Genomic DNA, 72,089 nt, shown 5'->3' on the forward strand with positions numbered 1-72,089 from the left:
GTTTCAACAAAGATTCTCTCACACACACAATTCTTCTCTCTAGTTTCTCTCTCTAGAACATGCTCCTCCTCTCTAGCCTTACACTCACATGCACTCCTCACCCTATATATACGAGACACCGGCTGTATACCCATGTACGGATGTACACAGGTGTGCGGCTGTACACACGAGTACGGTCGTACACAGCCACAAAATTACATACTACATTATAGAAAAATATATTTTCCTAGAAAAGCAAAGTGTAATCCATATTTTGACCCAAAAAAGTGCGAGTCCTATGTTTCCAGTAGTATAGGCCTCTACTACCTTTTACACCTACTCATACTCATCCCAAATGTTGTCTCATAGTCCCCAAGTCATCATAGAAGAGAATAGCAACTTATCACAATGAGTTATATAACACAACTAAGGCCCTGTTTGTTTATCTCTTAATTGCAAAATTAAGAGGCAATGTCTTAAATATTCAGATTCAGATTGTCTGTTTACATCTTATTTTTTACCTCATAAAGTTGTAAATACCTCTTAATTTTTCAGATATTAAACAAAGTCTGAATTTAAAAAAAAGATCGTGTTTCCTACTCTGCCCTAAGGATCGACTTTCACCAAATCACATTGCCTCCTCTTCTCCTCCATCTTCCTTGCGTTCTTCTTCCCTTCACCACCACCTTCGACGACGACGCCGCACCTCAACACCGCCGCCTCCTCCTCCGACGCCTACAAAAACGCCTCCCCCGACTCCGACAATCCATGTTCGTTCTTCTTCCTTCTTTCCCCCCGAAACTCGATTTTTTTTTCTGTTTTTATGAATGGATTAGTCAATGAATCGATTTTTTCTCCTCAAAATTACGCCTCCTCCGATTTTTTTCTTCTCATCGACGCACACAAGTACCTCCGCTTCATCTGATGTGTTCCCCCCAAAACTCGATTTTTTATGTTTTCTTTTACCACTAAGAGGATAGTGTCTGAACTTGTTCTATGCTTGAACAAAATCCCTTGGTCAATTTAATTAAAAAATTTGAGCTAATTATAATGTGTGTGATAGGCTGATAGTAGATTAATGGAGTTATTTGAAACCCTCAGCACCAAAAGGCCTCAAGGGTTTTTAAGAAGGGTATCCTCCACACCATCTAATACTTACTTTTTCATGATCATTCATATTTTTGTGTCTGTAATATCCAAAAATGTTACTTTGTAAATGTTGGGGTCTAGGGAATCTCATATTATGAATGTAATCAGGGGATAATCATTTGATGTTATCTAATGGCTTTACTCACATTGGGTGGGATTTGCCTCTCTGTCCTTATGTTGATACTTATGAATCAAATACAAGTTGAAGTTTAACATTGTTCAAGCTGTTATATTTAAGTTAAAATGTTGTTCATAAATTTGTAATCACCATATTGGAGGTGACTTTCACTCCATTATTTGGTATATCTTGAATGCTTTGCTTCTAACAGATTTGGATTGGGTTTTAAGTGTTGATGTATGTATAAATTTTGATAAAATGTTCTTTTAAAATGTTTAATGTGGGTGATTCTTGAAATCTGATCTGTTTGAAAATTTGATGCTGAAATTTTGATACCTAAAACAATTATGAACTTGGATTCTAAAATTTTTGTTACGAACTTTGATTATTAACTTTTGTACATGTTGCTGATGGGCAATTTCTTACATAAATGGATGATTCTATTGATTTGTGCTTAAAAGTTTTGGTTATTTTTTGTTGCTAAAAAAATGATAAATTGTATGGTTGTTTCTTAAGTGTGCAGGAAGTAAAAAGTCTTTGGTTCACTAGTTGCAACATGGATTGAAAGAATTATTTTTATTTGGCTATCATATGATGTTTATGTTTCCATGGATTGAAAGAAGTGAATTTGGAAGAATTTATGTTTAATTTGGTTATATTGTATGATTTTTATGTTACAATGGATTGAAAGAAGTGAATTTGAAAGAATTTATGTTTAATTTGGTTATATTGTATGTTACAATGGATTGAAAGAAGTGAATTTGAAAGAATTTATGTTTAATTTGGTTATATTGTATGATCACTTGATTTATGCTAAATTTAGATTTTATATGGTATTTATATATTCTTTTTCTTATAATTATTTAAGAAATTGATTAGGTTATTTTATAAACAGCCATTTGAGTTCAATAAAAAATAAAACAGAAGGGTAAAATGGTCATCTGTATAATTCAGCACAAAAATTTAGATGTCCCAACCAAACAACATGTTAAACATTCAGCCCTTAAAATTTCAGACCCTCTTAGGAATTCAGATCTATTAAAAATTCAGATCCTACCAAACAGCCCTTAAGGGTTGTATTACTTGTTGAAAATCGTTATGTGGTTATTCAAGTTCATAAAACACTATGCCTCCTTCATCAGGCTACATCACATAATATGTAACAACGTAAATTTTAAAAAAAAAATCGTTTTTAAAACATACATTTACTCATAAAATAATGTCAAAACATATTGTATCAAATGTTATCATCACAAATCATCTCCCTAGAATCTCAAACATAAACTCCACGCGTGTGTACGAATCATGTCGGCGCCTTCCCGAGCTCATCACTGGTACCTGAAACACATCACACAACAACTGTAAGCATAAATGCTTAGTGAGTTCCCCAAAATAACACATACAACACATACGCCACTCAAGGCTATAATACGACCCTCTGGTCGATTTGTCTCAGTGGGACCCTCCAGTCCCGTAACTCGTTGGACCCTCTGGTCCGGTCATAGCTCGTTGGGCCTTCCGGCCCGGTCTGTATCGTTGGACCCTTGGTCCGGTCTATAACATCATACAACTTACATATAATCACATAGCACATAATCTCATACATAACACATAAGACCCTATGGTCCACACAATATACCACGCTAGGTAACGTATAGTGAGAAGACTCACCTCGGTGTCTCGGCAAGTATCTGACTCGGTAGAAATGTGATCTAGCCTCCACCTAATCACATAAAGTAAATACTCTCATAACTACAACTGTACTCAACCCTAGGAGTCAACAAGGTCAATGGTCAAACATTGACCCGACTCGTCGAGTGCACTAGGGCGACTCGGCGAGTTCACACGTGTCCACTGACTCTCTTAGTCCCTCTCTTGGCACGTCGAGTTCTTCTCTTTACTCGACGAGCCACACCTGGCATGAATCGCGGGGCCACCCCGACTCAACTCGCCGAGTCTCAAGAACAACTCGGCGAGTTCCACCATAAACTCAGTCCCCCATGACTCTCCCTGACTCACTGAGTTATTCCCCAACTCGGCAATCCCACTCACTGAGTGATTTATAGGAAACCTTCATACTAATCGCCGATTCTGTTCTTCGGACTCGGCGAGTTCATGCCATGCACAAACTCCATAAAGCTCCTAAGGTCAGATCTGTTCCATACATTCATAGATCTGGCCTTCCCAAGCATGATAATCACGTAAAGTTCAGACCTTGACACTCATATAACAACTAAATGGTCCAACTTGGCGATTTAGCCCCAAAAATGACATCCTAAGCTCATGGCTCCCAAAATGACTCATAAAGCTCCAAGGGTTAAGGTCTCTGGACCTCTTTGGGTCCAGATCCAGAACATAGACACGAGAAGGGACCAAATGCTCCACTTATTCAACCTCAAAAAGGGTTAGAAAACCTTAACACTAAGAATCAACACCAAAACTGAAGAAGGTCCGAGCAAAATACCTCAATATGGGCTCTATGAGCTCAGGAATCCCCAAAATCGCACCTCCTTTCAACCTCTTCTTGCCTTGGCCACCACCTTATTGCAAAAACACCAACAAAGGATCAAGAATGGCCTCTCCTTCCTCACAAACGCTCTAGATCTCTTAGGGTTTCTCTCTGGGGGGTTGGTGGCCGCAAATGATCGCCATAAGGGCCTTTAAATAGGTCTCAAACCCTGGAAATTAGGGTTTCATTAAAGAGCGTGGACTCGTCGAGTCCACCCTTGGACTCGCCGGGTCCAGAAGCGAACCCGCATGAACATCCGCGACCCTACTCGGCGAGTCTTGGCACTAACTCGTCGAGTTCCTTCTCAAATTCCTCAAATAAATGAATGAAATAATATACCTGGGAATCCGGATGTTACCATTCTCCCCCACTAGAATCAGACTTCGCCCTCGAAGTCTAACTCTGCAAACAACTCCGGATGCTGCGCATGCATCTCACGCTCCGGCTCCCAAGTCAACTCTGACCCTTTCCGATGTTGCCACTGGACCTGAACCAGGGGCACCTCCTTGTTCCTCAAAACCTTGATCTTCTGATCCCTAATCGCCACCGGTCTCTCAACGTAATTCAGGCTAGCATCCACCTGAATATCTTCTAACGACACCACTACCGACTCGTCGGCTATACACTTTCGCAGCTGCGAAACGTGGAAAGAGTCATGAATATTACCCAACTCTGCAGGTAACTCCAACCGGTAGGCTACCTTGCCTACCCTCGTGACCACCCTGAACGGACCAATATATCGGGGCCCCAACTTGCCCTTCTTCCTGAATCGAATCACCCTTTTCCAAGGAGAGACCTTCAGGAGCACGAAGTCGCCGACCTGAAACTCGAGCTCGGACCGGCGTCTGTCCGCATAACTCTTCCGATGGCTCTCAGTGGTCAACAACCTCTTTCTGACCTACTAAATATGTTATGTCGTCTGAAGCACGATCTTAGTACTACCCATCACACGTTGTCCTACTTCTCCCCAGCAAATGAGGGTCCGACACCTTCTCCCATACAATAGCTCAAAGGGTGGCATACCAATGCTCGAATGATGGCTATTGTTGTAGGAAAACTTTTCCAAGGGCAAGTACGTGTCCCAACTCCCGCCGAAATCCAACACACATGCTCGGAGCATGTGTTCGAGCGTCTGAATCGTCCGCTCACCCTGCCCGTCAGTCTGTGGGTGGTATGCGGTACTAAAAGGCAGTTTCATACCTAATTCCTCATGAAATTTTTTCCAGAATCTGGAAATGAAACGCACATCTCGATCTGAGACAATCGTGATCGGCACTCCATGCCGCGATACCACCTCTCTCACGTACATCTCTGCCAACTTCTCCGCGGAAGAGCTCTCACTGATGGCCAGGAAGTGAGCACTCTTCATCAACCTATCCATAATCACCCAAATTGCATCGACACCCCTCGCGGTCCTTGGCAATTTGGTGATGAAATCCATGGTAATCTGTTCCCATTTCCACTCGGGAATCTCTAATGGCTGCATCTTACCATGTGGACGTTGATGCTCGGCCTTAACCCGGCGACATTTCAAGCATCTCTCTACAAACCATGTGACATCCCTCTTCATACAGGGCCACCAATATTCCTTTTTCAGGTCCAGATACATCTTAGTGGCCCTGGAATGGATCGAGAATTTCAATCGATGAGCCTCTTCCATCAGAGTGGTACGCATTCCACCCACGGACGGTACCCATATCCAACCCTAAAATGTCATAAGCCCCCGGCTATCGGTAACGAATTCCGATATTAGCCCGACAACTCGCTCTCTCTGCTGGCTTTCTGGCCTCACAGCCTCAGCTTGGGCCCCACGAATAGCATCCAACACCGGGGGTCATAACTATCAATCTCAAACAAACATCTCGCATTGGGGCGCCCTCCGCCCTACGACTCAGTGCATCGGCTACAACATTAGCCTTGCCCGGGTGGTACAGGATCTCACAATCATAATCCTTGACCACATCTAACCACCTCCTCTGGCGCATATTCGGATTGGGCTGATCCATCAAATACTTCAAGCTCTTGTGGTCCGTGTATATCGTACACCGAACCCCATACAGATAATGTCGCCAGATCAAGAGGGCAAACACTACCGCCCCCAATTCCAAATCATGAGTGGGATATCTCGACTCATGAGGCTTAAGCTGCCTCGATGCATATGCTATCACATGCCCCCTCTGCATAAGCACCGCTCCCAATCCGGATATCGATGCATTACAATATGCCACAAAATCCTCCATTCCTTCCGGAATGGCTAACACTGGGGCTTCACATAACTTCTGGCGAAGTGTCTCGAATGAGGTCTGCTGCTCCGGAACCCAAGAAAACGCAGCACCCTTCCGGGTCAACTTGGTGAGTGGCACGACGATCTTGGAGAAATCCTTAATGAATCTCCGATAATGGCCGGCCAAACCCAGAAAGCTCCTGATCTCGGTGGGTGATCTCGGCACCTCCCACCTCATGACCGCCTCAATCTTGGCCGGATCAACCAATATCCCATTCTGGTTGACAAGATGCCCCAAAAACTGAACCTCTTGTAGCCAGAACTCACATTTGGAGAACTTGGCATAAAGCCTCTCTGATCTCAGAACTCCGAGGATCTCCCTCAAATGCTCCTCATGCTGCTCTCTGGATCTCGAATATACCAATATGTCGTCGACGAACACGATCACTGACGATCCAACATCGGTCTGCACACTCTGTTCATGAGATCCATAAACACCGCCGGTGCGTTGGTGACTCCGAAAGGCATCACCACGAACTCGTAATGCCCATAACGAGTCTGGAATGTTGTGTTCTGGACGTCCTCCTCCCGCACCCTCACCTGATGATACCCAGACCTCAAATCAATCTTGGAGAACCAAGATGCTCCCTGCAACTGATCGAACAAATCATCGATCCTCGGCAACAGGTAAGGGTTCTTGACCGTTAGCTTGTTCAACTCACGATAATCAATGCACATTCGGTGCGAACCATCCTTCTTTTGACAAAAAGAATAGGCGCCCCCATGGCGAACTGCTCGGCCTGATAAACCCCTTCCCCAGCAGCTCCTGGAGCTGCGATGATAACTCCTGCATCTCCGGAGGCACAAGGCGATATGGCGCCTTGGTGATAGGCGCAGCTCCCGGAACCAATTCAATACCGAACTCTACTTGCCTTTCCGGAGGCACACCCGGCAACTCCTCTGGAAACACATCCGGAAACTCACGCACTATCGGGACCTCATCCACTGATTTCAGTCTCTCTGAATCAACCCTCGCATCCATCACATATGCCACAAATCCCTTACAGCCCTGCTGTAGACTCTGTCTCGCTCTGGCGGCCGAGCAAAATGCTGACCCCGTACGTGTACCCTCGCCGTACACTATAAGAACTCCCCCACTAGGGTCTCGAATCATCACTAATTGACGCTCACAATCTATCACAGCTCCATATCTGCTCAACCAATCCATACCCACTATAACACACACTCCCCATCGCGATCGGAACCAGATCTATTGGAAACTCCACACCGAAGATCTCAAGGACACATCCTCGAATCACATTTGTAGCATACACTGCTCGCTTATCAGCTATGGAAACTCGCAGAGGTCGATCCAATGCCTCTCGATGGATACTAATGTGCTGACTAAATGCTACAGAAACAAACGACCGATTCACACCCGAGTCAAATAATACCAAAGCAAGCACATAACTCACAAGAAAAGTACCTACGCATACCATCATATAAGCACAATAACTCAACACAAATTAAAGATGAATAAAGAATACATACCGGCCACAACATCGGGCGCTGCGCGGAACTCTTCCGCAGTCAACTGGAATGCTCTCCCACGAGCCTTCGGTGCCTCGGCCTTCACTGGCCGAACCTCAATAGCCCTAGCAACAGGCGCAGATCCCTGCGCTGATCCCTGAAGTAGCTGAGGGCACTCGGCCTTCCGATGGCCGGTCTGGTTGCAATGAAAGCAAATCGAAAATCACTTGGGGCAATCCCTTGTGATATGCCCCTCCTTCCCACACTTGTAGCATACTCCAGCCCTGTACGACCCCACGTGACTCTTACCGCACTTCCCACAAGTGCGGCCCTTCGCGCCCCCAAATCTCGAATCAGCGGTTCTAGCCCGCTTGTCAGCCGGCTGAGACTGAGTCGGTCACCGATCCACCCTCTGTGACTCGGCCTCCTCCCTGGCCTGAGTCTCCAACTCAATCTCCTTCTTCCGGGCATTTTCCTGGAGCTCAACAAATTTCCGGTAAGTCGAGTTCGCCACAAACTCCCGAATATCCCTCCTCAGAACACCCAGGTAACGGCTCATAAGAGCCTGCTCAGAAGACACCTGCTCAGGGCAAAACATCGCTCTCTTATGAAACTTCCTGGTGATCACCGTCACAGAATCAGTACCCTGCTTGAGGGTCAAGAACTACTTAATCAACCGTTCCCTCTCCACCAGGGGAACATACTCATCTCTGAACATAGCAGTGAACCTCTCCCAGGTCACCTCGAAAATCTCAGCCAAAGTGAAGTTTGCCGTTACGAACTTCCACCAATCTTTCGCTCCCAAGCGGAGCTGGTTCAGGGTGAACCGAACCCTCAAGTGCTTTGGACAAGAACACGTATAGAAACATCCCTCGATGTCAGAGATCCATCTCATCACAGCAATCGGGTCCTGCGTCCCGTCGAACTCTGGTGGCTTCGTGTTTCTAAACTCCCGAAACAACAACGAGTCACCCCCCCTGAGGTCTGGCAGCAGCAGTAACTGCAGCTGCAGTAGCCTCAGTCAGCGCTGCATACCTCTCATCAAAAGTCTCAATCAACGTAGTCTTGATGTCCCCAAACATCTTAGGAATCTCAGCCCGGATGGCAGCAGCCACCTCCTCCTGAATCAATCGACGGATCTCCTCGTCACTGACACCACTGCTCTCAGGTGTGTGTCGAGTCCCAACCATAATGCCTCTGAAATACAACAATAAATATCAGAGAATCGATCGAGCATACTCATACTCGATAATGCAACCCTACTCACCCTCCTTTGTCCAAAAGATTCTTACTTGGAATGCCCACTGATCCGGTGTCTTCAGTAATACGGGCCCAATACTACTGACCACACCACATTAGCATTCACCCCAACTCCTCCTCCTTGGATCCTGGATTACGAGTATTCTACCCTCACTATGCATTGGCTACCCTCCGATAGACCTCTCTAGAACTCCTAACTGCTATATACTCGCTCTCAAGACATCTCAGCAGCAGGAATCTCCTAGGCAAAGGCATCACAAATCAGGCCACTCTAGTCCTAATATGAATACCTAGTCTACTCTAGCATGCATAATATAACATAACATATCTCATAACACATAATGTAAGGGTAATTTTGGGGATTCACCGTTCGGGCGCCGGCTGATCGTACACACAGCTCTGCTCTGTTTTTCTCAAACTTTTTTTACTCTTTTCAAAAAATTTCCTCAAATCCCCAGTTTGAGTTCAGATACGCCCTAAGATGCATCCGAAACCCTCAAACCAAGGCTCTGATACCAACTTGTAACAATGTAAATTTTCAAAACAATTTTTCGTTTTTAAAACATACATTTACTCATAAAATAATGTCAAAACATATTGTACCAAATGTTATCATCACAAATCATCTCCCCAGAATCTCAAACATAAACTCCACGCGTGTGTACGAACCATGTCGGCGCCTTCCCGCGCTCATCACTGGTACCTGAAACACATCACACAACAACTGTAAGCATAAATGCTTAGTGAGTTCCCCAAAATAACGCATACAACACATACGCCACTAGAGGCTATAATACGACCCTCTTGTCGATGTGTCTCAGCGGGACCCTCCAGTCTCGTAACTCGTTGGACCCTTTGGTCCGGTCATAGCTCGTTAGGCCTTCTGGCCCGGTCTGTATCATTGGACCCTTGGTCCGGTCTATAACATCATACAACTTACATATAATCACATAGCACATAATCTCATACATAACACATAAGATCCTCAGGTCCACACAATATACCACTTTAGGTAACGTGTAGTGAGAAGACTCACCTCGGTGTCTTGGTAAGTATCTGACTCGGTAGAAATGTGATCTAGCCTCCACCTAATCACATAAAGTAAATACTCTCATAACTACAAATGTACTCAACCCTAAAAGTCAACAAGGTCAATGGTCAAACATTGACCCGACTCGTCGAGTGCACTAGGGCGACTCGGCGAGTTCACACGTGTCCACTGACTCTCTTAGTCCCTCTCTTGGCACGTCGAGTTCTTCTCTTTACTCGACGAGCCACACCTGGCATGAATCGCGGGGCCACCCCGACTCAACTCGCCGAGTCTCAAGAACAACTCGGCGAGTTCCACCATAAACTCAGTCCCCCATGACTCTCCCTGACTCACTGAGTTATTCCCCAACTCGGCAATCCCACTCACTGAGTGATTTATAGGAAACCTTCATACTAATCGCCGAGTCTGTTCTTCGGACTCGGCGAGTTCATGCCATGCACAAACTCCATAAAGCTCCTAAGGTCAGATCTGTTCCATACATTCATAGATCTGGCCTTCCCAAGCATGATAATCACGTAAAGTTCAGACCTTGACACTCATATAACAACTAAATGGTCCAACCTGGTGATTTAGCCCCAAAAATGACATCCCAAGCTCATGGCTCCCAAAATGACTCATAAAGCTCCAGGGGTTAAGGTCTCTGGACCTCTTTGGGTCCAGATCTAGGACATAGACTCGAGAAGGGACCAAATGCTCCACTTATTCAACCTCAAAAAGGGTTAGAAAACCCTAACACTAAGAATCAACACCAAAACCGAAGAAGGTCCGAGCAAAATACCTCGATATGGTCTCTATGAGCTCAGTAATCCCCAAAATCGCACCTCCTTTCAGCCTCTTCTTGCCTTGGCCACCACCTTCTTGCAAAAACACCAAAAAAGGATCAAGAATGGCCTCTCTTTCCTCACAAACGCTCTAGATCTCTTAGGGTTTCTCTCGAAGGGGGGGGGGGGGGTGTGGCCGCAAATGATGGCCATAAGGGCCTTTAAATAGGTCTTAAACCCTGAAAATTAGGGTTTCATTAAACAGCGTGGACTCGCCGAGTCCAGACGCGAACCCGCATGAACATCCGCGACCCTACTCGGCGAGTCTTGGCACTAACTCGCTGAGTTCCTTCTCAAATTCCTCAAATAAATGAATGAAATAATATACCTGGGAATTAGGATGTTACATAATACTATTTATATGTCAACTTTGTAACTTCTTATTCTTGATCTATTACATCATCAATTGCTTCATCAAGGATCATCTGGAATGCTCTTGCCTTTGGCGGCACATTGAACGTTGTTGCTTCAATTTTTCTTTGGGAAATTCCTCAAAATATGTCATTTTCTCCACATCTGTAACATACCCTATCATTGAACGTACAACCATTGACACAATGACCAGCCCTTCCTCACTTGTAGCAGGTCATTTCTCTCTTGCATCTCCCGAAGTGCTTCTCCTTGCACTTCTCACACCACTTGGCTTCACCGTTTTTTCTTGCATTTCTCACACCACTTGGCTTCACCTCTATTTCAAGAAATTTTGTAGTTTGAGTCAGAATTGGAGAATATTCTTTTCTTATTAGACCTTGAAGATTCCTCAAGCTTCCTTTTTCTCTCCTACCTCATAATTTTCCAAAAGCTTATCCCTTATTTAGATCTCTACGTTCCTAGCCGCCCAGGTTGTCGCTTTCAAAGTCGTTGCTTGCTTCAGCATTGGACCAAAATCTGCTGGTAGTCCTCTAGAAAACTTATTGAACTTGGGAAGTTTGGTAGGAACTAAGTAAGGAACCAACTTCATCTTCTCGGTAAAGGATACAACATACTTGTTGACACTCAACATCTCCTTCTTCAGATTCTGGAATTCATTGTTGATCTCCAAAAGATCTTGTTCAGAGCAGTGTTGCTACCTTAGCTCTTGCCAAATGTTTTCCCAAGACATCTTTCCTGCTTCTCCCTTCAGCATGGAGTCATCCATTAACTTCCACCAACTTAAGACTCTGGTCCTCAACTGTCTGACTACTAAGATGGTCTTCTGTTGGTTGCTGCAGTTGCAGCTTTAAAATGCCATCTCCATCTCTAAGATTTAGTCTATAACTTTTACTGGTGTCGGGCTACCAAAAATACTTGGTGGTTTTGAGATCCATTCTCTCAGCCTCTTGGTCATGATTTCTCCTCCTAACCCTTTTTGGTTAATATTGGTCCACAGCCTGACTGTAGCTTCCTTCCTCATGTTGACCTTCATTCAACATTGGTTCATCCATTGGTGCAATGACTTCTCTCCTATTTCCTTGGAGTAGTTGTATATTCAATTCCATTTTCTCAGCTAGCATTTCTTGGATTATGGCTCGATCTCCAACCATCATGAGTGGTTCGACTGTCGGCACAACTTCTGGTGCATGCTCGACTATACGAGGCTCAAGATGTTGGTTTTCATTACTGTTTCCTAATCCACTTCATGTCCACAACATAACATTCTATACACCAAAGTAGGCTTTTAGTGTATTGAGACAAGAATACAGATAGGGAAGTTTTAGTCGTGTAATCCTCCTTATCACTCTGAAAAGTTATATTTCAGTTCTAATACTGTAATTAAAAGTTTAGAAACAAGAACACATAAAATTTTCTATTTCTAAGCCGGCAAAAGACCTTAAATCTAATCAATTAATAGAAATTTAGGCAACATAAAACATTATATAAATCATTTAGCAGATACGAGAAAATTAGGTCCTCAGTCGATGCACTAAACTACTCCTAAGTTTGCTAACACCTACCACTCCTACGAGCTACAATTAACTTCCTAAGAACTATTCCTAAGGTTACCTTCGCTCCCGCACCACTGGTTGCTTTTATGCATGCTTGTTGTACACAATACGGGGTTAGATAGACCGTGGAAAAAATAAATTTGTCCTAAATCCACAACCAAACAAGGAACACAAAGTAAGGCCAAGTCGATCATTCTAAGGCTATTCAATCCCGACCATATACAATCAATCAACATACACGCATCATTCACACAATCAAGTAACATATAACAAGCAACTCCCTATATCACAAGGCACTAGTAAACTTAGGCACTTCTATTCAATAGTTTCTAAAAGAACCTTATCCACTACCATGCTTTTCTATCAATCCATATATCCGAAAAATCAAAACTCAACAAGCATAACAAGTATGGGTATTTTGGGAACCACTTTCCTGTTTGGGCTCTTGCTAGCTATACACACCGCATCTTCTTGAAAAACCAAAGTTAATTAAGGTCCACATTCCCGATCCCAAGCCAACAATCAAAAAAGATCATGGAAAGAGACCAATCCCATGTCCCTAACCCAACCCATTTGTTGTTAACTCTTTTTCAAAAACATTTTGCAAAAACTCTCGGGTCCTACTTTAAGACTGGATTCACACAAGTGTCCCTCCAATTCGCTCAAACCAGGGCTCTGATACCAACTTGTAATATCCCATTTTTACAACCAAAAATTTTTCGTTTTATTTAAGTAAAGCTTCCCAATTATAAATCCATTATGAAGAAAATTGTTTATTCCAAACACATTTATTGGAAATCAGAGTAATATTAATACACAAAATCTTTATTGTTGTTGATGAATGTGTATAGTCACGCCTTCGCCTTCTCATGATTACCAATGATACTCAAAACAATAAACAAATAGGTAAGCACAAAGCTTAGTAAGTTTCCCCTAAAATACCCTACACGGTAAACACACAAGCATGCATCGGGTCCAATCAGCCATCAGGCTGGAATACCCAGGGTTTGTTGTTCTGCCGCCTTGACCCAACCGCTCCTCCCGAGCCTCCGTGCCTTCAGCTTAGAGCCAGTTCGCACTGGGTATCTTAGCCTACAGCACAAAGCAGGATCACCTCAACCCACTACCACCATATGTCAACATATAAACAATCAAGGATCAAGTAGGCACATAATACAGGAAAACAACAATCATACAGCTCTCTACCGACTACTAGTCCTCACACTGCACACTATCTCGCTACCAAACACATTTATTGAAAATCAGAGTAATATTAAGAAACAAAATCTTTATCTTTGCTGATGAATGTGTATAGTCATGCCTTTGCCTTCCCATGATGACCAATGATACCTGAAACAATAAACAACTTGGTAAGCATAAAGCTTAGTGAGTTTCCTTTAAGATACCCCACACGATAAACACACAAGCATGCATCCGTTCCAATCAGCCATCGGACTTGAATACCCAGGGTTTGTTGTCCTACCGCCTCAACCTAACCACTCCTCTCGAGCCTCCATGCCTTCAGCTTACAGCTGGCTCGCATTGGGTATCTTAGCCTATAACACAAAGCAGGACCGCCTCAACCCACTACCACCATATGTCAACATATAAACAATCAAGGATAAAGTAGGCACATAATACAAGAAAACAACAATCATACAGCTCTCTACCGACTACTAGTCCTCACACCGCACATTGTCCTGCTACCAACTATCCTCCATTAAATGTGTAACCATAAGTAACCAGAGTTGAGATAGCCACCCGAAGAGATGATCCTACTCTATAGCCACAACCTAATAAGGAACACACACAAAATCTTGGATCAAGAGTTTTCAGGCTATCCTACATGACCACATACGATCCTCAGGGCACTCCAGTAGATGATGACCAACAAGTATATGTAAACATACATATCTACAGATCACTACCCCATAGCAACGTCATATATACCAGAAGATAGATCTAACAGATCACTACAGCATAGCAACATCCTATATACCAGGATACAGATCCAATAGATCACTACAGCATAGCAACATCCTATATATATATATATATATATATATATATATATATATATATATATATATATATATATATATACCAGGATACATATCTAACAAATCACTACAGCATAACAACATCCTATATACCATGATGTAGATCTAACAGATCACTATAGCATAACAACATCCAATATATACAAGGATACAGATCTAGCAGATCACTAGAGCATAACAACATACTAAATACCAAGAATCCAAGGAATGCATAACCGTATATATCTAGAGGTGAGATAGACACCCAGATAGGTGATCTTACTCTAGAGCCAAAATCAAATAAGGAAAATGCAAGAAAGCCTAGTTGAAGAGTCCTCATTCTATCCTACATGACTATATACAGTCCCTATCGCATCCCTCTACTAAAGATAACCAAAACTAAAGGTCCGAAATTAGTGCCTTCGACCCACAGTACAATGAGGTGAAACTCACCTGACTCAAAGAACTCCAAAGCACTGCGATACGATCCCTTTTCAACACTACTTGCTACCGTAAATCCACTAACACCAGATCTAGATATAATCTTAATCAATTGCCCAAAATCTTCAAGTATGACCCAACGTCAAACTTGGTCAAAAATTCAACGGTCAACGGGGTCACCTCATGAGCCACTATAAGACAAAACAATCGAGTTACAAAATCCTCACGATGTGACAGGCATATCCTCACATTGTGAGATCAGTTTGGAATCCATTTTGATCCAAAAACATCTTAATACATTAAGCCAATAATCCATCATTTTCAGGAGGCTTCCTAACACTCCAAGGATCATAAAAATCAATGCTTTAAGGTCTTGTATGTCCAATACAAGACTTGGGCTCAAACTAGATCATTCATGAAGAAAAAGAAGGTAATTTCTCAAGCATGAACTCAAACATCATCCAAACATCAAATTTTTAAGATATAAGGACCAAGGGACCCTAAGGACCCATAAAGTTGCTAACTTCATGGAGTCCAAACACTTTAACTCTTAAGCCATGGCTAAACATGCATAAAACCTTAGATCTAGTAACAAGGAAACATAAAGTTTGGATCTTGGTTACTCAAAATGGTCCAGAAGTGTAGCTAAAGGTTGTAAATGCAACTTCCAAACTGAAACTATGCTTCAATGGTGATCTCTTCTTCTTCAAACCACCAAAACTCCACGAAAAGCTCAAGAATCACAATAAGAGGCTAGGGTTAGTGTTTTACTGAGCTTAGGAACAAAGGAGGCTGTATAGGAACCCTAAAATGAAGTTTATGGGGTTTAAATATAAAGGAAACCCTAAAATATCATGGGCTTGGGTTGTAGCGCATCTCACGTCGTGATCTCTTATAGCTCACATCATGAGCTCAGCATAACTCAACATTTTCATTAATCACTCCTCACGATGTGAACGTCGTGACCTTTCTATGGCTCACATCATGAGCCTTGGTTTTACCCAAAAACCATACCTTTGACTCCTTGAAATCCTAAATCGATCCGAAACGGAAATCAGGTGTTACAATAAACAGGCCTGATAGTATCTGTAACATACTGATTTTTACCACAAAATTTTCATTTTTATTATAAGAAAACCACAAGTGTAATAAAAATCGTGTCACGAAAAAAAAATCTCAGGTACATCAATACAGTCATCCAAATCAGAGTACCAAAATGTGAAAAAGTCATAAAATCTGCAAGCTGGTGTGTATAGTCAAGTCTTCGCCTTCCCGCAATCATCTGAATTACCAGAAACACATTTGATCCACAACTATAAGCATAAAGCTTTGTGAGTCCTTCCCAAAATATCCATAAAACATAACATAATAAGAAATTACGGTTTATCCATAACCCTGGGGATTATCAGCAACCCCAATGGGCTATATGCATGCCTTATTGATTAACAACATGTTCTGGGGTTATCAGCAACCCTAGGGAATCTAAAAACTCTGGAAATTATCAGCAATATAATTCAGTTCACACATAACAATCATCAACAATTAAGACATAGTTGGTAACATACATAAATACAACACAAGTAAATGTAATGAGAAGACTCGCCTCACAAGTAGCAGCTAAATACAACAACTCACACACGGTAGAAAGGTATAAATAAACTTTTGTGTACAAACCATTAGAGACGCTAAACTTTTGGTGCTAGGCTTTCTGAAGTGCAAATGAAGGATCAAAGATTTATTTTCTATTAGAAATCAGAGGTATGTAAACCCTTACTCTTGAATTTTGATTTCAATCAAGTTCTTTTAGGGTTTATGATAGACAAAATTGCAAAAATGATCCCTATGGTATGCATTTTTTCCGAGGTTTAGTACAAACCTCAACTTTTTTGGCTTCGTGGTACTTTTGAGCTAGTTTCGTTATGGAATTGGTCCCTCAATAAACTGAAATTAATGTAATACCCTTAGGGTATTTATTTTTCTTTTTTTTTTCTTTCATTTTTTAAAATCTACTAGTTATTTATTTATTTTAATAATTAAAAAAGAAGGGCACCTCTCTCTCTTTCTCCCTCTCTCTCTCTCTCTTTCTCTCTCACACACACATACACACACACCGGTGGAACCTATCATCTCTTTCATCCCTCACCTCTCTCTCTCTGTCTCAGGAAAACACACACTCAAGAACACCCTAACTGCCACCACCATCCGCCGTCACCACCATCATCACCACCCTTCGTCGTTATCTTCCTTTCTTCTGTTAACTCCCATGTCCTGAAACCCTAATGCTCGAAATCCTGAAACCATAACATTCATGTTGTTGACATTTCTGGCGAACCATAATCAGTTCTATCAGTCTTTTGTCCTGTCATCACGTTTCTCCTTGTCGCCACCACGGCCATGTAACCTTTGAATCTGATTTGATTCCCACACCACCATCTTCAATCTATTTCGAACACTACTTTTAGGAAACCCTAACACCATCACCTTTCTCATCAGGAACTAAGGTTTTCGTCTTCAAGATGTGATGAGAAGGTTCCGCCATTGGAGAAGGAGATAGACGAAGTTAAGGTTTGCAGAAGCGATGACGGCGGGTGGAACGGGGGGAACAAGTCTAAACCCTAGCTGTCGTTACCTTCGACCCATGCTAGGGTTTCAAGACACTTATGGCGGCTTATGAAGATGCAATTCAAGCATCCATTTTGAGCGGCGAAAGAAACCAAAAAGTTCAGGATCTGTTGAGATTCAACTGTCATTGTTTATGTTCATTAGTTTGAAAAAGTTTAGGTGTATATACCCAGAAACACCACCATTCCGCCGTCACTATGTTCGTCGGATTTGATTGTATTTCTTAAAGCTGAAAATGGTGTTCTTTGTGTTGGGATTCGAAGGGCAGAAAGGGAAAACCTATTGAGAAATTTAATGGTGAAAAAATCAACTGTCGTGGATGTTATGAAGATTCAATGGTGTCCAGGACGGGGGTAATCTGTTGTTTATTGCATTTGCCCTTCCATCATTTTTTACTTCTTGATCACAATTAGTATCATGATGATGGTGATCTTGTGAAGCAGCAAGAACATGGTGATGTTTAGAGAGAGAGAGAGAGAGAGAGAGAGGGGGGGGAGAGAGAGAGAGAGAGACTTTTTTAATTATTAAAATAAATAAATAACTATTAGATTTTAAAAATGAAAGAAAAATGAGTACCCCAAGGATATTACAGTCATTTCAGTTTATTGAGGGACCTAATCTGTAACGAAACAAGCTCAAAATTACTATGAAACCAAAAAAATTCGATATTTGGACTAAACCTCAGAAAAAATGCATAACATAGGGACTATTTTTACAGTTTTGTCATTATGATATTCAAAACATGTTGCCTTGTTTTTTGAATACATAGATCCTTATAGGTTGCATATACCCTCTTAATTATTAAGTGATTTCCACGTTGTACATGTTTTGTTATAACCTATAAAACTCGTCAAAATGATCCTTTGCATCTTTGGTATTGTTTTTTCTAAATATCAAGGTTCCATTGACTCTCTCAAAGGATACTAATAGAGTAATATTGTCCATTATTAGGGATTTTGACATAAAAATCCTTAATTTTGCTAAATTATATCAGTTTTCTCCTGTGATGATTTCTTGTATGATAATGTCTAAAGTTTACCATGTTCTTTTTGTCTTCTTACCTGTAATAGTTGATTTTCAGGTTACCAAAAAAACAAATTTGCAAAAACATCTTTTAAATTTATAAATCTTCTATGTTTTTGTTCTTGTTACTATATTTTTTCTATATATAAACTTGATTTTGATTGATATACTTCTGGTTAGGGGTGTGCATGGAACCGCTCAAACCGTACAAACCGTCCGCAAAACACCATACCGCACCACAAAATGCGGTTTAGAAGTCCCGTGATGCGGTTTGCATTTTATAATTTTGTTAAACCACATTAAACTATACGGTATGCGGTTTTTAAATATAAAATTATGGTTTAAAGTTAAACTACACCGCACCGCACCATATGCCAATAATATCAATAATATAAGTATACAAACAATATTAACCATATACTATGAAACAATTTTATAGCAAACGGTCGGTAATTTTTTAATTTAATGTTGAAATTCCAAGTCTCCCTTTTGTGATTTTTATAACACACTCTTGATAGAAAGAAATAAACTCAAATATCATATTTTAAGTTATTATTAATTTTGGACAGATTATAAATTATTATTCTGATAACGTTTATATAGAAATCATAAGTTTGACGTTATATTTATCGATGGCAGTAAATTTTTTTATTTAATTTAATAGCATTTATGTGATGATATTCTTGTTATGGCTATCACAACGATTTGTCTATATCGAAGGAGAGAACACATTTATATTATTGTATATATACTATTACTAAAATTTATACATAAGATTATAAATAAAATTTGTCAGATTTAGCCAAATGTATATAAAACTAAAATTATGTAATAATTAAACGTTATTCGTCAAGCCACATCAAAACCGCCCGCACCGCAACAAAAAGCGACGGACCGCATAACATGGTTTAGAATCTTCACGGTGCGTTTTACGGTGTCCGAAAATCCCAAACCGCACATGCGGTGCGGTTTGCGGTTTTGACTCTAAACCGCACTAAGCCATACCGTGTACACCCCTACTTCTAGCTTCACAAAAATACATATATATACTTCTAAAAAATATATTAATATTTCTAAAAAATGTATAATGTATTTTCCACCTTTAGACAGAAAAAACAAGAAATCGTCACATAAAAAAAACCGACAAAATTTGATAAACTTAAAGACTTTCATGTCAAGAGTCGCCATTATTAAGATAAAAGGGTGCTTTGCATGTTTGGCATTCTTTCTAAATATCAAGTGTCCATTGATTCCCATCCATCTACATTGAATCACCCTTACCCATTGCTCATCTCTCTCTCTCTCCGTATAATATGACATAAAATGACGACAATTTTCATACAATGCTAATAAATACGTTGCTTACAACAATTATGATCTATTTTTAATATAAAAATGGCATAATTATACAAGCGTTATTATAAAAGAATCATATATTTGTTCAATTGGAACATCATGAGTCCAACCAGCCCACACCCAGCAAGACCCACAACATGTCTCGGACCCATGGTTCACTTTATGCATAGTTGGGTGCCATTCTCATCCACTCAAGACTCTATGTGGTGCAATAGTGAGCAAGTGTTATACTTGGCTTAGGCTAATTCTTATCTCTTTGTGTATGCAACATGATGTCACCTTCTTGTATTACAAGCTATAAAAGAATTGGTCCATGCAAAAGCTAATTTATGTATGAATGGTGTGTGCCTATCTATGCCTTAAGAGATAAGGAATGGACTCGATCTTTTACTCGATTTGATTCCTCTTTGCAAAGGACAAATTGTTATCAAACTCGCCATAATAAAAATCTCAAGATACAATACTTAAAACGTGTAACAATTTGTATTTTGTTTAATCTTTGTAGTTAAACTTTTGATTGATTAATATATACGAAAAAGTCACGTGTGATTTGTGTGTGCTATATCTGCTTTTTGTTAAAGATTACTAAAAAATTATTTGGGTTTGAATTAAAAATTATAATTACAATAAACTCTTAAAGGTACTCTGGTGTGGGTCATGACAAAAATTTACAAATGGTCCTCCTGGTTTTAAATTGTCCTCAAAACAGATTTTATGATTTTTTTTTAATGAATGGTCCTTTTTGACAAAACATAACACACCAATAGTCCTTTATGTTTGACACCGTTAAAAAATAAGGTTTAGGACAATGCAAAATTACCAATATAGCCTTAATAAATTTTTTGCTTTTAAAGAATGATATATAATTAGAAATAAAATAAAAGATAATCGGTCCCTTTGATTTCCCCACTAAACACATCATCTTTCCTTCTCTCATTCACTTTCTCAAAACACATCTTCAAACTCATCCATCCTCATTTTTCTTTGATTATTCATCTTCAACTCTAAAACAATGAAAGTTGATAAACAAATACACTTCAAAAATAAAACACACTAAAAATTGATAAACTTCATTGTCTTCTTCTCGACGAATTGAATTCATAGATCTTGTACAAATTAGTAACTCAAAAAACAAAACACACACACATTGAAAACTGATAAACACCATAGTCTTCTTCCCCCTTGTTCCTTTATTCATCAAGAACATACAAATACACACAGATCCCAAGAGCTCTCGATCAAATCACCCAATTCATTATTTTTTTTGGAACTAACATTGTGATCAACTGAAAAATACGGAGGTTCCGTGTGTTAATGGATCTATTTTGTGTATTTGTATTTATTCTAGTATAGCCCTTTATTATTTATTTAGGCCTTGTATAGATGGCCCATAGGCATTATGTATAAAACCGTTTCTATTGTTTGAAAGGAGGGCAGATGAGAAATTATTAAAATTACATGGTATCAGAGCGGGCCGCTCAACCCTAGCCGATCCTTTCCTTCTCCCTCTCGCTATTCTCTTCTGTGTCAATCTCTTCTTCGATCAAGACTTCTTGCTGCTTCCTGCAACTTAATCAATGACAGGTTCTTCATCTTCTTCTTCTGATAAACCTTCTTCTACCATAAATATTAAGCATGCTGTTCCATTGGTATTGGACCTGGACCGTATGAATTATGACATATGGCGGGAGTTATTTGAAACTCACTGTCTAGGATTTGGTGTTGCCCATCACCTTCAGCCCCCAAAAGCCAATGAAATCGATGATACTGAATGGATTAGAGTGGATTCCATTATTAAGTCATGGCTTTACAGCACCCTTGCTCAACCTTTGTTACACATGATTTTGAAAAAGAAAGCCATTGCTCATTCTATATGGGTTGATCTCGAAAAACTTTTTCGAGATAACAAGGAAAACAAAGCTCTTCAACTTGAATCTGAGTTGAGAAACATCACCATGGGTGATTCCTCAGTTACGGACTACTGTACCCGTATAAAAACCATAGCTGATTTACTGGAGAACCTTGATGCTCCTGTTCCTAAAAGAAATTTGGTTTCATACACTCTTAGTGGTCTAACAAAGAAGTTCCAGTACATTGCCACCACCATCCGTCATCAAAGGTCGGTTCCGTCTTTCATGGACACCCGCTCTATGCTACTCATGGAAGAACATCAAATGCTTCAAGATGATCAAAAAATCGATGCCATGCCTCACTCAGATCATTCATCTTCCCCTACTCTTCTTGCTACTGATGGCTCCTATCAACATCAAAACAATTCTCGAGGCCCCAACAATTTCCGTGGTGGAAGGGGTGGCCGGAATGGTCGTGGTGGTAGGGGCGGAAGATCAGGAGGTAACAGGTCTGGTGGTACATCTCAGCCGCGACACCACCCTCACCCACCAATCGGGTGGGCTTACGGATGGTACCAGGTTCAACAGCAACAACCGACCCAACAAGGCTTGCTGCCGAATCCAGCTTCATCAGCCCAGAAACACTTCAGCAGCTCCAAGCAATCAGCCCAACAACCTCATTTTTTCTTTGGGCCTCCTTCTGTACCTGTCCAGCAAGCATTTGTATCCCCTCATCATGTCCAACAGCTTCATGAACAACCCACTGCTATTCCGGAAATGTTTAATGCTATGTCCTTAAATGATCCGGCAATGCGGGATGGTACATGGATACCGGTGCTACCTCACATCTTCATGCAAATGCAGGTATACTTGAAACTGTTTTAGATAAAAGAAAATTTTCTTCATCTGTTTTAGTTGGGGACGGATCCGCAATCCCTGTAAGTAAGGTTGGACACACCTCAATTCCTCTCCCTAATCCTTATCGTACTCTTGTTTTGAAAAATGTTTTAGTCACTCCCCAAATTATTAAAAATCTCATTTCTGTCCGTCACTTTACTTGTGAAAATAATTGTTCCATTGAATTTGACCCTTTTGGTTTTTCTGTGAAGGATCTCAAAACCAAACACATTCTCATGCGATGTGATAGCACCGGTGACCTCTATCCAATCACTACTCCTTCTCCTCAAGCATTTGTTTCTGTTGCTCCGCTTATCTGGCATCATCGACTCGGTCACCCTGGTCATCACGTCTTCAAGCAATTAGTTAATAGTCGAGCTATTTCTTGTTCAACCAATAAAATTTCAACTTTATGTCAATCTTGTCAATTGGGCAAACATGTTAAATTGCCATTTACTTTATCTAATTATGTTTCTAAGTCGCCTTTTCAACTTGTTCACTCTGATCTTTGGACCTCTCCGGTCCCGAGTATTAGTGGCATTAAATATTATGTTATCTTTCTTGACAATTTCTCTCATTTTTTGTGGGTTTATCCTTTACGTGTCAAATCGGATGTTTTTTCTAAATTTGTTCATTTTCGGTCTATTGTTCAAAATCAATTCAAAACTGATATTAAAGCTCTACAATGTGACAATGGGGGTGAATACAATAATAATCAATTACATCAACTTTGTGATCAAAATGGAATTCTCATGCGTTTCTCATGTCCTCAAACATCTCAACAAAACGGAAAATCTGATCGCATGCTTCGTACTATAAACAATATTGTTCGTACTCTTCTCCTTCATGCTCGCCTCCCTCTTGATTATTGGGTTGAGGCTCTTCAAATGGCTGAACATATCTTAAACATTCTTCCATCTACCGCCATTGACAATAACACACTGTTTCATAAACTTTACCGTATTCACCCCACATATGACCATCTTCGAGTATTCGGGTCTCTTTGTTTCCCTCACATCGTCACCCCTCATAAACTTTCACCACGCTCCACTACGTTTATCTTTCTTGGATATCCCACCAATCACAAGGGCTATCGGTGTCTCAATCTCCATACAAAACAGATTATTATATCTCGACATGTTGTCTTTGACGAAACTGTGTTTCCATTTGGATCCATGACTCCTGATGATCCCCCGTCTTACTCGTTTCTTGAAAACATTCACCTCCCTTCCAATCTCTCATCTCTACGTAATTCAAACTCCCACCATCATGACTCCAATTTCTCTTTTACTCCATCGCCTCCTTCTGCTCACGATTCTGAGGAGGAGCCTCCCCCCGAGACCTCCTCTCCTATTCCTCTAGATGATGTGGCTACCTCAGTCCCCACTGATCATGTCTCATCTGCCGAGAGCACTCCCTCGGCAGCCCCTATAAATTCCACTTCTGCTTCTCCCAATTCGCTTCTGTCTCAATCTCATCATCCCATGCTCACATGTGCTAAACGGGGCATTAAAAAGCCTATTGAAAAGCTCAAACTTCATGTCGATTCATCCTCTCCTCTCCCCTGAACTTACTTACAGGCATTTAATGATCCTAACTGGCTCAAATCAATGCAAGAGGAATACTCCGCTCTTATCTCTAACAAAACATGGGTTCTAGTGCCACGACCTCCGGGTGCTAATATTATTAATTGCATTTGGCTTTTAAAAAAGAAGTTTAATGCGGATGGCTCTTTAGCTCGATATAAAGCTCGTCTTGTTGCTAATGCACGAAGTCAGAGACCTGGTATTGATTGTGATGAGACTTTCAGTCCAGTTGTCAAACCTGCCACCATTCGTACTGTTCTCAGCATTGCAGTTACTCACCACTGGCCAATTCGACAACTTGATGTGAAGAATGCTTTTCTTCATGGTCATCTTCAGGAGACCGTTTATATGCAGCAACCCCCTGGTTTTCGGGATTTCTCAAAACCGGATCATGTTTGTCTCCTTTAACGATCTCTTTATGGTCTCAAACAGGCCCCACGTGCATGGTTTCAGCGGTTTACTATGTTTATTACTCGTCTTGGTTTTACTAACAGCAGGTGTGATTCTTCTCTATTTATCTATAGACAGGGCTCTCATATTGCTTACCTGTTGTTGTATGTGGATGATATAATTCTCACCGGCTCCTCTCCTCAACTTCTGACTCATATCATTAAGTTGCTTGGATCCGAGTTTTCTATGTCCGATCTTGGAGATCTTCATTATTTTTTAGGTATCGCTGCCACCCAGACTGCTGATGGCCTGTTTTTGTCTCAACAGAAATATGCTAATGAGATTCTTTCCCGTGCTTCTATATTGAATTTCAAACCTGCCTCTACTCCAGCCGATCTTAGTGCCAAATTTGATGGGTCGGGACCTCCTGTTGCAGACCCTACGCTATATCGCAACCTTGCTGGTGCTCTTCAGTATTTAACTTTTACTAGACCAGACATCACGTATGCCGTTCAGCAGATATGTCTCTACATGCATGATCCTCGTGAGCCTCACTTTGCTGCTCTTAAACGCATTCTATGTTACGTTCGTGGTACTTCTGATCAAGGACTTCAAATTTTTTGTTCTCCATCTCGTGACATTATAGCATATACTGATGCTGATTAGGCTGGCTGTCCTGTTACCAGGCGCTCCACCTCGGGTTATTGTGTCTTCTTGGGGCATAATCTTTTATCCTGGTCCTGTAAACGCCAGTCTACTATATCCCGCTCCAGCGTTGAGGCCGAATATCGTGGGGTTGCTAATGCCGTTGCTGAAACATGTTGGATTCGGAATTTACTTCTTGAGCTATACTACTCTCCTCATCGAGCTACACTTGTATACTGTGATAATGTGAGTGCTGTTTACATGTCTTCTAATCATGTTCAACATCAACGGACTAAAGATATTGAGATTGATCTGCACTTTGTTCGAGATAAGGTTGCCACCGGTCATGTTCGGGTCCTTCATGTTCCTTCTAAATCTCAATATGCGGATATCTTCACTAAAAGCCTCCCATCCACTTTGTTTCTTGATTTTCGGTCCAGTTTGAACATTCACCAACCATCTCCCGTTCCAACTGCGGGGGGCTGTTAATGGATCTATTTTGTGTATTTGTATTTATTCTAGTATAGCCCTTTATTATTTATTTAGGCCTTGTATAGATGGCCCATAGGCATTATGTATAAAACCGTTTCTATTGTTTGAAAGGAGGGCAGATGAGAAATTATTAAAATTACACCGTGATTATTTCAATGTTGAATATTACAAGATCAAGATCTTGAAGAGTTCCTTATATACCGATGTCATTATTGGCTTCAAGTGTTGTTCTTGTGTTTTCATATGTGGCTATTTTCATGCCCCAAAACTAGAGAGGGTGGAGTTGGAACCAGAAGTGTCACCTCCTATAGAAGCCCATTTGTAATCGCCTTTCACCCTCGTCATCGTTGCCTCAAAAGATTCAAATCCACCATCGAACTCAAAGTAAGGATCGTCAAAGCTCGTGGACTCTCACAAAACGAAATTACTTATGTAAGAATCCGAAGTTCCCTCTAATCAAAGCCAATGATTCCAAAACTAGGTGAGCCACTTGTGAGAACAATAAATAAGATCAAAAGATTCTATAATAATGATGTGAATTAAAGATAAGAACAATGAAGATCAAACGTGTGCCTAACGCTTTGATTAATCAACTATAGAAGAGTTCTTTGAGAACTTCTTTGTAAGAGCGTACAAACATCAATTAGGGTTATGAAAACGTTAACCCTAAAGTTACATGCATGCACAATATATATATAGTCTAAAAAACTAAGTGGATCCAAGTATGGATAGGCCCAAATCGGAATAAAACATAGTAAACTTTGCACACATTTGACAAAAAACTATTAAACTCAACAATCTCCCCCTTTGTGTCAAATTCTGAAGGGGAGTCTTCACTGTTGCCTTCTCTGCACGTTGAAAAGTTAGGGCATCAAATTTGGAAGCATGCTTCGGACACAAAGATACCAACTGATCATATCCAAAAAGCATTTCAGATCTGTTGTTGTGTTCGCCTTGCAAGTTTCAACCATGGAGAGAATAGTCTTTAGAGCATTGGTTGAGTAGAGATGTTTGTCTCTCAGAAAGAACATACTCTTTTGAACTGTTTCAAAAGACTTTCGATTATACATAGCACTCCAGTACTCTTTTTGAATAACTCCAAGTTTCATCTTCTTTAGGTCGTGAGGCTCCTCTCCGGGTTTCAAAATGGGCTTTTTCTGTAGAACCATCGCTATCTCCACATCCATCTTCGCAATTTCTAAAATATAGCAGATAAGCATCGTTTTCAGATGGGCAACGATGGGCTTGTATTTCTTCTCATCTTTCATGACAATATTGAACATTAAGATCCATTCGTATGGATTCATAAATGGCAAGTCTGCCAAACTAAATTCATTTAACACTTTATCAACTCCCCAAAAGCCCTTGAACCTTATATTCACCAAATCTTCAGTAGGTATAGTCGAACAAACCTTCAACCCCATAATCCTCTTCAAGCTCCAAGTCTGGTAATGAGGCTTGGCATACTTCAAGTAGAAATTGAAGAGTTTCCGATTCATTGCTTTATCAGAAATCATAGCCTTTTCGATCTTCTCAAAACACCAAAACAAAAAAGCCCTGGGAGTAATAGGAAAATCAAATTGACAGTCTGCTTCCTTATTCAGATCAAAAGATATCGTAGGCTCAAGCCAATAGACCCTCAGATTATCAAATGCATCTTTCTAAATTCTATCAGTTGATCATGGAGGAAAAAGTGACTTCTGAGTTTCAAGCGTCCCTTTTGCAATTTTAGCCTCACCTTCTTATGCTTCAAACTTCTTACGAAGCTTCAGAAGATCATCTAGTTCTTTGTCTCTCTTCTTTAACACAAGCTTCTCTGATTCAGAAAGCTCTTCTTCTTCTTCATCATCATCAATAACCTTCTCCTTGCCTTTATTTGAAGCAGAAGCTTCATTCTGATCATCAGCCTTCGGTTTTTGTTCTTGTTCATGTTCACCGATGGTTTGCTTTTCTTGGGGTTCTTCTTTGTCTTCTTCCCCTTATTTCGGAGGAGCACCACTTCCCGAAACACATTCTATTTGATTTAGAATTGCTAACACTTGTTGAAGTTTGTCCGAAAGATGTTGTCGAACAGAGACAGTGAACACGAAGTCAAGAGTCTCGACAAACTGTTGCAAATATAGATTAATTTCGGAAATACAGCTTTTGACAACTATTTTTTCATATTCCTATTCATCTATATGCTTGTTGGCATATTGCAGCTTTACCGAAAGGACCTTGGCCTTCTGAGTCTTTTCTGCTAACTGATCCATAATCTTGTTTTCTATGGCCAAGTCCTCCTGCAATTTTTCTATCTTGGTAAGAACTAAAGCATTGAGTTCAGCATTGTCAAACTTTATTCAGCTTGCAGAGAACTCTGAAACCATGCATAGAACTCTGAAACCATGCAATAACTTTATTCATGGCTTCGGTGTTGGAGTGAGATGATGTTCTGAACTCAGCCATAAAGTTTTGCACATCTTGATATAGTTTTTTCAACTTTTGAGGTCGTTTCAGAAAGCGACTTTTCAGAAGCTTTAACTGCCTTGGTAGATTCCTCATGAACTTTCGCATTCTCTTTCGTTAACATCTCTATAGTTGCCTTGTGGGTTGTCAACATATACTCCCAGTTGGGTGAACACGATGACTTGGAAGACTCCAAGAGAGAATCCAATTTTTCATTGAGTTTCTTGAACTGCCCTTTCGTCATAAGGGCATCGTAATCATCACTATTTGCATTGACGGTGAAGGGGCTGAAAACAAAATCTGTAAAGGATCCAGGATCATCTCCATACAAAAATTCATATGATTCTTCTGAAGGATGAACAGTGGATGTATCGGGTTCTGAAGTTACACCAGTATTGACATTTGCCCCCGTATCAGATACATTGACATTAATGTTTAAATCCCTATTCGCCTCTGGAACGAACTTGACTATAGGAACTTCTAGTGAGGTGGTAATGGATGATGTGGTTGGAGGGGTGGAATCAGTGGTGGATTTTAATGGAATGGAGATCTGAGGAAGTGAAATTCCAACAAATATATGTGGTCGTAGTGGAGGGATGCAAGATATCGGAATGGTAGTGATAACAGGTGAAGATGGTGGAGTGAAGGTATGAAAGATATCTGAAATGGGAATAAATGAAAGAAATGGAGATGATACCTTCAGAATAGTTTCAGTGGGAGTGGGTTCCGAAGTTGCTGCAGTTTCATCATCATTGTGAAAAGTACCCTCATCTCGGACTTCAGTTAGAGTTCTGGATTCTGAATCCTCCTGAGCAACCGGAGAAGAAGATCTCGGTTTCTTGGCTTGCTTTCTGGTCTTCTTAGGAGCCTTTACCACATCAAAAGCACCAACCTTCACTTTTCTCTTTCCTCCCCTCTTCGGTTTGGAACCCTCCTCAATCGGCTTTTGTTACTCATCTGATATTGGGCGGACACCAAAAGATGGTTACTTCCTATATTCATTCACGATGACATTATCAGAGTGAACTTTCACCAACATTACTTTCGGAATAGTCCCAACAAAAGTGAAATTATGAGGATCTGACATCATAAACGAGGAGGTCTGGAGAGTCGGAATTACAACCATCACTGATTCAGTCATCAGTGGAACCTTGAAATGGCCAAGTGAACGGTTGACCATGATAGACCAAAACCGCGCACAGGATATCTCTGAGTGGCGAGTAGTAGAAACTAGAAACCGTGCTTTGAACAAATTAAGACCATAGAACAACACCAAAATTTGGATTGATTCCAAGGTAGAGGCCATAAATCAAAGTGTAAAACATCTTACTTGCACTATTTGATCCTGCAACCTTTTTGGAAAAGCTCTTGAAGAGGATAGTGAATAGTCCATTCCACATAGGAGGAAGAAAGGACTTCCTACACTTTGACAATAAAGTGATGTCTCCAATAAATCCTATCTGATAGAACATCTTGATGATGGCGATGTTGGAAATTGACTTTGGATCCACGAGAGCATCAGATGAAGCGAACCCTAAAAGTCTGTAGAAACGTGACTTGGTGATCGAGTTTTTGTGAGATGCAACCTGGAAGTGGATTATCCCATCTTCCTTGGTGTAGATGGCTGAGGATTAAGCTTCTAAAAGATGAACTAGTGGAACTGATTCTGCCATTGTTAGAGCTTGAGCCAGTGGCAAGAATTTGAGACATTCGATAATTGGCCTTAAAACTTTGTCGTAGCGTGAAGATTCAAGATCAATGATCACGTTTTTCCCATTCTTCATGTTGAGCATGATTACATAGGCTGATTGATCAGCAAAGGAGATATGCTCAGATGAACCTAACATCGTTCTGGTGAAGAAGATGATGAACATTAGAGAGAGTTGGGGGTATTTGTTCTAAGGAATTTGAGAATAATGTTTGAGGTGAGAGAAAACCGTTTGAATACCGATTTTTATATACGGTAAGTGATAAGTGGTAAGAGAAAAGCGTCGTTTGACGTTCTTATATCCCGTAAAAGTAGCCTTGAAACTTGTGACAGCTCATCAATGTGTCAGACACGGTTGTTACAGACACATGTGATGTCAAGGGTTTTCAAAAATTCGCACCTGATTGAATTATTATCTCCAATAAACCATTGTTTCAGATTTGATGATTTTGGAATCATCAACCAGTTTAACAACTCTAAGATCTTGACCTGTTCTCAAATTTAAAGTAACCATTCGGAATTTAGAACCGGACATGGAAAAAATCACAAGGATTTTTGTGCAATAGTCTGCCAAAGATAAAGAAATAAAGCAAATTAATTTAAGTGATTATGTGATGTCAAATACAATTGACATGAAAATTTGGTGGATCCCGGGAAACAATCTCTTCCTTCTGAGTCAAGAGAGACTCTGAAGTGCTTGTGTGGTATCTTGTTGAATTACGATCACTAGTCTTATAAGAAACTGTGAAAGGCTTCTTTTAATAGGCTTCATGGGTGGCTAAGCTTCAACCAGATTCTGAAACTCAACATAAGAAGTACTTGTTTGACCAGTTATCCATAAGAACAAGTAAGCTTTGGATATTGTTTAAGTGACTGTATAGGATGGAAATCTCAAAAAAAATAATAATAATAAAACTGGATCTTTTGGGAAGAAATGTCTTGGGCCGAGAACATTTCATTAAGATCACAAAAAAAAGAAAAATTAATATTTCAATAATGGTACAAACCAAAAAGGTTTTATTCAACAATTATGTTGAAACCCATTTTGATGATCGGTTGATGCAGAATAATAAGAACATCTTGAGATTTAACGATAAAATATGAAGAACAGAAAAGAGATGAGTAATTCCATAATTTTTACTAGAAAAGAGATAAAATAAGATATGAAGAACATTGTTGGGAGAGATAACTCTCCCTTGGTAGGAGAAATCCCACCATACTTTCTCTCTTTAGACAAACTACATTTTGAGCACTCTTACTTTTACAATGACCAACTCTCTTTATATATAGGAGAGAAAAAAACCAACAATACAATAAAGGGAAATAATACAACCTAATCACTCATAATTTGTAGAGCATTTACGTGCTCCAACATTCTCCCCCTAAATGCTTGCAAACGATGACGGATATGAATAAGTGATAAAAGGATAAAATACAGTAACCGAGTAGCAAGTATTGTAAAAAAATCAAACATAATGAGAACCAAATGTTGAAATGTCTCTGAAACTCTAAAGTGTATGTGATGTCTGAAACTAGACGATGAAGTCTCTGTCGTCAAAGTCTTCTAAGTAACGAGGCATAAGCTTCTCTGGTGCTGGAGAATGAGATTCCAATCCACAGATGCAATCAGTGAACCAAGCTGATCAACTTCAAAAAGTTTACCAATAACTTTTGAAATGTAGGTCCCGTAATCATGTCACACTTCGACTTCAAAAATTCTGAAAAACAAATCTAGTTCTCAAATCATAATACACCCAAAATTCTTCAACAGAATTACCTGCTAAAAATGTGAAGCATCCAAAAGTGAAGTCTGATTAATAAATAATGTGAGTCCAAAGACATGGTCTAGCAATGCCAAAATTTGATCCGTGAAGACCAAAAATCAGTGTCACATCGCATCACAAAATAAATCATCGTCTTCAGAAGTCTCGAAAATCCAAACTCAAACAATCATAAAAACATATCCGGATGGTATCATAATATTCTCTTCCTATTTTTGATAATCAATAACCGGATATAAAAAATCAAGAAATCATCGGGATGGAGAGTGTCGGATACCAAGAGCTATGCAAGCTCTCCTTAGATATTTGAAGGGTCTCGATAAAACACGAGAATGAGAGTAAAATAAGTACTCTACGGTCATATGTAGTTGGTTGATTTAGTCGCTAAAAACTCCTTGATCAAATACCAAAGTAATAATAATAACTCTGCGTGAGAAAATCTCTGATGTGCTGAATGAATACCGATATACCCAAACTGTGGTGCCAGAACTCCTGAAGTGATCTTCAAACATAAAGTCCACATTCTCAAGCTACATGGTTCGTCAGTTGGAGATCAAGAGCAACAAGTCATAAAAATATCGTAAGGTGAAAATTGTGAAACAATTTTGTTGATCAGACACAATGCGGTGCAATTATTATGAAGAAAAATATGATGTCTGACTGCGGTATGGAGTAATCATCATGGAAAGAATAAAATTCTTCCAATATAATCGACATAAAGTAAACCAATGTGACTATCAAAGGTTGGGTTGTGGCAAAATTTGATATTAAAAAAATAATTGGTTTTTAAAAAAATGGTTTTAATAAAAAATGGGTGTTAAAAAAATTGGCTAAATAAAAAAATGCCTGAAAAAAATGGTATAAAAAAATTGGTGTTAAAAAATAAATGGTGTTAATTTAAAAAAATAAGGCAAAAAGAATAAATTGAGAGAGGGGGAGGGGGTTGCAATAAGCGGGGGGGAGGAAAGGAGGAGGAGGGAGGAGGGCTAAAGAGAAAGGAGGAAGAAGGGGGATGAAGAGGAAGAGGTACCGGAGAGGAAGGGGTTGCGGGTGAGAGGAGAATGTAGTGGGATGTGAAGATAAGTTGTGGTGGGAAGACTGCAATGGGGAGGGAGGAGTAGGTTGCGGTGGGAGGACTGTAGTGGATAAGGTGAGGAAGAGAAGGGAAGTGCTACCGAGGATGAGAAGGGAATGAGGTGGGTACTGAATAGAGAAAGAGTTGTATGGTTGCGGTGGTGTTGAGTGAAGTCTGCGGTAGTAAGAGAATGATAGAGGTTACGGTTATGCGTGGAGGCAAAGAAGGTCGCGGTGCGAGGAGCGTAGGTAGCTGCAGTCTGCGAAGGAAAGCTGTCTGTTGTGCGAATCCAAAGAAGAGAGGTTTCGGTCAAGGCTTTGGGCGAAGATTGCGGTCAAAGGTTGCGGTCTCTAGGATATGTGTAAGAGGGTCTCCGGTACTAGGCCTGAGAGGGGTACCACAGGGCTTCTTATGAGAGGGTCTTCGGTAGCAAATAAGGCTCTGGTAGCGGAGAAGGTCTCCGGTACCAGGACTGAGAGGGGTACTGCAGAGACTTCTCAGGAGGCTTCGGTTGGGCAGTTTTTGGGCTACAATTCTGGGAACCAAGGAGGGCATTGTTGATGATGAAAATGCTATTTTTCATGGAAAAATGATGCCGAAAATACCATTTCTTCATATATTAACAAGGGGAATCTTTTTTACAGCATCTTGGGTCAAAAAGACGTATTGGGAAGGCAAAAAGCAAGAGAGATAAAGTCATAAAGTGAGGGGACAAGGCATGGTTTTGATGAAAAAGGTGGAGTGTGCAGGAGATTAAGGGACAAAAGGTGATGAGATTAGTCTAGCCCCAATGTGTAGTTTGGCCGGGCCCCATTTATATGCTCATTGATAGGGGCTCATTTATAGCGGAGCCCGATATATGTATTATGGTATTTGATATTTTGGGGAATTCACTAAGCGTCATGCTTACCCAGTTGGATAAAAATGTTTTTTTTGGTACTCCAGTGATTCGTGAGAAAGTCAAGTTTCAACTGTACACATACGCATTCACAACATGTTTCCGCATAATGTATTTTACTTTGATATATTGGATAATTAAAAATGAAAATTATGGGTTGAAAATCGGGACGTTAAAGTGCCCCTCCTGGAAGCTTACATATATGGTCGATTTTTGGCTCATTTTTCCTCACAATTCCTGCCAATCTCTCTTAATTTTTCTCTAGGCCCTGGGGCCTTGTTCTGATACTTCTTAGGCATTCTTATTGAAGCTTTATAGCATTAGAGATAATAGAGAAATATTGTTTTCGGTTTTGAAGTTCTGCCCGCGCATTGTTGAGTTTTCTGCTGAACAACTTAGAAGTTGAGTTATGCTTTCTATGATTTAAGTATAACTTATGTTTATGTTTATAATCGTTATTATGAACTTATAAATAAGATTTATCAGTACTTGTCTTTATACTGATCAATCTACTTACAAGAATGATGACAAGTTAAGATCATCGAGGTGTTTAAAGCGGATTTTCCTAACAATATATCTATATATGCCAAACGGATCTTACCTCTGATAGGATCTTATCTGGTTGTTTCTAAAAAACAATAATTATAAATGTGAATAATATAAACAATGATTGAATGTACTAATATGTATATCTAGGTTCTTTTTAAAAGAAAAGGTTGAAGCGTATTTGGAGCGTAGACTTAACTAAAAGTCATCCACCTTTAACAAGTGAGTGCATAGTCTAGAGCACCACCTTCGTGCCACCCATGACTTGCTGACCAACCTCGCCCCAACAAATCGGGGTCTAACACTTCTTTCCAAAGAGCATCTCAAAAGGAGGTCAATCAATACTGGTGTGATAGTTGTTGTTGTAATAAAACTCATCCAATGGGAGATATGTATCCCAGCTACCGCCAAAATCTAGCACATTGGCCCAAAGCATATCCTCCAATTTCTGGATAGTCCGCTCACCCTGACCATCGGTCTGTGGGTGAAAAGTTATGCTAAAGTGCAGACGAGTATCCAAATCCTCATGAAATCTCTTCTAATATTTGGAAGTGAAGCATAGATGCCGATCCGAGACCACTGATACCGGAACCCCATGTTGTGCCACAACCTCTAGGATATAAATGTATGCCAACTTCTCTGCAAAGATGCTCTCATGACTAGGACTAAAATGTGCACTCTTGGTCAATCAATCCACAATGAAACAAATCGAATCCACCCCCCGTGCTATCCATGGCAACTTCATGATGAAGTCCATCGTGATCTCTTCCCATTTCTATAGAGGAATACCCAATAGCTCCATCTTGCCGAGAGGTCACTGGTGCTTGGCCTTGACCTTTCCGCAAGTCAAGAACCTCTCCAGGTACAAAGCCACATACAGCTTCATGCAGGGCCACCAATAATCTGGTCAGAGGTCTCTGTACATTTTCGTCGCACCCAGATGAATATAAAATATTGAATTATGTACCTCCTCCATCAGTACCTGTCTTACACCTAGGGCCGGTCCAGACGGTGGGCAACCCGGGCGACCGCCAAGGGCCCACGTCTCCAAGGGCCCCAAAATTTATGTGCTATGTAGTGTATATATATAAAAAAATTATTACCTAAATGATTTTTAGGACGTAAAGTTGGTTCAAACTCAAATTAGCTCAAAAGATAAACAATTTGGCTTGCTTGTTATTGCTAATTGAACACGTCTATATCGAAAAATAAATGATATTTTTTTTAATCTTTTATATTTGTCTTTGAGGGGCCTTTTTTTCTTTTCGCCCCAGGCCCTATATACGTTTGGACCGGACCTACTTACACCACCCCAATACAAGACCCAAACTCTCCGGTGTAAGGTCAACGTCCCCTATTGTCATAATCAAAAGAGGACACCTGCCCCACAATGTGCTCACTCTTATGGTGTTCCTATTTCATGGCCTCGACCCGAGCCTCGCGAATCCGCTCCAATAATAGGGTAAGCACCGTCGTCCTCAAATATAGGTCTTGAGTAGGTGCACTCGTCACCTTGCGACTGAGCACATCGACCGCTACATTGGCCTTTCTGGGGTAATAAAGGTTCTCACAATCATAATCCTTAACTACATCAAACCACATCTTCTGACACATTGGCCTTTCTGGGGTAATAAAGGTTCCGTCATCCTCCAATACGACCCCTAGCCTTGGTGACTAAGCTGTCCATTAGGGTTTAGACTAAAACCCTAGTAACCTACAGTATAAATATGACCCCTAGCCCTCAATTTTCAGCCACTTGCTTCCCAAGAGAAACCCTAGGCCGAAATTGAGCTTCCTCCCTCCTCTCTCAAAGTTGCCTTCTTGCTTGTGGTGTTTGTAAGCCATTAGAGGAGTTACACTTGTGATTCTAAGCTCAAGAACAAGAAGATCAAAAGGATTTCACGCCAATTGAAAGAGGTAATCACTTAGATATGTTCTTATAGTGTTAATTTCGAATTATATATGCTAGATTAGGGTTTGCAAGTCTTGGATTCATTGCATGTTCAATAGAGAAACCTAGATCCAAGCATTAGGGTTTGTATGAATACATAGGAATGTTCTTATGCATAAAATCCATCAGTGGTATCAGAGGCTTGATTGGTTTCTATTGTATGTGATGCAATTGTAGTTTTGATGCTGAAAATCGTTTTTCTTGCCTCTGCCCCACTCAACTCGGCGAGTCAGTATCTGGACTCGGCGAGTTGGCCCTACTCGGCGAGTTCGGGAGTCAGACAGAGTATGTCTCGGGATTTACTTGCTATTTTGCTGTAGGATTGATGCCAAAATTGTTTTTTGATAATAAAATCCAAATTTTATTGTATGCAAATGATTATCCTTCTCAAAATAAAAGATAATTTCAAATCTTTTGAATAATAATTTATTTATATGATAAATATGGATTATTTAAATTATTTGGTAATTATCTTGTGACTAAAATTGGATTAGGTCAAATATAGATAATCATAAAATTAATTGTTTTATTTATCTTATTTGTTATTTGATCCATTGTGTTTTGAAAAAATTTCAAAACTTTTCCTCAAGTTTTGAAATTTAAATTTTATGATTAAAGGTTTAATTTTGAATGATTTAAATTTCAAACCCATAGAATTTTACAAGTTTAAAATTCAACCCTATACTATTATATTATTACAAGATTAATTAATATATATGTATAAGAATAAGCTAGTCTTATCGCTAGTAGGCCTCATTCATGAAGCCAATCTATAAGGTGGGTATAAGGTTGTTGCCTATAAAATGATGCTTAATGGGTGTACACTCACACCCACCGCTTGCTTGACTGGTGGTGGGTCGTTAGCCGAACGGATAGGATAGGGCACTTAATTCCTCATTATAAGTATAATGAATTTACAAAGTAACTATAATGTTTTACAAATTCCCAATCTTAGTTACTTTAGGGTAAAATGTGAAAATGATGTTATTCCATGGAATTACACTTTGCACCTTTGTCAATCGTTAGTGGAGCGTGCGTGGTTAACCGGCACATTAATTTGGGATTGACATTGGTGGCGAAGGGTGGCTCGATGTTTGTCATAGATCAATGGAGCGTGTGTGGTTTACCGGCACATTGATTAGGTGATAGAGACATTGGGTGCACCATGTTAATTCGCATGGTTATTCACGACTTGTTTGCGATCCTCGGTATCCCAATCGCAAATTTGAAGTGCATATCGAGATTTAAACATGTCATTGAAAAGTTCAATGAATCTCAAAGATCTAGGAGTTTTCAAATAAATTTAAAACTTAATTTCATTTCGTTTTTCATGGTGGAAATTAGTGAATCGTCATTCACTTACCTTCAAATTATTTACTTTTTGAGTACGGCATCCCTTTCTAAGTTGTAAATAATGTTGTTGGATCCTAGCCCTAATTTTTCATTTGGGTGTTTAATTGGGGATTCTTTCTAATCAAACTTGTCCTTTTCTATTTTCAGATGTCGAACGCTAACAACAATACTCCTGCAGCTACTAGTGGATTCTCACTCATGAATTTGTGTGGGAAAGTGATCTTTAATGGCAACAACTGTTGGAATAGTGTCTAAGACTGCAACTATATTAGGCAAGTATTTGACCCGACTGTGCATGGTCCTTCTGGGTTGCCTTCACCATAGCAACTTAACAGGATGATTTATTATGAGAGAATAAATATTATTAATATATTATGAGAATAATATAAGGAATAATAATATTGTTATTTGATTAATATAAGTCATAAATTAATTAGAATTAATTTGGTGACTTAAAGAGATTAATTAAATATGAGGGTATAAACTGTCAATTGTTTGATAGTTACACTTTGGGCTGTAAATCCTTCTTGGATAGGATTGGACGATTTCTAGGGCTTGGGATAAGCCACAAATCATCCAAGGGCTTATCTTGGAATGGATTTGGATTGCTTTGAGTAAAGATTATCCAACTAGGGTTTAAGAGTGAAACCCTAGGAGCCTTACAAGTATAAATAGACCCTTGGGGCAAGGGAAATCGGCACCTCTGCTAAAGCAAAGAAACCCTGGCCGATTTCTATTCCCTCTCCTCTCTCTCAAATCATCCTCTTGCTAGTTGGTGTTTGTAAGCCATTAGAGGACTAACATTTGTTACTCTAAAGCTCAAAGAACTAGAAGATCAAACAAGTGTTTCAAGGTATACTCCTAACTTTGATTTTGTATTGTTCTTATACTTTATTAGCCATTAGAAGTCTTGGATTCAATGCATGTTTAATTAGAGAAACCTAGATCCAAGCATTAGGGTTTGCATGTGCACATAGGAATGTTCATATGGCCAAAACCCATCAGTGGTATCAGAGCCTAGATTGGTTTCTATTAAATTGATGCATACTTGTTTGTTTCTTGCCTGCAAAATTCGAATTTTGTGGTTCTATGTCATTAACTCGACGAGTCCCATGGTGGACTCGTCGAGTTGGCCTAACTCGGCGAGTCCAGTTGGGAACTCGGCGAGTCCGAGCGTCAGGAAGAGCCAAAATCGGGATTTTTTGATATTTATGTTATGGAAACTTGCCTTTATCAAATTAGATCAACCCTAATCCGATTTTATGATATATATATATATATATATATATATATATATATATATATATATATATTTATATATATATATATATATATATATATATATATATATGACTATAATATTTATCTAATTAAAGATACTTATCAATTAATAAAATATTTAATTTCCTTAGGTGATAATTAATTAATTATTTTGATTAAATTGGTAAAATATTTTGCAAGAAATCATTAAATACATCAAATATGGATAATTATGGAATTAATTGTTAATTAAGAATATTTGTTATTTGATCCTCCATGTTTTAAATGTTTAAAACTTGCCCTCAAGTTTTGAAATTTATGTTTTATGATTAAAAGTTTAATTTAGACAATTTAAATTTCAAACCCTAGAATTTTACAAGTTTAAAATCCAACCCTATACTAATATAATATTACAAGATTAATATGTATATATGTATAACTAAAATGCTAGTCTTACCGTTAGTAAGCCTCATTCACGAAGTCGGTCTATAAGGTGGGTATAAGGTTGCGGCCTATAAAATGGCGCTTAATGGGTGTACACTCACACCCACCGCTTGCTTGATCGGTGGAGGGTTGTTAGTCGAACGGATAGGATAGGGCAACCTCATCTCTCATTAAAAGTATAATATGAAATACAAAGTAACTACATGTTTTTCAAAAATTTCCCAATCTTATTTACTTTAGGAAAAGTGAATTGATGCAATCCCATGAAATTACACTTCGCACCCTTGCTAAGAAGTTAGTGGAGCGTGTGTGGTTTACCGACACACTAATTGGTTCTAAGCAAAGGTGGCAAAGGGTGATTCATTGTTTATCATAGTTTGATGGAGCGTGTGTGGTTTACCGGCACATCGAATAGGTGATCGTTACAATGAAGGCACCATGTAAATTTGCATGGTAATTCACACCCGCTTTGTGATCCTCGGTATCCCAGTCACAAACAAGAGGGGCATATCGAGATTTAAACATGCCATTGAAAGGTTTCAATGAATCTCATCTAAACCTAGGAATTCTCAATATATTTAGAACTTAAAGTTATGTTTTGTGGTGGAGAATTAATGAATCGTCATTCACTTACCTTCAAATTGTTTGCATGATTAGATTACGGCATCCCTTTTCTAATATGTAAATATTGTTGTTGGATCCTAGCCCTAATTTTCTTATTGGGTGATAATTAGGGATTCATATTCTAATCTATCTTTGTCCTTTCTATTTGTAGATGCCGAACGCAAACAACGTTGCTGCTAGTTCATTCACATTGATGAGCCTTTGTCAAAAGGTCACTTTCGATGGGACGAGCTTTAGCGAATGGATAAGATACATTCGCACTATTGCTCGCTATGAGGACAAAGAGTATGTCCTCGATGAGAAGCTCGAGAAAATCAACACTAAAATCGCTACTCCGGCTGAGATGACCGCTTTTGAAACTCACGAGCGTGATGCAACGAAGGTACACTGCATCATGATAGCCACTATGAACTCCGAATTTCAAAATTCCTATGAGGACATGTACCCGTACGAGATGCACCAAGACTTGTTGGAGAGATATCACCAAAACGCGAGACAAGAGCGTTATGAGATTTTCACTAACATGATTTCCGCTAAAATGGGTCATGGGGAGTCTCTTACCGTGCACCTGCAAAAGATGCAAAGGTATGTCGACCGTCTTCGCAAGTTGAATGTTGACTTTGGGGAAGACTTGGCGATCGACATGGTGCTTCACTCTTTGCCTCCAATTTACAATCAATTTAGGATGATCTACCACATGAACAAAGAAGAGGTCACCCTAAGCAAGCTCCAAGGTCTCTTGAGGGTCGCTGAGAGCAACTTCAAGGACAAGTCTGTTGCACCAACTCCCAATCCACCCGTTGCTCCTGTGTTGGCTATTGGACAAGGAAGGGGAAAGAAAAGGAACGCTTCATCTAAGAACCATCGCAAGGTTAAGTCCCGAGATGGTGCCTCTTCTAGTGGGACCAAAGTTGATCCTGCTAAACCCTGCCCTAACCCGAAGGAGGCAGAGTGCCACCACTACCACAAGATAGGACATTGGAAGAGAAGCTACCCAGAGTACCTGCAAGCCATCAAGGAAGGAAAGATCAAGCCGTTTTTCGCAGGTATATACACAATTAAATCTAACGATTCATCTCATGCTATTTCTTGGGTTCTAGATACCGGTTGTGGTTACCACATTTTTTCTAATGTGCAGGGACTAAGAAGAAATAGAGACGTGGAGCATGGAAGAATAAATCTAATCATGGGGAACAAAAGATTCTCGCCTGTGACCAAGATTGGAGTGTATTCTTTAGTGCTTAGGAATGGTTTATCTTTAGATTTGAACAATTGTTGCTATTCGCCAGAAATGGCTAGAAACATCATTTCATTTCATGGTTTGTTTAGACAAGGTTTCAGATTTTCTTTTAATAATGAGAATGGTTCTATTTTGGCTTATCTAAATGGTGTCTTTTATTTTGAAGCTATACCATGTAATGGAATTTATGAAACCGTTATGATTGTAGATAACTTAGGAAATGATGTTTTATGCATGGAATATGCCAATAGTATGGATAGATCATCCTTGTGGCATTGTCGTCTTGGACATGTCAACAAGAAGCGCATAGCCCAACTCCAAAAGGATGGAGTGTTGGAGTCATTCAACCTTAGGGAAGATGACACATGCGAATCTTGTTTACTTGGAAAGATGACTAAGTCACCCTTCACAAGTACGTGTGAAAAGGGGTGAGGGTCTATTGGACCTAATACATACCGGTGTATGTGGACCGTTTAGATCAACCACAAAGGATGGGAACCGCTTCTATGTGACTTTTACCAATGACTATAGTAGATATGGGTATATCTACTTAATCAAGCAAAAGTCAGAAACTTTTGAAAAGTTCAAAGAGTTCAAAAATGAAGTGGAGAATCAATTGGGCAGGAAAATCAAGATGCTTCGATCCGATCGAGGAGGAGAGTACCTAAGTCTTGAGTTCCACGATTATCTCAAGGAGTGTGGAATAGTTTCACAATTGACGCCACCTAGGACACCACAATTGAATGGTGTGGCAGAAAGGCGTAATCGAACCTTGTTCGACATGGTTCGCTCTATGATGATTCGTGCTTCACTATCAATCTCTTTTTGGGGGTATGCCTTAGAGACTGCCGCCCATATCCTTAACAGATTCCCTACTAAGAAGGTTGCCAAAACACCTCACGAGATGTGGACAGGGAAAGCTCCCTCGTTGGCACATATCAAGGTTTGGGGTTGCGAGGCTTTCGTAAGACGAGATACTCACGACAACCTCGAACCTCGTAGTGACCGATGTATTTTCATCGGCTACCTGCAGAAATCCTTTAGATATCTCTTCTATAGACCGAAGGACAATGTTGTCTTTGTTGCGAGGAGAGGAGTTTTCCAAGAGCGAGAACTCATAAGCCAAGGAGACAGTGGGAGGAAAATCGAGCTTGAAGAGATTCAAGAATCGATAGATGAAGGAACCTCTACCGCTGGCACTCAACCCGAGGAGGAAACTCCGGTTGAACCGATTGACGAATCCTTACCTCTTAGACGTTCTGAAAGAGTTAGAGTTCAACCCCAGTTTTATGGTTTTCATATTACTACCAAAGGGGACACGTATATTAGTGATGGTACACTAATAAACCTTGATGAACCTAATAGCTATAAGGAAGCCATGGCAGGCCCGAAGTCTGCGAAATGGAAAGAGGCAATGGATAGCGAGATCCAATCCATGTATGATAACCAAGTTTGGAATTTGGTTGATAATGTGCCCGGATGTAAGACCGTTGGGTGCAAATGGATCTTCAAGAAGAAGACCGACGTGGATGGAAATGTACACACATATAAGGCGCGATTGGTTGCGAAGGGCTTTACACAAACTCCCGGAGTTGACTATGATGAGACCTTCTCACCAGTTGCGAAGATAAAGTCTATTAGAGTGATGCTAGCTATTGCCGCATTTCATGATTATGAGATTTGGAAAATAGATGTCAAGACCGCTTTTCTTAACAGAAAGTTGGCTGAGGATGTTTACATGGCTCAGCCAGAGGGGTTTATGGATCCGAAGCATCCGAATAGAGTGTGTAAGCTTGAGAAGTCCATTTATGGACTTAAGCAAGCATCTCGCAGATGGAATCTTTGCTTTGATGAGAAAGTCAAAGAGTTTGGATTTGTACGAAGCGAAGATGAATCTTGTGTATATGTCAAAGCCAGTGGGAGTATAGTAAGCTTCCTCGTTCTATATGTCGATGACATATTACTCATAGGAAACGACGTCCCGACTCTGCAGGAGGTTAACTCCTGGCTCGAGAAGTGCTTCACTATGAAGGACCTCGGAGAGGCTTCTTATATTTTGGGAATAAGGATAGTGAGAGAAAGAAGTAAGAGACTAATAGGACTTAGTCAGAACACTTACTTAGAGAAGGTACTAAAACGTTTTAGTATGGAAAACTCGAAGAAGGGAGAATTACCGATACAAAGTAATGCCAAGTTGAGTAAGACTCAAAGTCCGAGTACCGAAGCTGAAATAGCAGAAATGAGCCGAGTACCATACGCTTCCGCATTTGGCTCAATCATGTATGCTATGAATTGTACTCGCCCTGATGTAGCCTTTGCTTTGAGCATGGTTAGCAGATATCAAGGGAATCCTGGCAGAGCCCATTGGATTACGGTTAAGAATATCCTTAAGTACCTTCGGAGGACCAAGGAATGGTTCTTTGTCCTCGGAGGGAGTGATGACTTGAAGGTGCGAGGGTATAGTGACACCAGCTTTCAGACCGACAGGGACAACTACCATTCGCAGTCGGGCTGGGTCTTTACCCTAAACGGAGGAGCAGTAACTTGGAAAAGTTCCAAGTGGGAAACCGTAGCTGATTCAACGTGCGAATCAGAGTACATTGCAGCGAGCGAAGCGTCGAAGGAGGCAATATGGTTGAAGAACTTCATCGGTGATCTTGGAGTTGTACCTACCATAAAGGAGCCCATGGAAATTTTCTGTGACAATGAAGGAGCAGTTGCCTTGACCAAGGAACCAAGAGATCATGGTAGATCACGACACATCGACAGAAAATATCACTTTATTAGACATCATGTAGAAGAAGGAGAACTCGTAGTGAAGAGGATATCATCAGAAGATAACCCAGCAGATCCGCTTACGAAGGGACTGAGTAGGGTTAAGCACTTGCAGCATGCTAGGAGTATTGGGCTGAAGGATGATATTAGCATAGATTAGATAGTAGTAGAAACGTCTAATAGATAAATGTAATTAACATTTGATGATTAAATAAAGGAGTATTATTTATGAGTAATGTTACTGTCTTATGTTAATTGTTTAACTATTCTTTCATTTTGCATGTTTTGACTTCCAAAATAATTGAGTTTATTAAGAATAATCGAATTATTCAAAATTATCCACAATCGTTCATATGTTGGAAGTAGATATGAATGAAGATTGTCATGAATCGGTGTGTAGATTGTCTAAATGGTATTAGACATAGCAAAGGGTTGTTGCAACGTTCATGAGTGCTTATGAACTGGTTTTGAGCATTGGAACAAACACCCGCTTGCTGGAATCACATTATGGAATATGATATAAATGGGTGATCGCAAGACAATAATATCATATAGTCTTAAAACCTAAATATATGGTTTGTTATTTGTTAATTGGTTGTACATTGATAATGCGAAAACGCATCAGTAACTCGGTGTTATAAAATGCATTGTTGTGTATAGTTGATTAATGAATAAGTAAATGCATATAAGTCGAAGTTTATCTGTAACTTTTATCCCAAGAGGGTAAAAGTGATATCTCGGCCGCTCGATGATTTGATTTGACTTATGTGTCGGGCCCGATCAGAACTAAATTGATGTGTTCGATTAAGTTCTATGTCAAATGAATCAGAGATCGAGAAACCAAATGCAAGACTAATTATTCCATAGAATTGTCAGCATGATATCTAACAGTGGACTGTACGATCCCTTATCTAAAGGACAAGATTGATTAAATCAGAGTTTGACAGCGTCTTTGAGAGCTACGATTGCAAATTGAATTGTACTTGTGCATATAGTTACTAGACTTATCCAAGTGGGAGACTGTTGGAATAGTGTCTAAGGCTGCAACTATATTAGGCAAGTATTTGACCCGATTGTGCATGGTCCTTTTGGGTTGCCTTCACCATAGCAACTTGACAGGATGATTTATTATGAGAGAATAAATATTATTAATATATTATGAGAATAATATAAGGAATAATAGTATTGTTATTTAATTAATATAAGTCATAAATTAATTAGAATTAATTTGGTGACTTAAAGAGATTAATTAAATATGAGGGTATAAACTGTCAATTGTTTGATAGTTACACTTTGGGCTGTAAATCCTTCTTGGATAGGGTTGTATGATTTCTAGGGCTTGGGATAAGCCACAAATCATCCAAGGGCTTATCTTGGAAAGGATTTGGATTGCTTTGAGTAAAGATTATCCAACTAGGGTTTAAGGGTGAAACCCTAGGAGCCTTACAAGTATAAATAGACCCTTGGGGAAAGGGAAATCGGCACCTCTGCTAAAGCAAAGAAACCCTGGCCGATTTCTATTCCCTCTCCTCTCTCTCAAATCAACCTCTTGCTAGTTGGTGTGTGTAAGCCATTAGAGGAGTGACATTTGTGACTCTAAAGCTCAAAGAACTAGAAGATCAAACAAGTGTTTCAAGGTATACTTCTAACTTTGATTTTGTATTGTTCTTATACTCTATTAGCCATTAGAAGTCTTGGATTCAATGCATGTTTAATTAGAGAAACCTAGATCCAAGCATTAGGGTTTACATTTGCACATAGGAATGTTCATATGGCCAAAACCCATCAACAACTTCAACGAGTGGATCCGAAACATCTGAATGATCACTCGATACGAGGACAAAGAGTATATCCTCGATGAGAAGCTTGGAAAGATCAATCCAGAAACTGCCACTGCTGAAGAAATCGTTGCCTTTGAGGCTCATGAACGTGATGCAATGAAGGTTCATTGCATCATGCTCGCGACTATGAACGCAGAACTCCAGATATCCTATGAGGACATGTATCCATTCGAGATGCATCAAGATTTAATGGATAGGTATCACCAAAGCGTGAGGTAAGAGCGCTATGAGAACATCACTAGCATGATCACTGCTAAGATGGGGAGCGGAGAATCCTTGACCTCACATCTGCAGAAGATGTAGAGGTATGTCGATCGTCTTCTAAAGTTGAATATTAACTTTGATGAGGATTTGGCTATCGAAATCATTCTCCATGCCTTGCCTCCATGCTACAACCAGTTTAGAATGACCTACCACATGAACAAAGAGGAGGTCACCTTGAGCAAGCTTCAAGGGTTGTTGAGAACTGCTGAGTGAAACCTAAAGGATAAATCTATTGCATCAACTACTACTGATTCGGCCCCTGTGTTGGCAATAGGGCAAGGAAGAGGTAAGAAGAGGTAGGCTCCGTCTAAGAGCCACTAAAAGGGAAAGTCCCAAGATGGTTCCTCTTCTAGCGGAACCGAAGCAGGTCCTACTAAGCCCTCCTCCGACCCTAAGCAAGCACAGTGTTTTTATTGCCACGAGAAGGGCCACTGGAACGAAGCTGCCCCAAATATCTGCAGGATGTTAGAGATGGTAAGATATAGCCCACCGATGTAGGTATGTAATCTATTAAATCTAAAAACTCATCACTTACTTATTCATGGTTTCTTGATACAGGATATGGCTTCCACATTTGTTTTGATTTGTAGGGCCTAAGAAGAAGTAGAGAGGTGGAACATGGGAAGATAAACTTGATAATGGGAAACAGAAGATCGTCACATGTGACCAAAGTCGGAGTTTATTCTTTAGTGTTAAGTAATGGGTTAGGATTAGATTTAAATAATTGTTGCTATTCGCCAGATATGGCAAGAAACATCATTTCTTTTCATGGATTATATAGACAAGGTTTGAGATATTCATTTGATAATAGTAATGGTTCTATTAATGTTTATTTGAATGGTGTTTTTTTATTTCAATGTATTTCCTTGTAATGGAATATATGAATTTGTGTTGGTTGTAGACAATTTAGGAAATGATGTGTTGAATGTTGATTTGTCTAATAGTTTAGACAAAGCATTCTTGTGGCATTCTCGCCTTGGCCATGTGACCAAGAAACGCATAGCCCAACTCCAAAAGGATGGAGTGTTGGAGTCATTCGACCTTAGGGACAATGACGTGTGTGAATCTTGTTTGCTTGGGAAGATGACCAAGTCACCCTTTACTGGCACTTGTGAAATGGGTGAGGTTCTATTGGATCTCATACACACCGATGTATGTGGGCCCTTTAGATCCACCACAAGGGATGCTTACCGCTTCTATGTGACTTCTACGGATGATTATAGCAGATATGGATATATCTACTTAATCAAGCAAAAGTCAGAAACCTTGAAAAGTTCAAAGAGTTGAAGAATGAAGTGGAGAATCAGTTGGGCAGGAAGATCAAGATGCTTCGGTCAGACCGAGGAGGAGAGTACCTAAGTCTTGAATTTCACGACTATCTAAAAGAATGCGGAATCGTTTTGCAATTGACGCCTCCTAGAACGCCACAATTGAATGGTGTGGCTGAGAGATGTAATCGGACCTTGTTAGACATGGTTCATTCTATGATGAGTCGGACTTCGTTACCAATAGCTTTCCGGGGGTACACCTTAGAGACGGCCTCCCATATCCTTAATTTAGTTCCCACCAAGAAAGTTGCCAAAACACCTCACGAGATGTGGACAGGGAAAGCTCCCTCATTGGCACACATCAAGGTTTGGGGTTCCGAGGCTTTCGTAAGACGAGAGACTCATGACAAGCTCGAACCTCGTAGTGAGAAGTGTTATTTCATCGGCTATACATAGAAGTCTTTTGGCTATCTCTGCTACATACCGAGTGACAATGTTGTCTTCGTTGTGAGGAGAAGGGTTTTTCGAGAAAGAGAATTGATAAGCCAAGAGGAAAGTGGGAGGCAAATTGATCTTGAGGAGATTCAAGAACAAAGCAATGAAGGAACTTCTGATACTGGCACTCAACCTGAGGAGGAAACTCCTGTTGAACCTGTTGACGAATCCTTACCTCTTCGACGTTCCACTAGAGCTAGTGTTCCACCCCAGTTGGATGGATTCCATATTACTACTAAAGGGGATACATTTATTAGTGATAGTACACTAGTAAATTTGGATGAACCTAGCAGCTACAAGGAAGCCATGGTAGGCCCAGAGTCTGCTAAATGGAAGGAGGCAATGGACAGCGAGATTCATTCCATGTACGACAACCAAGTTTGGAATTTGGTTGATAATGTGCCAGGTCGTAAGACAGTCGGGTGCAAATGGAACTTCAAGAAGAAGACAGACATGGATGGGAATTTGCACACTTATAAAGCACGATTGGTTGCGAAGGGCTTACTCAAACTCCTGGAGTTGACAATGATGAGACCTTCTGACCAGTTGCGAAGATAAAGTCTATTAGGGTGATGCTCGTGATAGCTGCGTTTCATGATTATGAAATATGGAAGATGGACGTGAAAACCGCTTTTATTAATGGAAAATTAGTTGAGGATGTTTACATGAATCAGCCAGAGGGTTTTATCGATGCGAAGCATCCAAATAGAGTGTGTAAACTTGATAAATCTGTTTATGGATTAAAGCAAGCATCTTGCAGATCAAATCTTTGTTTTGACGAGAAAGTCAAAAGAGTTTGGTTTTCTGCGAAACGAAGACGAGTCATGTGTGTATGTCAAGGCCATTAGGAGTATAGTAAGCTTCCTCGTATTGTATGTCGATGACATACTGCTCATAGGAAATGACGTCCCGACCTTGCAGGAGGTCAAGTCCTGGCTTGGGAAGTGTTTCGCTATGAAGGACCTCGGAGAGGCTGCATATATTCTGGCAATAAGGATAGTGAGAAACAGAAGTAAAAGACTGATAGGACTCAGTCAGGATACATACTTGGATAAGGCACTAAAGCATTTTAGTATGGAAAATTCCAAGAAAGGGGAGTTGCCAATCCAAAGCAATATCAAGTTGAGTAAGACTCAATGCCCAAGTACAGAGACAGAAATAGCTTATATGAGCTGAGTACCTTACGCTTACGTAGTTGGCTATATCATGTACGCTATTACTTGTACTCCCCCTGATGTGGCCTTCGCATTGAGCATGGTCAGCAGATATCAAGGGAACCCTGGTAGAGCGCATTGGATTGCTGTCAAGAATATTCTTAAGTACCTTCGGAGGACCAAGGAATGGTTTTTGGTCCTCGGTGGGAGTGATGACTTGAGGGTACGAGGGTACAGTGATGCTAGTTTCCAGATGGATCGGGATAATTACCATTCACAATCAGGCTGAGTCTTTACCCTTAACAGAGGAGCAGTGACTTGGAAAAGTTCCAAGCAGGAGACTGTGGCTGATTCAACGTGTGAATCAGAGTACATTGCAGCAAGTGAAGCGTTGAAAGAGGAAATATGGTTGAAGAACTTCATTGGAGACCTTGGAGTTGTGCCATCCATAAAGGAGCCCATGGAGATTTTCTGTGATAATGAAGGAGCGGTTGCCTTAACTAAGGAACCAAGGGATCACGGAAGATCCAGACATATTGACAGAAAATACCATTTCATTAGACATCGAGTAGAAAAGGGACTCCTTGTAGTGAATAGGGTATCGTCAGAAGATAACCCAGCAGATCCCCTTACGAAGGGACTGAGCAGGGTTAAGAACTTACAGCACGCTAGGAGCATTGGGCTGAAGGACGATATAAGTTTAGATTAGATAGGAAACATGTAATGGATAAATTTGTACTTCACATTTGACGAATAAATAAAGGTGTGTTATTTATAAGTAAAAATACTATCTTGTGTTGATTATTTATCTATTGTTTCAATTTTTCATGTTTTGACTTCCTGAATAATAAGATTATTCAAACAGTCCACAGTCGCTCATATGTTGGAAGTAGATATGAAAGAAGATTGTCATGAATTTGTTTGTAGATTGTCTAAAAGGTTTTAGACATGGCAAAGGTTTGCTGCAAAGCTCATGAGTGCTTATGAATTGTGGTTTGAGCATTGGAATAAACCTGCGCTTGCTTGTATCACTTCATGGAATTTATCACGAGTGATCGCAATATGATAATATCATATAATCTTTAAACCTAGAGATATGGTTATTGTTTATTGGTTAGTTGTGCATTGACAATGCGTAAACGCGTCAGTAACTTGATGTTATAAAACACATTGTCGTGTATGATTTAGCCAATGAATAATAAATGCATATAAGTCAAAGTTCATCTGTTCCTTTTATTCTAAGATGATAAAAGCGATGTCTGGCCACTTGATGATTTGTTTTGACTTATGTGTCGGGCCCGGTCAGGACAAAGTTGATGTGTTCAACTAAGTTCTATGTCAAACAAATCAGAGATCGAGGAACAATATGCTGAACAATAAGGATGATTATGTTCCATGTGATTGTCAGCATGATATCTAGAACAGAGGATTAGATGATCCCTTATCTAAAGGACAAGATTTTGATCAGAGTCGACAGCAACGTATAAGAGCTACAATTGCTAAACCGGATTCTGAAGTCATATGTGAGATATAGTTACTAGACTTATCCAAGTGGGAGATTATTGGATTAGTGTCTAAGCCCGTAACTACATTTCGTATGTACTTGACCCGATTATGCATGGTCCTTTTGGGTTTCCTTCACTGAAGCAACTTAACAGGGTAATTTGATGAGAAAGAGAGGATAATATGATTTATTAATATATTATAATAATAATATATTAAAGGAGAAATCATATTTATTTAGTTAGTATTAGTTATAAATTGATTATGAATTAATTTAGTGACTAAAAGAGAATAAAGGGGAATAAACTTTCAAATGTGTGTGATAGTTAAGTTTTGGGCTGGGAAACCTAATGGACTAAGGGGAACAAAATTATGATGAAGGGTCATCATATTTTCGTCCAAGGCCTCATTCCAGAAGGTTCCTTGGGTAGCTTGGTGACTAAGCTGTCCATTAGGGTTTAGACTGAAACCCTAGCAGCCTACAGTATAAATATGACCCCTAGCCTTCAGTTTTCGGCCACTTGCTTCCCAAGAGAAACCCTAGGCTGAAATTAAGCTTCCTCCCTCCTCTCTCAAAGTTGCCTTCTTGCTCGTGGTGTTTGTAATCCATTAGAGGAGTTACATTTGTGACTCTAAGCTCAAGAACAAGAAGATCAAAAGGATTTCAAGCCAATTGAAAGAGGTAATCACTTAGATATGTTCTTATAGTGTTAATTTCGAAATATATATGCAAGATTAGGGTTTGCAAGTCTTGGATTCATTGCATGTTCAATAGAGAAACCTACATCCAAGCATTAGGGTTTGTATGAGCACATAGGTATGTTCTTATGCATAAAATTCATCAGTGGTATCAGAGACTTGATTGGTCTCTGTTGTATATGATGCAATTTTCGTTTTGATGCTGAAAATTGTTTTTCTTGCCTCTACCCGACGTAACTCAGCAAGTCAGTATCTGGACTCGGCGAGTCCATGCTTGACTCGGCGAGTCTGGGAGTCAGACAGAGTATGTTGTGGGATTTACTTGCAATATGTTTGTTGGAACCTGAAAGTGAACCTCTAGCAATCTCTAACCTTTCATGTTCCAAAGTCATTCTTAGTTCCAGAGTAGAATATGGTCCAGAGTCAGTCCATGGTCTGAAGTGAAGTGTGTGTTAGGATTAGAGAGTATGTTCAAGTGTTGATGTTCCGAACGAAGAATAAAGTCTGAATCAGTCTATCTGTCTATGCATTAATTATTCTTGTCTCTTAGTTTGATGTAACAGTTCAAAGGACTTAGTTTATTTTATCAAATGGATAATCAGAGTGTCAAAAGTAACTCTTTTGTCCAATCCTATGAATGTGTTTGAGGTTGTATGATGTACTCCTTTATCCTATTTAAGGAGTATTTAATGTCAAGAATAGATGACAGATTGTTCCTCCAAAGATAGCTATATTTGAATTTACTTTACATGCATCTTTATCTCAAATCAAAATCTTTCAAACATTCTACTTGTTCATTTATTGTCTTTACTTTGATTATACCCATTATTCTCTATTAAATACTTGAAGTACTTTGTTAATCGTCATCTTCAAGTCCTAACTGGTCTTGCTAGACTTGCCTAGGACTCACAATTATAAGTAGACACTGATCTTAAGCATTAACTCAAGATATGAGTTTTCGAGCCTTGTCCTTGAGCAATCAGATCCTTGTTCTCACAACGTTCATTAAGAACATTCCTAAACATTACAACATGAAATGTAAGCATAAACAATAACGAACTTGCCACAGCATCCCCTACCCTGCTGGCTGCTTGATCTAGACTCAAAAACCTTTGGTTTCTTCACTTTACCCCCATACGTCTACACCTGCTCCGACTTCCTCTCCCTGATGTGGTCCAAATTGATGTCCCACTCTCGTGCCTTGGATATCATGTCCTCTAGAGTCGGACAGGGTGAATAGATAATAAACTCCCTGATATATGATCACAGCATGTCTTGGTATCAAGTCTTCTTCATCTCCTTGCCTGCATCATATTGGGGTACCAATAAATCTATCTTTCTCTCTCTCTCTCTCTCTCTCAAAACTTAGCGGTGATCTCCGCCACGGTCTCAGTAGTCTGATTCATATCCTAGAACTCCCTCACCGGCTGTTACATCTCAACAGTCGGTGCAAAATCTACTCGGAACTAGGTCACAAAATCATACCAAGTCATAGCCTCAATGGTTGGTGCTCCCATAACCAACCTCCTCCCACCAATACTAGGCTCGCTCCCTCAGACAGCCTACATCGAACCTCAACTTTAACTCCTTAGGGCAGAAGCAAGTCATCCGAGCACACTCCATGTATAATATCCATCATTTGGTGGAAATGGGGCCCTTGACCCCAAGAAATTATGGTGCCCCACATCTCCTGAAATCCTTGACGGAGAGAGTGAGGGCTCCATACTGACTAGTAGCTAGCTCGGATCTAAACACCTAAAAACACTCCTCTATCAACTCGATGATACCCTCCTTGATCGACCTAAACTTCATGGGGGTCGCATCAAGGATGCCTCTCGTAATCTCAAATGCGATGAACTCGCGTAGTTCCTCATCAATTGGTGCGGTGCCCATGCCCGAACCAGATCCATATCCCGAACATCCTGCACCACCACGTGTCATCACCATGCTGAAACACAGTACATAAATAATCAGTACACACACGAAGAGGTTCACACTCCTAAATTTTATTTAAATCATCAATACCTTCCTTGTCTCGGGTATAGATCTTATGTTTTTAGTAGTACGGGCCCAATACTACCATCCAAAACTATCTATACCTTCCTCAAGGTTTGACTCAAATCCTCCAAGTCACTTCCCTACTATCAACTACTTCACTCACACTTTAGAGCGCCCTACGCACTATGACATATCCTAGGCTTTTCTAGGGTTCCTTTTCCACCACTCTCTGCCATCATTTGTAGAAGAGACAGCCTCCAATACCTTCTAACTACCTCATGAATACAATTACACGTTACCAAAACTAGATAATTTTTTACTGCTACGTCCCACCCTACAACGGTTGGACTCAAACAAAAGTTGCGCAATAGGGTTGAACCTAGCATTTAAAAATTATCTACTCCCCACAACATGTAAATTAATGTATTCACTTAGTAATTAGTTGACACAAGTGAAGTCCCTAGAAGCACAAAGTAAGCAGCATTCGAGCATTGAGTTCTAAACCAGTGTACTAATCTTCCATGTTATACACATCTAAATACTGAAACAATAACATGTATGGGTATTTTGGGAAATAATTACTTGAGCTCGACTGATTTCACGTATCACGCCCTTTTTCTTTATAAAAATTTATTTAGAAAACTTATTTTCTTTCAAAAAGATTACCAATTCCTCAGTTTGAGTTCAAACACAGCCGAGAGTGCGCCCGGATATTTGAAACCAAGGCTATAATACCAACTTGTAACGACCCAAAAATGACTATGTAAAAATTTCATTTCTAAAACCAACATAAACATCATTCATTCATTTTCAAATCGATCAAAATGCGATAATGTATAAAACGATTATCAGATTACAAATCACATCATAAAATGCATAATGTTGGTGGATGTGGTGCGATCATGTCGAGGCATTCCCTTTCAAACTGGAAGTACCTAAAACCATAAAGATAAAACTGTAAGCACAAAGCTTAGTGAGTTTCCCCTAAAATACCCGATACCAAACATACATAACAGTTTGAAACTAATACTGGGTCTATCTCACTCATTTCGGTATCTTTCAACAGGTACTGGGTCTATTTCACCCCCTTTGGTATCTTTTAACTGGTACTGGGTCTATTTTACCCCCTTTGGTATCATTCAACCGGTATTGGGTCTATTTCACCCCTACAGCTAAGCATACAATCATATCAGCAAGAGTCATAAAGACAACAAACACATATATGCATATAACAAGTTTCACAAAGATAACTATCATCCTAGCTACCAACATAATAAAGTGGGCTGACATTTGTGCCTTCGACTCACGGGTATAGTGAAGAGACTCACCTAACAAATTATGATTAACTGCTACTGCTCCTACTTCCGTGAATACAGATGTTAGAAACCACCTATACATCCATACAAAGTTCAACCTTAGCTTCCCTTCCAAAACTAGGGGTTTGACCAAAAGTGAATGCAAGTCAAAAGTCAAAGACAGCGATCAAGGTAGACCCTCCACTTCATGGTCATCCTTGGCCACGTCATGGTCTACAAACGACAAAACAGACACATTTTTCCCAGTCACCATGTTGAGGCAACCTAGGCCATGCCGTGGGCATTAGGTTCAAAGTGTCTAAATAAGTTAAGTCGAATCCTCCAATCCCAGAGGTTCCAAAGTCCAGATCTGATCATTATTATGGTCAAAATGGATAAAGTTTCCAACTATATCCCTTAATACCCATCAAGAGGTCTAGTTATCAAGTCTTAAGTCTATAAAGCATAACTATGGCATGTGCTTAATCGAGAAGAACTTAATCCCTTAAGTATAAAGCCCATTTTCTACAGAAGAGCTTATGACACTAAAACCAACCTAAAGATTGGAACTTTTTTGACATGCATGTCCAATGCCTTTCTTGGACTCAACATAGGTTAAAATGGGGGGCTTATGACCAAAATCTTATGCATGCTCAAACAACCCACCAAACTTCATATCCAAATCATGAACTACTCCAAATGACCAGAGATACATAAAGTTGCAACCTTTATGAAATCTCACCATCCCATCTAACAAGATTAAAAAGAAAATGGGACAAACTACAAGATCTAGCACTTTATAATAAAAAAGTTAGAACCTTGAACACTTACAATGGTCCAGAATTGAGCTAGGAAGGGAGATAGAGACTCTCTTGTTGATCCTTGGTTTATTCCTTCTTGCTTCTTCCTTCAAGACCTCTAAAAAGCACTTAAGAAAGATTCAATAATGGAGGAAAATGAGTTAGCGTTTATTGTAAGTTTAAGAGGGTGGTGGAGGCTGTGGGTGAGCAAACCCTAGGCTCTATTATTCCTTTAAATAGGTGCAAAACACGAAAATATAGGGTTTAAGACGTTAGCAACGGCCACGCTGTAGCCCTCCAAGCCACGTCGTGGTGAATCAAAAAGATCCACGACTAGAAAATGCCTCGTCATGTCGTGGCCATCCTTCCCAAGCCGTTGCGACTCCCCAAAGTCAAATCTTAAATTAAAATAAACCATACCTCCAAACCGAATGTTACAGAAACACTTCCTTCTTGATCAAGTTTTAGAAAGAAAGCACCTGAAATCTTGTGCCACTAATGGCTTGTACCTAAACCCTAGCAATGGAAGACTTGGAAGGAGAGATGAGGGAGGTTGAGAAATCCGGCTATCCTTCTAGGATTATGAGTAGTCAAAAAATGATGCCAAAGGACCCTATTTATAGCTGATAGGAAAACCCTAGAAAGGGGTAATTTGAAATAAAATAATATTATTTCAAATCCGGAATTATCTACTTTCCTAATCATCCATATTATCCATATGGAACAATCTAGAAATCCTAAGGGAGCCTCCAAAATTCAGCCAACCCTAGGATCTTTCTAGAATTCTCTCTTGTTTAACTAATAAACAATTACAGATTTAGTTTTTGCACTTTTAATTAATCCATTTAATCCCAAAATTAATTCTAATTAATTATTAATTAAATAATACTATTTATAATTAATATATTAATTTCATAATACATTAATAAATTATTTATTACTATTTATTAATCTTATAATAAACCAATAAATCAACCTCTCTTGCAAAAAGTCATTATGTCCTTTACTAGTTTTGAGGGCAACCCAAAACATGACTTTGCTTTTAATTCAAGTATATAAAGATTTAGTTATTGTCGTAGACATCTAATCCAACAGTCTCCCGATTAGATAAATATATAACTATAATTGCAAGTATAACATCTAAATTAACCAGCAAAGTGTGCTTTCCAAAGTGATTGACAGACTGTGATCCGATCAGACATCGACCCTAATATAAGTGATCAAATATTCCTTCATTCTTCAAGATATCGTATGGACATGAGACATGGATTACAATCAATCTCTTGTTCAAAATTATGTTTCCCAATTTCCAGATTTGTGATAACCTCATAAGACTAATAATTGAACACATCAATTCAGTCCTGGCTGGGCCCAACACTACAATGTCAACACCAAATCACCAAGGGGCCCAAAGATATCTCTTTTCCTATTAAGGAAAAAGGAATGAATAAACTTCGACTGATATGCTTGTATCTTTTACACACCTAGTCATACACGACGCTACATTTTATAACATCATGTTAATGATACGTTTTCGTAACACCAATCCACAATCGACTTGTAAATTACAACTAATATATTTCCATTTCAAGAATATAAGATGTTATCATCTCATTATTACTCATGATATAATACATGAAGTAACTTTCTAAGCGTGGGTTTATCCAATACTCAAAATCTACATTTTCTAAGTACTTAGCAACCATTGCAATGTGTAATCTCCATAGGCAATCTACAATCTATTCATGACAGTCTTGATTCACTACTTACTTCCAAAAGTATGAGCAACTATAGAATTTAGAATAATCAAATCTTTCAGGAAGTAAAACATGGAAAATGAAACACAGGAATAAACAATTGAAAAGCAGTTTCCGTACTCATAAATAATCTCTATTATTTAATCACCAATGTCAATTACATTTATTTTGTTACAAGTTTCAAAATATCAACAAGCTACTAAAACTAATATTATCTCCTAAGCCTATGCTCCTAGCATGTTGGTTATGCTTAACCCTACTCAGAGCCTTCGTAATAGGATTTGCAGGATATTCTTCTGAGGTTACTCTCTTCACCAGGAGATGACCTTATTCAACCCTATGTCTGATGTAATGGTACTTTCTATCGATATTCTTGTATCTACCATGATCTTTGGGTTCTTTGGTTAAATCAACCGGTCCTTCATTATCATAGAAAAATTACAATGGCTCTTGAATGGTCAGGACTACTCCGAGATCATCGATGAAGCTCTTCGACCAAACCTCCTCCTTTGATGCCTCACTCACTGCGATGTACTCTAATTCACAAGTAAAATTAGCCATGGTATGCTTCCTGGAACTTTTCCAAGTCACTCCTCCACCGTTTAACACAAACACCCAGTCCGACAAAGAAAAAACGTTTTCTCGATGTGTATGAAATTTGACATCAATATATCCAGTTACTTTTAACATATCACTGCCTCCAAGGACTAAAATTGTATCTTATGTCCTTCATATATAGTCAAATATGTTCATTACTGCAGTCCAATGAGGTTTGCCAGGATTTCCCTAAAAGCGACTAACCATGCTCAAAGCATAAGACACATCAGTGCGAGTACATGTCATAGCATACATGATTGAACCTACAACCAAATCATATGGGTCTCGACTCATGTCAGATATCTCTTCATCTGTTTTTGGGACTTTGAGTCTATGACATCCCCATTTTCACGGACAGAAAAGACCGATTTTGTTTATGCTTTATTTTGAAAATCAGAGTAATTTTTCAAAGAAAAGTGTTGCGGAATTTGTTCCCAGAAAAACATGATAAATACGTTATCAAGCATTTCCGAAGAAATGTGTTTTATTCATTTTCAAAACATTGGGATGTCATCGTCAATACAGAAACATAAGCATAAACAGAACTTACATTCATTATCATTAGTGATTTACATATCCTTAATCTTTCAGTGTAATGTAACTTCATATGGACACTTGTGATACAAATAAACTGATTAGGTCAGGTTGGGAAACCTGGTGAGTACATAGGGTTTTCAACCCATAATAATATAATTATTATGTTTAAACATCAAACAATCAACCCAATTACCAATCCCTATTATGTTCTTTACTCTTAAGGATCTACCCTAAGAATCAGCTATTCCTCGTTCATTCATTCCTAAGGAATCGGCATGAAGTCCATCGTTACCATGGCTTACACAACGGGCACTAAGTCTACATAGTCGCCAGGGTTTAGGCACCAAGTCTGCATGGTCTCTAGGGTTTAGGCACCAAGTCTGCATGATCGCCAAGGTTTAGGCACCAAGTCTGCATGATCGCCAAGGTTTAGAGTACACCTGGTGAACACGTTTTTCACAACACCTACAGGTTGCAAGCCTGCTAGTGTTCCACTGGACTGTCTAGAATAGTCCGTGGTTGTTATCCGTACCCTGCTAGATGACGGGGCCGTGCTTGGGTAAAAGGTTTCTCTCATTGTTCACTTCCTACCCTTATGTCATGGTCTATATCACCTCTTATCTGAACATTCAGCTCATATTTCATCTACCCATGTTTTACCCAACATATTTTGTAGATATAAAAAAACATATACAGTTTAAATCATTTAAAACATGTATAAAATCTTTCATTCAGCATAGACAACAAGTATTCAGACAATATGCACACATAGCATGCAATTTATATTAAAATACTTCATATTTATGTGTAAGATGAAAGTAACTATGCACTCACTTGATAAGGTGGTGACTCGGTACTCGGACAGCACTTCGTTGCTCTTAAAACAATTTTCCCTTGATAAAACCTGGTATCATTACCACTAGGGTTTAGTTTAATATTCACCGAGACTAATTAATAGTCTAGATTTATCATTAATTCAGAGTCTACTTCATGATCTATCATGTAAGGAACAACCAGGTAGGATCATATCAGAGGTACGTTCCGTTTGGTATACAACGTATACTGTTTGGAAATCCCACTTTAAACACCTCACTAAATCACAACCTAGACATTGTTCCCGTAAGTAGATCAATCGGTATAACGACTTTGAATTACTGATAAATCATATTTATAAGTTCATAATAACGACATTATATTAAAATAAAAGCTATATTTAAAATAGCGTAGGCGTAGCTCACTTACATCAGGTTTTATAGAAAATTGGGCTTCGCTTGGAGCGGTGTTTCCGAACCGAAAGACCCTTTTTCTCGGGACTCCAGGAGCCTCGAGGCTTCCTTCGGGTGCTAGGGGGTTTACCTAGGCTTAGGGAGGGTTAGGAGTGGTAGAGAGAGAAAGAAACTAGAGAGAGAAGAGGAAATGGTGCATGGAACTTGGCATCCTTTGCTACCTTTTATAGGCCCTCAGACCTCGGAATGTTGGGTGTTCGGAAAGGCTACGTTGGGCGTAGCTTCGGATAAGGCTGCCAGGTCGTGGTCTTCGGGTGGCGCGACGTGGCTTGTCTCGGAACCGTATAAGACCGAAGTACACTGGGCGTACCTAGTTTCAAAGGCGGGGCGTAATGCGAGGCGACATGTCGCAATTCGAAGCGAGCCTTGATCATCATCGAACGGTTGGATTTTAGACACGTCCTCGATCTCGCAACAGATTTAGCAAATTCACTTTCTGACTTCTAAAAATCATAACTCTCGCATACAAACTTAATTTTCGACGTTCTTTATATCCACATGTAGGCAGGAATGTACTCTACAACTTTTGTTTAGACTTCGTCGGCTAATTTTGAATTTATTTTAAAAGTTATATTCTTAATAGGCCGGGACAGGGTTGGTCCGTTAAAAATCCATAACTTCTTCATCCGACATCCGTTTTCGTCTGTCTTTTTATCGATGCGCTACTATTAATGAGATCTTTGATTTTTGTTTAGGTTGTGTCGGCTAAAAACCACTCTATCTAATATTCAGACTTCGGGTTGTATATTGCTAAGCTGAAACTTCGAAAAATCATAACTTCCTCATACGAAGTCAGATTTGGGCGTTCTTTTATGGACGCTCTCGGTTTAATGTTTTCTACGACTCTCTTTTAGATTGCTAAGGCTAAAATTCGCTCTATCATAAACTCACTATTTATGCTTCCCGGCGTCGTATCGGTTTTGCCGTAAAACTTCGACGGGCCATAACTTCTTTGTGATAACTCGGATTTCGGTGTTCTTTATATATACAGAACCCTTGTAACATATGGGGCTGTCAAATCGGGCAGTCGTGTTGTGTTTTTATTTGACACGACATGAAACGACAAGGTTTTGTATAACAAGAACATGACACGACACGATGTCGTACTTTTTTTCATTAACACGAAAACGAACAAATTAAAACACGATAACACGACACGACACGACAAAGATAATATTACATAACTATTAGTGTATTTCATTCATACTTAAAAATATATCACACGACAAAAACGACAAACACGAAAAACACAACAAACACATGCTTAGTCGTGTCAATTTCGTGTCGATTTATGAACACAAACACGACACGACACGACATCGTGTTTTTTAATCTTGACACAAACACGACATGAACACGAATTCGAATTTTGATTTTGCCCCGATTTCGTTTCATTTCGTGTATTTTTGTCATGTCGTGTCATAAATTGGCACCCCTAACATATACTACCACTTGGTTAAGATTATTCTTTCTAAATAATCTTCCATCAAAAACTCATTTTTGATGCTCGTTGTCTCAAAATTGACTAGCCCAGATCTACGTGCGTTACAGAGTCTTACTCAACTTCATAGTACTATGAATAGTAAGTTCCCATTTCTTAGAGTTTTCCGTACTAAAACGCTTTAGTATTTTATACAAGTATATACTCTCACGAAGACCAATATGTCTTTTCTCTCTATCCCTCAGAATTTTTATCCTAATAATATAGGCTACTTCCCGTAGATCCTTCATGGTAAAACACTTCCCAAGCCAAGATTTCACTTCTTGAAAGCTTGTAATGTCATTTCCCATAAGGAGTATTTCATCAGCATAAAATACTAGGAAAGTTACTATACTCCCACTAGATTTGACATATACACATGACTCATCCTCACTCCTAGAGAAACCAAATTCTTTGACTTTCTCATGGAAGCAAAGATTACAACTGTGAGACTCCTGTTTCAATCCATAAATGGATTTCTCAAGCTTACACACTTTATTAGGAAACTTTTCATGTATAAAACCTTCTGGCTAGCTCATGTAAACATCCTCATCCAACTTCCCATTAAGGAAAATAGTTTTGACATCTATCTACCATATTTCATAATCATGAAACGCAAATATGGAAAGCATTAGCCTAATATAATTTATCTTGGCCACTAGTGAAAAGGTTTCATCATATTCAACCCCGAAATTTTGAGTAAAGGCCTTCACAACCAATCATGCCTTGAACGTGTGTACTTTCCCATCCCTGTTGGTCTTCTTCTTGAAGACCTATTTGCACCCAACTGTCTTTCGAACTGGTATGTGATCAACCAAATTCCAAACTTGGTTGTCATACATAGACTAAGTCTCACTGTCCATTGCCTCTTTCCATTTAATTGCCTCAGTGTACGATCACTAAAAAACATGTCATCATCTATAGTTATATGAAAGCCATAAAACATAGGTAGGATGCTAACTCTACTGGATCGACAAATGGGTAACGAATTGTCAATGGGCTCAACGGGAGTATCATCCCCTGGTTAAGAATTAGGGCCCTCTAAGGTTCCTTCATTAACCGATTGTGGAATTTCTTCTAGATCAATTTCACTCCCAATTTCCTCTTAGAATATGAGATCTCTCTCGCGAAAGACTCCCCTTCGAGCTACAAATATCAGGTTCTCACTAGGTCTGTAGAACAAATATCCAAAAGACTTCTATTGATAACCAATGAACATACATCTCTCACTTCTAGGTTCTAGCTTGCCGTGAGTCTCTTGTCTAATGAAAGCTTCACAGCCCCGAACCTTGATATGTGCTAACGAGGTAACTTTCCCTGTCCACAACGCATGAGGTGTTTAAGCAACCTTCTTAGTAGGGACAAGATAAAGAATATAGGTGGTTGTGTCTAATAGTGATGTAAACGAGTTGAATCGAGTTGAGTACTACCAAGATCGAAGCTCGACTCGCCTAAATTACTTGAGCTCGAAGCTCGACTCGAGCCTAAATTTGAAGCTCAAACTCGACTAGTGAAATACCTGATACTATCGAGCTCGGTTCGACTCGACTAAAATTTAAAAAAAAAAAAAGTTAAAAGCATCAAAAATTAAAAAAACATTCCACATGCTTTTACATTGTTCAAAATAACAAAAAAAATCAAAATAAACCATGTATTGTCAATATAACATCAACCATCTATTTCATTCAATTTCTCATAAATCTAAAACACCAAAAAAAAAAACATTCTCAAAAATTTTGAAATACAAAAAGAAAATTCTTAACTAGTGCCTAAAAGCTAAAAGTATTGAAATGTTTTACTAATTTAAAAATGTATAAAGGGTAAAAATATAATATTATAAATACTCGATTAAGATTGCAAGCTTTATGAGACGGGTATTTTACTACTCGAGCTCGGCTCGATAAGGTACTCGATTACATCGAGCTCGAGTTCGACTTGATTAAAGTCGATTCGATTTCAAGTATTTTCCGAGTCCAACTCGAGTTTCTCGTGAGTTGTCTCGTCTCTTTACTCCCCTAGTCTCTAAGGCATACCCTCATAAAGAAATAAGAAGGGAAGCTCAACTCATCATGGAATGAACCATGTCTAACAAGGTTTGATTTTTTCTCTCATCCACACCATTAAGTTGTGGTGTCAATTATGAAACTATTCCACATTCCTTGGGATTGTCATGGAACTTGATACTAAGATACTCTCCACATCTATCAGATCGGAGCATCTTTATCTTCCTACCCAATTGATTCTCAACCTCGTGTCTAAACTCCTTGAACTTTTTAAAGGTTTCTGATTTATGTTTGATTAAGTAGATATAACTAGGGATGAGCATATGGACCGGGGAACCGGCCGGAACCGGTACCGGAACTGGAACCGGCACCGGAACCGGAACCCGATAGAACCGGTCGGGTCGGGACCGGGACATTATTTTTGTGGAATTTTAGAACCGGGAACCGGTAGGAACCGGAACCGATATAACCGGAACCGGTAGACCCGAAAAAAACCGGTAGAACCGGCAAAAACACGAACCGTATGATGCTATTTTTCGAGGACCGGTTCCAACATTTGAAGACACGACAAGAATCGGTAGCAACCAGGAACCGGTGGAACCGGAACCGGTAGAACCGCCGGGCCGATTTGGTTCTTGATTTTGGCCGAAGCCGGTTCCGGTCCGGTTCCGGCCGGTTCGGTCTTTTTGCTCATCCCTAGATATAACTATATCTACTATAATCATCTGTAAATGTCACATAGTATTGATTTGCATCCCATGTAGCAGATATAAAGGGCGCAAACATATCCGTATGTATAAGATACAACAAGCCTTCACCTCTTTCACAAGACCAAGTGAAAGGTGAATTTGTCATCATACCTAAAAGACAAAACTCACATTCTTCAACCGACCTTATGTCAAATGACTCCAACACTCCATCCTTTTGGAGTTGGGCGATGTGTTTCTTGTTAATGTGTCCAAGATGATAATGCCACAAACATGCTTTGTCTACACCATTAGACGAAGCAATATGGAATACAGTATTGCCTAAGTTATCAACACAAATCATAGTTTGATACACACCATTACAAGGTAAAACTTCAAACATAAAAGAACCATTCTTATAAGCTAAAATCGAACCATTCATATCATTAAACAAATATTGAAAACCTTCTCTAAATAGCACATGAAAAGAAATAATGATTTGCGTTATTTATGATGAATAGAAACCATCAATCAAATCTATCATTACATCACCACCGACCACAAGACCATAAGTTCCAATATTGGTAATAGGAGAAGATCGCATATTTCCTATGAACAAATTTATGCTTCCATGCTCCACCTCCACACTTTCTCTTAGCCTCAGCAAATCATAACAAATGTGAAATCCTCATCATTTATCAAGGACCCAAGAATGATTAAGTTGTGAGTTATTAACTTGAATAGTGTATATACAAGTTGACGATGTCTTGACCTTGCCATCCTTCATGTACTGCAAGTATTTAGGGCAACTTCTTTTTCAATGGACCTTTTCATTGCAATAGTATCAAGTTGCCTCTTCGGGGTGACTAACAGCAAGAATATTTGAACTAGCTTCGCCTTCGACCCACTACTAGACGATCCGGCATGGGCCTTGCCCTTCTAGTTCAAATGAGGATTAGACTTCCTCTTCTTTCCTCTGTTTTGCCCAATAGAAAGGATGAGAGCACTTTTAGCAGAAGTGAATTGATTCTTTCTATCCATGATTTAACTATTTGCAACAAGTTGTGGAGTTGGGCCAATATGGTCTCTATGTTGTTCAAATAATAAGAAAAGATGAACTGATTATAACAAGATGGCAAGGAGTTAAGGACTATGTTAATGTCTAACTCCTTGTCTAAATTCACATTGAGCCTTTCAATACGCTCAACGTATCTCCGCGTTCTCTGCACATGATTTGACGCGCTCTCTTGTGGAAAATTTCCACAAGAACTAAGCCCATCTCGTACGGCTAATAGTCCTCATAGAACTTTTTCAACACAAATATCATGGTTGCAACCATGATGCAAGTGACCTTTTTTGTGTCGCCATAATGTTTCTTGTAGACGATAATCTCTTCTGGAGTAGCAGTTGGCACATTGACTTCGAGAAGAGATTTTTTAAGGACATATTATTTTCCCTCATATCGAAGATTCATCTTGATATTTCACATCCAGTCCATGTAGTTTGGAACAACTAGTTTCTATTTAGAGAGTGTGACATCCCCAAAATCACGGCCAGAAAAGACCGGTTTGTTTATGCTTTGTTTAAAAATCAGAGTACTTCATTTCATAAAAATGTTGCGGAATTTGCTCCCAGAAAAACATGGTAAATACGTTATTAAAACATTTTCGAAGAAACGTATTTATTTAATTTTAAAACGTATGGGATGTCATCGTTAATACAGAAACATAAGCATAAACAGAACTTACAATTATTTACACTAGTGATCTACATCTCTTTAAATCTCTCAGTGTAATGTCACTTCATATCAACACCTGTGATATAAATAAACTGAGTGGGTCAGGTTGGGAAACCTGGTGAGCACATAGGGTTTTCAACCCACAATAATATAACTATTATTTTTAAACATCAAACAATCAACCCAATTACCCATTCCCGTTATCCTCACATTACGTCCCTAAAACATCTAACACAAGGGACCTAGTCAAAGGACTATCATTGGGATGGAGTATACCTGGTGAGCACACAGTTCACACAGTTTGAATAAACACAAAGTTCGAATAAACACACAGTTCGGTTAAACACACAGTTCGAATAAACACCTACAGGTTGCGAGCCTGCTAGTGTTCCACTGGACTGTCTAGAATAGTCCGTGGTCGTCATCTATACTCCGCTAGATGACTAGATCATCAAGAACAGCTACAACGATGCCTCTCATTATTTTATTTTGTCACACAGCAACTATTACATCTACCCATGTTTTACCCAACACATTTTTTAGATATAAAATACATATACGGTTTAAATTATTGAAAACATGTATAAAACGTTCATCCAGCATAGATAGCAAGTATACATATAATATACACACACAGCACGTAAAATACTTCATATCTATGTGTAAGCTGAAAGTAACTATGCACTCACATGGTAAGGTGGTGACTCGGCACTCGAACAGCTCTTCGTTACTTCTTAAAACAATTTTTAATTGACCAAAACAGCGGGTTTTTATTAAAAACCGGGCTTCGCTGGAGCAGCGTTTCCGAGCCGAAAGCTTTTCTTCTCGGAGCCGTCGGGCGCTCCGGGGCTTTCTTCTCGTGATAGGGAGGTTCCCTAGACTTGGTAGGGGTTTAGGGAGGTTAGAGAGAAGTTAGAGAGAGAAAGAAAGGCTTATGGTGTGAAGAAAATATGAGGAGTTCACCCTTGTATTTATAGGAAGTGTATAGTAAAGTAGTCTCCAAGATTCGTCCGTAACTTTTGCATACGAGCTCCTTTTTTGTCTGTATTTTTACTGTTGAGTTCTTATTAATGAGATCTTCAAGTTTCATTTAGACCTCGTTAGCTAATTCTCATTCTATCTCGGATTTACAAAACTGTATCGAATTCGCCGCGTTCGAAAAGTAGAGACTAAGCTTCGTCCATAACTTTCGCATACGAGTTCCGTTTTTGTCTGTCTTTTTACCATTGAGTTCCTATTAATGAGATATTCAACTCTCATTTAGACCTCGTTGGCTAGTTCTCATTCTATCTCGGATTTACAAAACTGTATCGAATTCGCCCCGCTCGAAAAGTAGGGACTAAGCTTCGTCCATATCTTTCGCATACGAGCTCTATTATCGACGTTCTTTATATCCACGTGTTGGTATTTACAAGTACTACAACTTTCATTTAGATCCCGTCGGCTAAAAATCGACCGATCTAAAATTCAGATTTCGGGTTGTGCACTGCTATGCTAAATCTTAGAAAAATCATAACTTCCTCATACGAAGTCAGATTTGGGCGTTCCTTTTATCGATGTTCTTAGTTTAACATATTCTACGACTTTCGTTTAGATCGCTAAGGCTAAATCTCGCTCTATCGTAAATTCACTATTTACGCTTCCTGGTATCGTGTCGGTTCCGTCGCGAAACTTCAACGGGTCATAACTTCTTCGTTATAACTCGGATTTCGGCGTTCTTTATATGTACGAAAACCTTGTAACATACTCTAAAACTTGGTTAAGATTATTTATTCTAAATAATCTTTTGTCGAAATGTCGTTTTCGACCCCTATTGCCTCTAATTTGACTAGCCCGGATTTGCGGGCGTTACAGAGAGGATCGATAGTATAGTGAAATTGTTGTTGGTGGAGGATTGAGCAGTAGTAGCACCTCTTGGAGTAGACTCTTTATGAAAGAAATTTTTTAGTTAGTCAATATATGTCCTTAATATTTTAATCCAAAATTAATATTTAAGGCTAGGATCCAATATACCAACTCACTACTAAAATCTTATTGTGAATTTATGAAGGTAGGTCAAACAATTCAACAATTTCTATCTATGAAATTCCTTGATCTTTTGAGATTCATTGAATCTTATCAATGGCATGTTTAATCTCAAATTATGCTCTTATATTTTTGAATGGGATGCCGAGGATCACAAAAAAGATGTGAATAACCATGCAACCACACTTGGCATCCTTGATTTCATTTATCATCTCCAATTAATATGATGGCTAACCCCAGACGCTCCATTAACAATGATAATTTCGAGATGCCCATCATTTCTTTCTAAAGTCTCTATTAGTGTGTCGGTTAACCACACACGCTCCACTAACGACATACTCCCTCCGTCTTATAATTGTTGTCCACTTTTGACTTTTTAAGTCTTTATTCGTCAACTTTGACCTTAAATATTGTTATTTGTGTTAATATTACTTTATGAAACTTATAACAATGAAAATACATTTAAAATACAATCCATTCATATAATTTGCATCAAATATTATGTATCAAAAACAGAAATATTTAAGGTCAAAGTTGAAGAATAATGACTTCAAAAGTCAAAAGTGGACAATAAATATGGGACGGAGGTAGTATTAAAGTATAATGTGAGTTTTCATGGATTAACATATATTTAACATTTTTCCTAAAGTAACTAGACTGAGATTTTATAAAGAAAGTTCTAGTACTTTTATATCATTATACTTTAATGAGATGTTTTCCGATCAAATCCATTCGGCTAACGACCCTCCACCACACAGGAGAGCGGTGAGTGTGAGTGCACACCCATTCAACGACCATTTTATATGTTGCTTCCTTATACCCTCTTTATAGCATAGTTTCATGAATGAGATGTACTAGTGATTTGACAAACTTGTCTTATACATATAATATATTAAACTATTAATAGTATATATAAGGTGTACATTAAAGCTATTCAAAATTACAAGGTTTAAATATTAATTATTTAAATTTAAATCTTTTAATTCGTTAATATTAAAAGAATTATGATTCATCTTTATCTTTTAATTAAAAAATTTAATTAATTAATTAAATCATTTAGGGATTAAATAATTATTTAATTTAAATAATTAATAAAGTTATTTAAATTTAATCCCGATCCAAATCCTTCTAATTTCCAAAAATTAGGGTTGGGTTTATTAGGTTTTTATTATTCAAATTTTAAGGCTTTTAGAATAATAATTAAGGAAAGTAGACGAACCCTATCTAACCCTAGCAATTTTCAAAATCTAAGGGTAGAGGTAAGGGTTTCAAGAACCCTAGTAAATGTCGAAAATTCCTCTCTTAGGGTTTAATTTCTATAAACTTTAATTTTGATCCATTCGACATTGTGCAAGATCAATTGAAAACTATGGCTCTTATACCACCGATAGGTTTTATAGGTTACAAAAAAATTATGTGGCAAAAAAGTTAACCCTGAGGTTCACATGAAACCTATTGGATCTAAGTTTTCTCTATTGATAGATCCAAAAAATTGAACATCAAGAACCCTAATGTGGCCTCACTATAATAAAAAAATTACAAATATTTTGAGGGTTTACATACCTTTTTTATTATTGTAGTAAATAATCAAATAATTCCTTCTTGACCAAGCTTCAAAAAGCAAGCACCATGAATCTTGTGCCTCTAATGGTTTGTACCCAAATCCTAAAATTAGAAGACTTGCAAGGAGAGAGGAGGAAGGATGAGAAATTTGGCTATCCTTATAGGATTATAAGTAGTCAAAAAAATGATGCCAAAGTACCATATTTGTAGCTGATAGGAAAACCCTAGAAACCCTAATTTGAAATAAAATAATATTATTTAAAATCCAAAATTATCTAGTTTCCTAATTATCCATATTATCCATATGGAATAATCTAGAAACGCTAAGGGAACCTCCAATTTTTGGCCAACCCAATGATCTTTCTAGAATTCCTCTCTTGTTCAACTATTGAACAATTACAGCTTTAGTCCTTGTACTTTCAATTAATCAAATTAATCCTAAAAATAATTCATATTAATTTCCAATTAATTATTAATTAAATAATACTATTACTAATTAATATATTAATAAATTATTTATTGCTTATTATTAATCTTATTAAAAATCGATAAATCAACCTCTCTTTTAAAAAGTCATTATGTCAATTACTAATTTTGAAGGCAATCGAAAAAAGGACTTTGCTTTTAATCCGAGTACATATCAATTTAGTTATTGGCTAAGACGCCTAATCCAACACTATGTTCTATTTCTGAGTCGATATACGCTAGTCATGCTTGTTTTGAGATTGCTTTAGACATTTGGTCTGAGTTATATGAAACATACCATAAAGCTAATGGGTCAGATGTGTTTAATTTGCATCAAAAAAATTAATTCACTTACTCAAAAATGATATGTTTGTGTCTGATTTCTCTAGTAAATTTGATGCCCTGTGGAAGGAATTTGATGGTCTTGTTAACCAGGTGAATATGTATGTGAGGCATGAGTTCAATTCAGTGATCACACTAAATTGATGAAACTAATGCAATTTTTATCTGGTCTTGCTGACACATTTAGTCAAGTTAAAAGTCACATCTTACTTATCGAACCACTTACAAATGTTAAAGTTGTCTTTTCTATTGTCTCATATGAAGAATCACATAAAAAAAAGGTTCTATTACACAATCTTCCACAAGGTCTCACAATACTGTTTTTGTTGGTAAATTTAATGTCCATAAAAAGGTCAAGTCTCATGGTAATTTGAATATGAAATGCAAAATTATGGTATTAAGGGTCATACTATTGAACATTTTTATAAACTCATAGGGTATCCTAAGGATTTTAAATTCATGAATGATTCACAAGGGTCTAATAAAACCATACCTGAAAACAATATTGTTGTTACTGATTTGTATGAAAAATCTTTTTTTGATAACAATTCTAATAGTTCTTCTGACTAGATTTTTATGACTGGTGAGAAATATTCAAAAATTGTGAGTCTTATAAATGAGAAACAAGGAACCACGGAAGTTAAAGCAAATATGGAAGGTATTTACTATAATTCTTTTGTGTCTAATAAACATTGGATTATGAAGGAAAAGTGAAAGTGATGTAAAGAGAATAAATAATATCTTTTGAGTAAAAACATGAAATGTTCTGATTGCTATTAAATGAAAAGACAATCACTCCTTTTATAACAAAGGAGGTACACAGTACAAACTGAGAAACATTCCTAGAGCTGGATAATACATAGTGTTAGACAAACTGTTATCCATAAGATAAATCAAGAAAGTCCTATGAAATGTTACATCATACATAAGACAAAAAAAAAACATTAATTGTTTGAACAGACAACTAATCTCGGAATTACATTTCATCTCGGAATGTTCTTATCTCGGAACATCTACTCATCTTGGACTTATCTCGGACTCAGCTGACTACGGATCTTGAGTGATTGCTAGATGTTCACTTTTCATACTTTTCATGATTCAGCAATTTTTCATTTAACTTGGAAATTATGTAAAAAAATATATCATTATGAGCGAGTGTTGAAGACGAACATGTTTTTTACACATCCGATGACATCTACCGTCATCTTCTCCAATGACTCCTATGACGTTAACAAATTTTTTTTCCATTGAAAACAAACTTGAAATCAATTTTTTCATTGAACGTGGTTTTAAAATCAATTTTTGTGTTTAAGAAAAAATCATTTTTGAATACCCATGTTCAAAAAAACGTTTTTGTATAATTATCTTCAATAATTTTTTGCAGATAATATATTAATTTCAAAAATACGTTGCACTGGCTTTGTTACATTTGTGATGAACTTTTGAAGAATCCTGGTGGGGACTAAGTACTTGTCTAGGACTCAGAATAAATCCTTCTTGTTGGTCTTTTTTGCATGCAGACATATCTCAGCACTGGTTCATCAATTGCCCCTTATGCCAAAATCTCAGCTTCAGACAGCTTGTAGTCAGTCCTTGCCAAGAACTTTTCAGTTCTGAACAGATGAGTAAGCTCAAAGTCACATCGACAATATTCAAAAACATATTCTTTTAGATAGTTCATTGCAGCATTATAGGAAGCAATGCTCATTTGACAGTCTTGACAAGTTCAAAAGTAAGCAGCAATAGTCAAGATGCCGTTTGAATTTATGGAGGGGAAGTCTGCGTCCGTGATGGTGATTTTCTTTGACTTGTTCTGAAAGATGTAATACCAGTGCAACTAGCAGTCCATGTCGAATTTTCTTAAGAATTTTCTTCCGAACCTAGAGATCTTTGTAATTCTCTTCCAAGAACACATTTCTTTTTAAGGACGTGCGTTCATGAAGTAGAATTTCTTCAGTCTTTCTCTTTTGGTCCTAACAATCGTCATCGGATCATCATCTGGGTGAAGAGGAGAAAATTTGATGTAATGTCTTCCATATGGAGAAATTAGAAGATCGAGTTGGTTTGCATCTTGCTTCGGTAGATCATAATACATGAATGGCACAATGTCCAGATCATGAATTATCCCTTCAAGAAAAAGTGGGGATAATCCCAACATTACATTCGGATTGTATTTAAGGGATTGGATCTGAATTCTTCAAGGGCTTGATCTATTTGGGCTTGTGACCATCCATCTGGGGGTGGAGGAATCAGAGGCTCTTCTGGAATGTTATTAGGCTTCCAAAG

The sequence above is a fragment of the Lactuca serriola genome, chromosome 8 (assembly GCF_051521515.1).
Source record: "Lactuca serriola cultivar US96UC23 chromosome 8, Lser_US96UC23_V15, whole genome shotgun sequence".
Taxonomy (NCBI): Eukaryota; Viridiplantae; Streptophyta; class Magnoliopsida; order Asterales; family Asteraceae; genus Lactuca; species Lactuca serriola.